A 72089-nucleotide genomic window follows, 5' to 3' on the forward strand; every position below is an offset into this window, starting at 1 on the left:
TTACGCAGATACCGAGCAAAACTCTGTGTCACGTCATCAAGCTGTCAGTTTGTGCACATCTAGAGAAGTACATGATTACTAGAAGCCAGGAGAGATTTAACAAGGGCATATCCTGCTTGACCAACCCTGTCTTGCTTCGCTTCGCCTTTTGATTTTCTAATTCAGTACATGAAGCAAATGCCATGAATGTAGTATTACTGAATTTCAGCAAAGCATTTGCCAAAGCAGCCACGATAATTCTTGGATCCAAAATGGCAAAAGGTGGGCTGGGCCAGGGGTAGGCAGAGAGTAGATCAGGAACAGAAAGGGTTTCAGCTCCCAATAGTTTAATAATGTTGCTGTCCAGTAATTGAATGGCCAGCTTTGTGAACTAATATCTGGCACATAGATGCTGGTCGGTCTCAAGGTGATAGTGAAAAATAGATGCCAGAACCCTAAAATCTGCCCAGCCATGCCCTGAATAAATACTTTCCTTTCAAAAGTTTGGAAATAATTAAATCTTGCTGCATCCCCCGATTTGTTGTCTTAGTGAAAAGGGTGAAATTATAGATTCCTTATTCCCTCTTGGCTTAAAACCAAATGAATATAGTTTGAGGCATAGAAATACAGATAGCTGTTGTGTTGTTATTTTAAATAAAAGGCCAACATGATTCTTCAAAGAATCATGAAGAAATGAAAAGCAATGAATGGTGTTTTTGCAAACGGTTGTGCTAAGAGCAGATTGAATCCCTTAATAAGTGTAGGGTCAAAAAGACTGTACAGTGAGCACTGAATCTGGGACCCGCCTTATGAAGAACTCTTTAATTTAGCCTGTCACTTCCATGTGATTTGAACCTATGTAACTGGTACCCTGGTCATTCTCCTGTTTTCCGTGCTTTGATCTTATGATTTCATGGATATCAGCAGAAGAGCAACCTTTGGTCAACCATATTTCCTGCTCAGGGCCCAGCACGATAGTTTTGGGACCAGTTCAAATGTAGGACATGCCCTCTTAGCCCCCAGCCACAAACTCACCTACATCTCATCCCTTATATACAGTTTCATGAGTCATCAAAGTTTCAGTTCTGCTTCTGAAGTACTTTTCAAATGTTTCTATATTGCTGAAATTATGCCATGGACAAGGCTATGGCTTTTCTACTATTCTTCCAAGTAGATTTCCCTTCTGTTTTTCTTTTTAGCACAATCTCCTCCCTGAAGAAGCATCCCTCAGAGATTGCTGACTGTTGTGTATCTTTTGGGTTGGTTCTAATTAATGCATTGCTTGAGCCAAACTGCAACAAAGCCTTGCTCTGTTCTGCAAATGCGTTGATGTTCTTTTGCATATGTTAGTTCCCTTTCTTAACTTCCTTATGCTTCTGATTGTATTTATAGACAGACATGGAAGTTTGGGGTATGAGTCTCTCTCCCATTCTCTCTCTCTCTCTGTGCGTGCTGGTGAGAGAGAGAAGTGGGCATTTTACTCATGTTTGTTTTTGACCTGTACATCACCACCACTGGCTCCCACTGTCACTGGAATCGGTCCCTCATCTCACTCCCCAGTTGTCTGTCCTCCTGTCTATTCGCAGGAAATCCTGGACTGGTAGTTCTTGTCTGTTTATTTAACTTGTATTCTGCCTTTCTGCCAAAAATAGTACTCAGAGTGGCTTAAAACTACTAATACAACTTGAAAAAAGCAATAATAGAAGAAATTCATGAAAGGCAGTTACAACCTTTTTATACAACATATAAAACACACCAGTAACAGTACAAACAGCTTTCCACCCAAGAGACTCATTTTCACACACATAAAGGGGTCCTGGTTTGCTAGTGGGAGGCTGTCAGACAGAGAGCAAGCCTGGCATCTCCTGGCAGGGAGTCCCACATCCAGGGAGCGGCCACTGAGGACACCTTCTTCTGTGACACTATCAAACGTGCTTCTGAAGTTGGCAGCCTTGGAAGAAGGAGCTCCTCATAAGATCTTAAGAGCTGGCTGGCTCTTGCAGATGAAGGCAGTCTTTCAGGTATCACAGTCCATGGAACAGAGTTGGCTCCCCTGGTCCCAAGGAGCACATACAGGGCTTGGAATGGCTTTGCAAGCACTTTGAATTCTGCCCATAAACAAGTTAGTGGAGCTGCTGCAACAAGGGAGTCATGTGCCCCTGTAATTGGCCTCAGTCAACAGTCTGGCCATTACATTTTAGATCATCCAAAGTTTCTGAACAGTTTTCAAAGGCAGCACCCCATGCAGCACGTTCCATGGGGGGAAAGCATAAACAAACATTCTCACCGCTGAGCTTTTGAACTGAAATAGAAATTGCCTGGTTAAAGTTATGGCTTAATCTGTTCTACTCACACCTTTAGTCATGCCTCCTTTTCTCATGGGGACTGTCTCAGGTTGCACAGCCACACGTGGCCCCTGCTCAGAGCTAGGTTGAGTTCCCCTAATCTACAGCTTAACCTCAATTTTGTATCCATGGTCATGGGGCTGCAGCCTGGGCCAGGGACCCCGAAATCTATTGTCCTGAGATGCTAGTAGTTGTATGGTATAGAAAATCAATCAATCAATCAATATCTCCTGCCTGACTCAATCCATGCTTGAGGCCTGTTCTTTCCATGGGATTCTTTTGGTCTATACGTGCTCATCTTTCTTAATAGAAAAGATCATAAGGAGTTGTTGATGGGTAAAAAAGCTTTCTATTTCTTTAAGCACAAGACCAATACATAAATAAAAATTAGTGACTGGATCATTGGATTAATAATAGGCTTCTTTCCTCTTCATATTTAAAGGCAGTAACCTTTAACTTTACAGAGCAGAGAAGCTAGCCTATTTGGTGCTCGCTATGCCCCCAAAACACATTGTCTGAGCAATGCATTCTAATGCAGAGGACACTAGAAGCAATTAATACAATGAAAGAACGGTTTCTTACAGATGGATATGCATGGAAATAATGGAACAGCAACACTACACTGAGCTGTCATGCATCAGATCCTACATCTGTTATGGAAATCAGTAGTCACGGGGGCCCTTTGTTCAGACTAGAGCCCTCCCAACAGGGATTTGGCTGCAGTAGATTTTCTTGTTATTAAACATGATTTCTGGCTAGTTGAGAGCAGATGCTCCCGCAGCATTTGGTTCTACTAATAACCAGCCTTCAAGCAAGCAGCATCCTTTCGGATGCTCGGCTCGGTCTGAAAGCCTTATTTGGGTTAAAGAGAATGTGCTCCGTTCTTCTGTTGCTGCTTTGCACATGAATGCGGCTGACATTGGAAGAGCCTCGTGGCCATCCTCCCCTAGCCAGGGCGAGGGAAACAATGGCCTTGACCAACAAAAGCAACACTCCCATTTTAGCAGGTCTAGAAAGCCAGAGTGGCAAGGGATGCTGAACAGGTAACGTGACGGAGTCTGGGAGTCTGTGTGTGCACAGGTGTGCATGGGATGATACCATGACTGAGAATGCGGCATGCATAAGGACAAAAATCATCGACACAGAACTTGGCAAGCCACCTTGACCCCACTGAGTTTCACATAGCATTGGCTGTTCCTGCTGTGAGTCCAGTTGAAAGGCTTCTCCCACTGACAGCCCCTCTCCCTGGACAAGGATTGCCTCTTGTTTAGAAATGGAAAGGCTTCTTGTCCCTTTTGAAAAACACTGACCCACAAGAAAGAAAGAAAGAAAGAAAGAAAGAAAGAAAGAAAGAAAGAAAGCACAGCTTGAGTTCATGCCCTGCCACCATTTCAGCTTTCTTTTCTTTACTTTTCTTTTCTTTTCTTTAAATCCCCAGCTTCTAACTTAGAAAGTGGGGTGGAGGGAGGTAGAGAGAGGGAGGGGTTTTTGTTCACTTCCCTCTTTGATAGCAACTTTAAATTCGCTCTCACTGAACAAATGTGCAGTAAACCCAGACTGCAATTCTCCTTCATTATTTGGTAAGTTCTCAAAATTTTACAGAGAAGTTCTATGAAAAGAAAATGTCCCCATTGTTGTACAGAGCACCCAGAAATGTGTGCATTGGCAGTAAGGAGGGAATGTATAAGGAAAAACTGCTTGCAAGATACTAGGCAAAATTACATAATGGATATTAGGAGAAATGTGCATGAATAGCCACGTGCCGGTGTGGAAATGGAAGAGATGCAACAGAAGACTGGAAAAAGGGAGACATTGACAGAAACTGACATTGGCATATCAGGCCATGCTTACTCTAAATGTGCTTCATTTATTGGTGCTCCATCAAGCAAGGGCCTATTCTGGGTATCAATGAAAACAGAGCCGTGTCACATCATTTTAGATCTATGCATTCAGGCACCTCTTGGCCTGTGCAGGAGTTGAAATGTGCTGTTGCCGACAACACTGCTGCCGCTGAGCAATACGCAAACCCCTTACTCTCTGAGCTGACCTTCTCTCTGAGCTGAGGATAAACATGGCTCCTGGCTCAAGGGTAGCAGCCTTCTTTGGTTATTGCTACACGTTGCACTCTTTCATCTCCCACGTCAGCCTTCGATGCGAGGGACTGTGTCTCATGATCAGGCTACAATAGAGATTTATTTCTGTGAACATTTGCTATTGGATTATTAGAATCTGTAACATTTCATCTACATTAATAACATGTAATGGCACATCTCACATGCTCTGGCGCTGTGGTGTGCAGGCATTAGTCATCCTTCGCAAGACTGTGCTACCCAGAAAGCTTTAAAAGTGTCCCTTCCCTTTCTGGCTACACCTGTGCACAGAGGCTGGTTATGCGTCAGCAGTATCAAATCAGATGTCGGATCTCATTTTCAAAACCCCATGAGACAGATTTTACAAATCCTATTGAAGTCAATGACAAAACGTTCAGAAGGAACATGATGTATTGCTGTGTCGTGCCGTTTTTTTTTTTTTTACAAAGGTCAGACATGTCAGATGTCTGGTTTACACATGCAGATGTGGGGCTGGGTACTATCTGAAGCTCACCTGTGTGAGGCTTTGTCATCTGCCATCCAGCATTTTGAAGTCTGACCATACATCTACAAAGGGTAGGATTTGCACTGTGGTGTCTCTTTCAGGAGTAATGTGAGCTGAACAGGAAGCGTGCCTGACAGCTGGCTAGTGCATGCATACACTGCTCCTTATGCAGAATGCACACTTTGGCCTCGCTCAGGCCTTCGCCTGCTTCTGTGTGAGACCAAAGTGTAGAGGAGGAGGTGGGGATGTGTGTAGGCCATGTCCCAGTTCATGTCCCACTCACAGAGCATGAAGGTCGGAACAGGGACTGCCCAATGTGTGATGGTCTAGCTAGAGGCTGAGTGTGCAGATACTGGAGGCATGGCTCACGCCCTTGACCCCGCCACATCTCCGACAGGGGAATGCTTGCACAGGGGTACAATTTGTCCACAAAGTGACTGTGGTGCACGTTTCCTGGGCACTGAATTCTCCAAAAAGCCTCATGGAATGCCATACCTTGGTGGGATTTGTACATTCTCTGGGCATTAGGCATAATCTCCAACAGGTATTTATTTTATTATTTTATTTATTTAAAACTTTTATATGCCTCGGCATCTCAGGATGGCTCACAAATGTTTAGGAACATTGCACTCCCAATATTATGTAGAAAGTAACTTCAGAAGAAGAGCTTGCTGTGTGGAATAACCTTCAAGAAGCTGTGTCTTCAGAAGTTAAGTGCTGCTTTTTCATGTGTGAACTGGAAAGAAGTCCTGCTGAAATGTCTTAACGGCTGGCTTGATTTCTGTTTCTTTTTACAAAACTCAGAAAGCAAACTGAACTTTCTCTCCAGTCATTTGCTAAATGTCCCATGTGCATTCAGACGTGCATGTAGACCTGTTGCACACAGGGACTGCTCTGCTCATTTCAAGGCAGGAGCCACATCAAGGGATTTGCACCCCACCCTGCTATCTTCACTGAAATGAAGGGACCATCATCTATGAGTGGAAGATGATTCCCATTTCTTCATCGGACTCCTTTAGACAATTAAAAATTGCTGGAGTCAGTGTTCTTAAAAATTGTCTAACCTTTGTAGCTCCAATGATGGATAGGGAGTGCTGTGCAGCTTGACAAAGTAAGGAAGGGACACTTAGGGGTGATATGTGCTGCCACCTGAGCATATAGTGAATGGTTTAAATGCTCAGGAACAAATCCTTTCAGATCAGATGTCCTTTCATCTGATCCCATTTCTTAATTGGGTTGCCACCCTGGTGGACTGTGGAGAAAAGCACCATTTTTGACAAAGTACCTCTTGATATCTTGATTAGCAAACTACCTAAAAGTCAGATAAATGGAACTATCAGGAAGATCCACCATTGGCTATAGAATTGGACTCAACGTGTGCTTATCAATGGCACCTCCTCAAACTGGGGAAAGATCATGAGTGGGATGCCACAGGGTTCCAGGCCAGGGCCTAGTGCTCCTCAACATTTTCATAAATGATATGGATGAGGAAGTGCAGGGAAAGATTATCAGATTGGCAGATGCCACAGAACTGAGTGGGAAAGCTACTTCTCTGGAAGACTGAAACAAGATTCAGTGTTGCAATGCTGGGCTGAAAACAACAAAACGAAACTGAATAGGGAGAAATGCCAAGTTCTGTACCTAGGAAAAAGAAACCAAATGCCTAATTACAAGATGGGATACACTTAGCTCAACAATACTACAAGTTATATTGTAGACCAGACTCTGAGTCCACAGTACAGGTAAATACTCTTGGCTGCAAAACAGGTAAAGACCATTTTGAGCTCCAAATTATGTGAAGTATCTGTTCCCTTTACTCAGCATGGGTTAGGATCCATCTTGCATGTATCATCCAGCTCTGCACATGACAATTAAGAAAGGGCAGAACAACTGGAAAAGCTTCAGAGGTGAGAAACAAAGATGATGAGAAGTCTGGAAACAAAGTCCTACTCAGACTGGAAGAATTGGCCGTGTTTAGTCCTGAGAAAAGAAGACTGAAGAGCACTCTTTCAGCACTTGCATGATTGTCACACAGAGGAGGGCCAGATTTCTTCTCAATCATCCCCGAATGCAGGACATGAAATAATAGGCTATTTTTACAGAAAGTGAGTTTCTGGCTGAACACCAGGAAAAACTGAGCAATATGACAATGGAACCAATTGCTTAGGAGGTTGTGGGTTGTCCCACACTGGAGATATTCAGAATGCAGCTGGACAGCCATCCGTTAGGGAAGCTTTAACTTGGAGGCCTGCATTTAGCAGGGAATTGGACATGGTGGCCTTACTGGCCCTTTCCAGCTCTATCAACAGACCGAGTGGTGTAGTGGTTAAGAGTGTGGATCTGGGACTCAGGATGCCCTGGTTCTAGTCCCCACTCAGCCATGAAGGCCATTGGGTGATGCTGGGCCAAGCACAGACTTCCAGCCCCATCTACCACACAGGGTTTCTGTTTTGCAGGACAACATTGAGAGGAAGACTTATGCAAGCTGCTCTGAGTTCTTTGAGAGGAAAAAGGTGGGATGATTGAGGAGAAAGATATACATTATGTGATACCATGAGCCAATGATGACTCCAGCTTCATGGCAAGTTATGTAAAATGGATACCTTGAGCTTCTTTTGTTTGCAGTACAACTACAATCCTACTTCTAAGCAAGTCTGATAGACCATTAAAATGCCCTGATTTATATGATGGCTATTTCAAAGAGCATGCCAAGAGCTGAGAATGCACTCAATTCAACTCAACTTAAACCTCACCTTAAATCAGATATCATGCACCTCAATGAATCTTCCTACTGCAGCCCTAGAAGTCTTTCAAGCAACCCTCAGCCAACAATATCCGTGCAGCGCTTTTACCCTTCTGAACAGCATCGTGACACTGGCAGCAGCACAGATGTGTCAGGAATATGGTTCATCCATGGTTGCATGGGTGCAAGCACCTTGGGCAGTGCTCCAGGGGCACCAGCCCCATTGCTGGTGCCAGCTCCGGGCTTGGAGGGCTTTGGCCAAGACACTCTCCGTTGGCCCACCTCACTGGAGGAGTCCCTGTGCTTGCAAGCATTGGAATCTGCTGCAGCTGCTCCTCTTCCACTTGCTTGCCTGACAGGCAGCAAGGCAGAGAACAAGGAAGCAGTGGCATCCACTGATCCTCTTCCTCCCCACCACCATTGTCTGGGCCAGAGCGAGAGGCATCGGAACAAGGTCATGGCAATGGGAAGAGGAGAAGTCCGGGGGCGGAGGCCGGGTGGGCGGACTCTGCTGGGGCATGGACCCGTGGCAGGTGTCCAACTAGGCCAGGGGTCAGCAACCCGCGGCTCTGGAGCCGCACGTGGCTCTTGAATCTTTGCTGCGGCTCCATCACTCAAAATACGCGCCGGCACAGCCGCTGATCTGCCGAGGCACCCAGTTACAAAATACCAGTAGGTGATGATAAGGCATCCACTCAGGAACTCCGCACTAGCTGGTTAAGTAAATTGCTGCATTCCTTTGCTATTGTGCTGGGAAAAAGTGGAACAAGCTTGCTGCAGGCTCTCATGTTACACTAAATGCTGCTGAAAAGATTCTCTTTGTCCAAATGTAATCTCCGTCATCTGAATGTTAAAAGCTGTGCTTGGGACCTGTCACAATCCATATCACTTGACTGTTTATCTGCTAATCAGTCACTAAACACACCTATATCTGTGACTTCCCCCAGTAGGCCAATCATGGATAAATTGAAGAAAAGAAAAGTTTCTGAAGAAAACCAAATGTTTAATGATACGTGGGTAGTTTCATTTGCTTTTACTGCTGACGAACTTATGAGGTTTTCTGTTTAATGCATGCACTGCATTAAACAGTGCACCTTTAGCACTGACTTTGACTCTTCAGGAAGCTGTTCTCCTATTCAAAATATATGAAAGGAGTCCTACTAGTTTATAATGTAAGATTAAAAATAACAGTTTTTAGTGACTGAACAAGAGTTGCAGCTAAATCGTAATGAAGATATACATAGCATTAAGGTAAAAAAACGATATATGCAGTGTTATCTTCATTTTAGATGTCAAAAGGGTTTTGTGGCTCCCAGTGTTTTCTTTTGTGTGGGAAACGGGTCCAAATGGCTCTTTGAGTGTTAAAGGTTGCCGACCCCTGGACTAGGCCAACACTTGATGCCAGTCCTGGGTGTACAACCAAAACAACAAAGGTGAGGAGATTCAGCATCAATGAAAACAGAGTGGAGGACAGGTTTCCCATTTATTGCAAGAGTTCACCCAAATGTGGTACTTCTGGGTTTATTTTTATTTTAATTTGCCAGTAACAAACCAGTTACTGGGGGTAGAGTGCCAGTAACTGAGGTAGTGACACATAATTGTGAGGGAGAGAACTGCATTGTAGAGCTTGAGATCCTGCTCATTAATAATCCAGCCCTGGGACCTATTTCATAGTTCTGTTAATTCCTCTTCTCAGCAGCATCTCATCAGTTAGCCACATAGAGCGAGTCAGAAGGAGTCTCCCAGGCCATCTATTTTTACCTCCAGCTGCAGCTGGCTTTGCTCAGGTGATACCCAACACGTGGTTGTTTAATGAATTCACAGGGGGAAACTGGGACCAGGCTGACTAGCCCTGCACCTGAAGTCAGCTTGCCCCTCTCGCCAGGAGCTCAGGTGCCCCACATCAACTCACGCAACTGTACAATTTGGTGCCTGGTGGCAGGAGAGTCCTCAGTAGGCACAGTAGTGTGCCCCTGATGCAGGGATGTCAAGGATGGGGTCAGGGGGACACACCAGTATGAGGACTGTGCCCATCCAGAGTGATCTGGCTCGTTCCTCTCAAATGTTCGCTGCCTGTGTGATTTTGTACGACGTGTGACGGATCTTGAGATAATGAGATGAAGTATAAGTCCTGCCTTTACTGACTGAGTGAAATCCATCCCAGTTAAATATGTTGCATTCCATCGCTTTCCATGGGAGAGATTTCATCCGTGTACTTTTACAAGTGCTTCAATCTCCCTATCAGAATCAGGGGACTTAAAGCATAGCTGGATCATGCCCATTATGATTTATATGAGCTTTCACTGTATGCGGCACTTTACAGAACATCATGAGCAACATAAAAGACAAGTTCATGCCTCAAGGAATCTATGGTCTAAGCTTTGATAGTGGGGGAGTCAACAGGGAGAGAGAGGAGAAGTGGAGAAAAATATTTAACAGCGGTGGGTGTCATATCAGAAATGTTATTAAATGCCCAGGGCTACAATCGGTGTGGGACAATATACACATATTATATGTCTCGTTCCACAAAGGGGGGTGTCCCTGTGTGCTTGTATTAAGAAAGCTTTCCCCTCTAAAGCGTGATGTGCTTTGAAACAAGGTGGTTACACAGTTTGTTACAAGGCAGGTAGGCTCACATCCTGTGTTTTTACACAACATTGGCCTGGTTTCATCTTCATGGGAGAAATGATGGCGCAGTGGAAGAATTTTGATAAATTTCTCCCACTGCTCCATCATGCTGCACATCCCTGTTAATGAATGCTACATGCATCCTGAAATGCGCCCATATCTTTGGGAGTGTTTGAACTGAACTGCAGCTGGCAATTCCTCCGTGAGCTCCTCGACAATCCGCTCGAGGAACCAAAGCATCGTTTTCATCTGTAGCTCCACGGGAGACTGAAATAGGAAGCCAAATATCCAGAAGTGTGTGGGGGGGGGCGGGGAGAAGATGCATTAAGTCACTCCTGTTCCACCTAGCCTTTGAACCTCTTGCTGGGGAAGAAATTATGCAGAAATACAGCTTTTAAAAAAAAAAAAAGTTCATGAACCTACCACTTTTCCAATTTGCTTCCATTTTCACTTCATTCACTCCTAACCAATTATTGGAAGATAGGTAGTTTCTGCCTGCTGCAGGGATTTTCGTTGATTTTCGTTGCATTACTCTGTGGTTTTTAATAGCTGTGTTCTACCTCAGAATGAATGTGTAATCCTAAATTGGTAGAATTTGGGGGGGCAGTTACTGGGCTCCTGCCCCCTGCCAATGTGAACTGGTTAAATGTTTTAATTGCTCCCCCTGAAAGAGCCCTCGGACACCTGTTTGTAGGGCAAGGTAATTCTAACAGACAATTCTCAATAGCCCCAGGAAACTGTGCAATCCAGCATGCATTGGGAAACCCATGCAGCCAAAGTTGCAGGAAAGTGAAATACAGGGGAACTTTGGAACGGGTTACTGACTCAGTTTCTGTCATTGGGCAGTATCCAGCGTTCCCACTAAGCTGGTGGGGATGTCTGCAGGCACAGCTAGCACTGACAATCTCGGCAAATTCCTCTAAAATTTGAATTCAGTCAAAATTTTATCCGTCTCAGATTCTCGAATTGCATTGCCACATTGCAATTTACTGAGGACTTGGTCTGATTATACTCAGTATAGTGTTGCCTTGTACTTCAAACAGTTCTAACTTTGAAGGATCCAGTGTTTGACTGCCAGAGTCAAGAGAAAATCTCTCCACAGTTCAAACAATGGTTCTAAGTTCAAACTGCAAGCAAAGCGAAAAAAATGCGGTCGCAGCATAAATGTAATCTGTTGTGTGCCCAAGGTGACTCTTGTGTTTTCAGTGTGTGCATTTTCAGAGCTTTTTTTCTGCTTTATTTTTTGGTTATATATAAGGTGTGATAAAAAAATACAGTGAAAGTTTAAATTTTAAAAATTACAGTAAAAGATACATTGCCATTAATCCCACTCAAAATACTCCTCCTTGCTTCGAACACACTTATCCCATTGTTCTTGCCACTTTCTGAAGCAGTTCTGGAAGTCCTCTTTTGTGAATGTCCTTGGTTATTCTGTTGTGGCTTCCTGATGTCCTGAATCAATTCAAAACATTTACCTTTCAGGGTCATTCTGACTGTAGGGACAAGCTGGAAGTCACACAGTGCTAGATCCAGTGAATAAGGTGGATGAAGACACACTGTAATGTTTTTATTCGATAGAAATTGACAGATGAGAAGGGATGTGCATTTTGAATTGATTTGGGACATTGAGGCAGCCATGACAGTACAATCAAAGTATTTTGAAGAGAATTAGTGGCAACGTGTCTTTTACTGTAATAATTTTTTATTTAAATATTCACCATACTTTTTGATCACACCTTGTACAGCAAATGCACTAAATAAAATTACTACTTTGAACTTAACTTGTTTCAGGAGGCTGTTTAAATTTATTGAACTAGGTGTTGTTTAGGGTCTGACAAAATGTGATCTACTGGATAGGGAAATGGCAACCCACTCCAGTATCTTTGCCATGAAAACTCCATGGACAGAAGTGGCCACTCAGGTATGACCTAAATCATATCCCTGATGAATATACAGTAGAGGTGACAAATAGATTTAAGGAATTAGATCTGATAGACAGAGTGCCTGAAGAACTATGGACGGAAGTTCGCAACATTGTACAAGAGGTAGCAACTAAAACCATCCCAAAGGAAGAATAGCAATAGTTAAAATGAATATATTACCAAAGCTCTTATTTTTATTCCAAAAATTCCCATAAAATTGATTAAAAAATTGATGATTTAAACCCCCACATTTTGAGATTTATATGGCAAAAGAAGAAACCAAGGATTAAATTAAAAATGCTCTAGGAGGCCAAAGGGAATGGGGGTTTTGGCCTTCCTGAATGGATGCTGTATTATCAAGTCCCTGTCTTAATGTGGTTAAAAGAATGGATCATCTTAAGAAATAAGAGAATCCTTTATCTCGAAGGGCATGAACTATAAATGGGATGGCATGCTTATATGTGGTATGAGAAGTGTAAGACACATGGTTGTTTCTTAAATCATTATATTAGAAAGTCATTAATGTCGGTGTGGCAAAAATTAAAGACAAAACTATACACTAAGTTGCCAAGGTGACTTTCACCTATGGAAGCTCTTGTATATCCAAATCCATTACATTTTGATATGATTGTGAGATATGGTGATATTTTGGATAATGATGGAAAATTGAAACCGAATCAAGAACTAAAAGAGCAGGATATTGATATTTCTTGGTGGCATAAGGTTCAAATACAATCAAGACATGTTAAAGATTATAAAATGTGTGGTTTTTATAAGGAATTAACAATATTTGATCAAATGATTTTAAAATCAGATGAAAAAATGATCAAAAGATTGTATGATTTTGGATATGAGAATGGAAGATGAACAAGTTAAGGAAACCATGATAGCATGGGCACAAAATTTTGGATTCAATATTGAGTTACAGAAATGGCAAAAGCTGTGGAAAAGAAATAGTAAGGTAACTTTAGCAACCTCATATAAAGAAAATATTTCTAAAATGCTTTATAGATGGTATCTATCACCAAATAGATTAGCAAAAATGTTTCCAAATATGTCAAATGGATGTTGGAAATGTAAACATAAACCTGGTGCTTTTTATCATATGTGGTGGACTTGTGATAAGGCAAAAAAAATACTGGGTTAAAATACATAAATGGCTTGAGGAAATGTTACAAAAACCTTTAATATTTAAACCTGAAGTTTTTCTATTAGGCATTATTTCTGATTACTTTAATAATCAAGCAACATATCCGATTCTACATGTAATTACTGCGGCAAGGATTGTATTTGCCCAACATTGGAGGAGTGAAGAGCCACTTACTGATGAACTGATCTTAAAAAAGATCTTGGACTGCGCAGAAATGAACAGATTGACCTTGTCTCTGAAGGAGAAAGAGGATACATATTTCTATAAAACTTGGAACTCTTTTTATTATTGACTAGAGAAACAGGACTATGTGTAGATCTGAATATTTATTATTTATTTATTTATTTATTTTATTAAAACATTTCTATGCCGCCCCTTGCTGAAGCCTCGGGGCGGCTTACAACATCAAATAAAATACAAAATACATTAAAACAATAACAATTAAAATATATCCAGTAAAATAAAATAAAATAAAATAAAATAAGCCATATAAATAAAATAACCATATAAAATATGGTTATGGACTGTTAAAAAAAATGACCCAGTATGTCCGATGTCTTTGATGATTGATGTTTGAGTGTTAGTTTGTAGGAAAATAATAAGACTTATTTTAAAAAATCCCAAAGAAAAAGAAATGCAAGAATGCAAAATGGCTGTCTGAGGAAGCTTTATAAATAGCTGAGGAAAAAAGGGAAGTGAAAGGCAAGGGAGAAAGATACACCCAATTGAATGCAGAATTCCAGAGAACAGCTAGAAGAGATAAGGATGCCTTCTTAAATGAACAGTGCAAAGAAAGAGAAGAAAACAATAGAATAGGGAGGACCAGAGATCTCTTCAAGAAAATTAGAGATATGAAGTGAACGTTTCATGCAAAGATGGGCATGATAAAGGGCCAAAATGGCAGGGACCTAACAGAGGCAGAAGAGATTAAGAAGAGGTGGCAAGAATACATAGAAGAACAATACAAGAAAGAGCTTAATGTCCCTGACAACCATGATGGGGTGGTCACTGACCTCAAGCCAGACATCCTGGAATGTGAAGTCAAATGGGCCTAAGGAAGTCTGAGCAACAACAAAGCTAGTGGAGGCGACAGTATTCCAGCTGAGCTATTCAAAATCCTAAAAGACGTTTCCTGAAGCATTTTTAATTTAATTTTAAAATGCTTCAGAAAACCAAAATCCTAAAAGATGATGCAGTAAAAGTGCTACACTCAATATGCCAGCAAATTTGGAAAACTCAACAGTGGCCACAAGATTGGAAAAGGTGAGTTTACATTCCGATCCCAAAGAAGGGCAATGCCAAAGAATGTTCAAACTACTGCACCATTGCACTCATTTCACATGCTAGCAAAGTTACGCTCAGAATACTACAAGCTAGGCTCCAGCTGTATGTGGACCGAGAACTATCAGAAGTACAGGCAGGATTTCAAAGAGGGAGAGGAACTAGAGATCAAATCGCCAATATACACTGGATCATGGAGAAAGCTAGGGAGTTCCAGAAAAACATCTACTTCTGCTTCAATGACTATGCTAAAGCCTCTGATTGTGTGGATCACAAAAAATTGTGGCAAGTTCTTAAAGAGATGGGAGTACCTGACCATCTTATTTGCCTCTTAAGAAACCAATATGCAGGTCAAGAAGCAACAGTGAGAACTGGGTACGGAACCACAGATTGGTTCAAAATTGAGAAAGGAGTTCGGCAAGGCTGTATACTGTCACCCTGCCTATCTAACTTATATGCAGAGCACATAATGAGAAAGACGTGGCTAGATGTATCACCAGTTGGAATTAAGATTGCTGGGAGAAATTTCAACAACCTCAGATATGCAGATGATACCACTCTCATGGCAGAAAGTGAAGAGGAACTCAAGAGCCTCTTGATGCAGGTGAAGGAGGAGAGTGAAAAAGTTGACTTGAAACTCAACATGAAGAATACTAAGATCATGGCATCCGGTCCTCTCACTTCCTGGCAAATAGATGGGGAAGAAATGGAGGTAGTGACAGATTTTATCTTCCTGGGCTCCAAGATCACTTTTGATGGGGACTGCAGCCAAGAAATTAAAAGACGCTTGCTCCTGGGGAGGAAAGCTATGGCAAATCTAGACAGCATACTAAAAAGCAGAGACATCACTCCACCAACAAAAGTGCGTATAGTCAAGGCTAAGGTTTTCCCAGTTGCAATGTATGGCTGTGAAAGCTGGACCATAAGGAAGGCAGAGCGCCGAAGAATTGAGGCCCTTGAATTGTGGTGCTGGAGGAGACTCCTGTGAGTCCCTTGGACCGCAAGGCGATCAAACCAGTCAGTCCTAGAGGAGATCAACCCTGACTGCTCTTTAGAAGGCCAGATCCTGAAGATGAAACTCAAATACCTTGGCCACCTAATGAGAAGGAAGGACTCCCTGCTGGGAACAATAGATGGCAAAAGAAGAAGGGAACGGCAGAGGATGAGGTGGCTGGATGGGTCACTGAAGCAGTTGGCGTGAGCTTGAGTGGACTCCGGGGGATGGTGGGGGACAGGAAGGCTTGGAGGCACGTTGTCCATGGGGTTGCGATGATCGGACATGACTTCACGACTAACAACAACAACAATTGTTAAGGGTCTGGGAATGGATTAAATCACTTTCCGTTATTTCTAATGGGGAAAAGTGATTTGGAGTTCAAATGATTCAGAGTTCAAATGGCCCCCTGAAACAAATTAAGTTCAAAGCACAAGGCACAAGTGTACAACTCACTTCTGAGTGGAGATATGCAGAATAGTCCTATTCAACCAGGGAGAGCCTAGTTCAAGTCCCCACTTCTCCACAAAGCCTAGCAGGTGACTTTAGGCTAGTCACCATCCCTCAGCCTAGCAGAGAAGTGGTGAGGACAGGTGGGAAGTGGTGGTGGTGAGGATCACATCCTCCACTCTTAACTCCTTGACATAAAGACTGAGATAAAAATAAATAACATGAGGAACAACCCTTGTGCTTGACACTTTCTGAAGCTTAAGATGATGATGATGACAATGACGATGATTAAGTAAAAATAAAACCTTCTCTGCCCTGAGGAGCTTACAGACTAAAGCTTGACACTGGGAGTGGAGGGGAAAGGAAATGGTTAGATGCAGAGGCAAGAGAAAGAGCTAAACTAGTTCCAGTGTTTCATGTTATATTAAATTTTCCCAAACAGAGGGGCTAATTCCCATGTCTAGCAGTTGCAATAACTTACATATTTTTTGGGTGATCAATCTTCCTTTCCTTTCAGAACCCAATTTATTACAATGTTCAAGTTTCTTTCCTTTCTTTCTCTGTTATCTAAACATTATTTTATGCATTTTTCAGCATTGCTGCACAGACACAAGAAGGTGTCAGCTGCATCAGGTTTCTGACACAGTGGCTTTTTCATCAGTTGAGACGAGAGCTTCATGTAAGAGTCAGTCTTCATAGATGAGGAAGCAACAACGACAACAATGAAGCTGTCGTGCTTTGGGCACATCTTGGGAAGGCAAGGCTCACTGGAGAAGGCAGTCATGCTAGCTTATTCCACCAAGAAAGCCACGGCACTGTGATTATGAGAGCTGAGCAGGGCTGTTAAGCCCAAGGCATTTGGAGGGTGTTCATTCATACGGTCGCCATAAGCTGGACATGACTCGATGGCGTGCAACAACTAGGAATGTGTGAAGGATCCATTTTGGGGTGGGAATCCATTGGATTCCCTGGTCTCATCTCCCCAGACACTTTCTTATGGCCATGAGTCCAACCCTTTGGCAAGGCCCAAGCATTTGTATGGGTCCCCACCAGGGATCAAACCTCATGTGAAAGCTGCCCCTCTTCCATGCAAGTGACTTGCAACTTTTGTTTGTGCTGCACAAGCTGTGAAAAAAGGTGGCCGGTTGCACCACCAGGGCTCCACAAGCACTTGCAGACTTCTTCTTGGCTCAGTTTGCTTCCTAACTGAGGGCTGAGCTTGAGAAAAAGTCCAACAAACAGAAGAGGGACAGATTCTAGGGAGGCATGTCACAACTCTAGCAGCAGCAGCAGCAGCAACGCTTTAATGATATTCCTAAATGACTCCAGGTGTGTATAACTGTAGTCTGTAATTCCGTATCAACAGTAACCAACCCACTACAAAGGAAGGTTTTAATCCTGTAGACATACTCCATCTGAAGAGGGAGAAAGTGTAATTTTGAGTTCTATGATGGAGGAAGAAATCACAATATTCTCCCAAATTTCTTATGAAGCTGCTTTCTTTGACCTGACTGGCTTTTAAGAGAACAGAACAAGCTAATATGATTTGAAGGCAAATGTGCTTTCCTTATTATTATGTCCCAGAGATAGTTCACTTCTGATGAGTCCTGCGACTTATAATTTTTGATGAAATGTTAATAGAAGCCATTATTAGATTTTTCTATTACACCATAGCTCAATTCCTAGTGTGTAATATTTAATCAGCATATTTCTTCTCAGTAGCCTGGCCCATATATCTGTTATTCATGTATCTAGGCAATGCATTCATTATTCACGTTCTGGCTGTAACCACAAAAGGATTTGCTGAGTGTTTGGAAGGAACCTGTTCCAAGACCCCTCCAATGAATTCTGACTCGGTTCAGCTTTCAAGTTAATTTCTGAATAGGACAGGTTGGATGGGGCAGTCATCATTTTAAGTACCACTTTTCGAATTCAGCAGACAATCAGCGTATATCGGAGTGCCTCAAGGTGGCCAAGCCAGTCTCTCATATTGATGGTATCCCATCCCCCTGAAAACCAGTCAAACATTCCCTGTGATGGCCCACTATATGCAAGGCTCCATCCAACACATCATTTGCCTTTGGATACATTTATCCTGTGTACTAGCGTGGCACATGGATGCGCTTATGTTACAGTATTCAAGAGTATAGTACCTTTGATGCTTGGCTCATGAAGTCCGCAGTCTTCCATATATTCAAGAATGAATTTAAATTTATTCCTAGTCTCTCCCATTCATGAGTTGCATGCATGAATGCGCTATCACAGATAAGACGTTTCATACCACGTCAAATCATTGTCGTCATGGAAGTGCACACACTGGTATGCATGTGAGTCCCCTTCACATACAAGACTGCCAGCCGCTCAGTCAGTACAGATGGGGCTGGCAGGAGCATCACCAGCTGAGGGCGTGACGAGTGAGTATGACTTCATGACCTCCTCACATGTACTTTGAACACAGGGGTGCCAGCTGTTGCAACATCTCCTTGTGGGAATCCTCAGTCTATTTCAGGAGCTGTAAGAAAAGAATTGGAGCTATAGGCAGCATTGCACATATATAAGCAGGTGGACGTTGTCTTCTTTGATCCAAAATATAGAAAGTCAATGCTGCAATCCTATGCTGCTCAGAAGCAAGCCCTATTGAGTTCAATGGGATTTATGGCCCAGATGAATGGATACAAGAGAGCTGTTTAGGGTTGGGAAAAAATAGTGGTCTTGGATTCAAGATGAAATAGAAAACTAATCCTTTCATGGCCACCACTGCATATTTAAGAATATGTAAAAATATGTAAAATGTAAAATACAGAGAATTTCAAAAGTTCTCTGTATTGGTGTCATAGTTTCTCATAATAATATTATGGAATGCACTGTCTAAAGATGCTGGGCTAGTGTTGTCTTTGCTATCCTTCCACCAGCTGGGAAAGACATTCTGCCTGAGCCAGGCTTCTTTAAGCTGCCTTATTTACTACAGTAGGTTTTAACTAGTAGATGCTCTTTATTTCTTTTTTCTTGATGTAGTTAATTCGTTTGTCCTTATACTTTCATCTTCATTTTGCATTATATCTTTCTTGTTTATTTGTAGATATCTTGAGTGCTTTCTAGCAGAACATGAATATAGAAATATAATATATCAATAACATAAGTAGAAAACTTGGGTTACCTCCAAGGCTGGCTGTCAACTGGTGGAATAGAAACTGCTGGTGAAATAGCTTTTCCCTGACCCTTGCAGCCCCGCAAGTCTGTTCCATGGGACTGGGTGACCCTCTCATGCCTCTAGAGAAAGCGAGGGATCCAAGAACACAATCCAAACTGCAATCCTAAAGCCACTGAACTCCTTTGGAATCACAGTGCTGAACAGATAGGATGCATAGGATATTCTATGTTCATTTACTTGAGCGTAAGCAGAATGAATTTATTTCTGGATAAAGCTAAATTGTACTGAGCTGCCCACATGTTCAGGGTTGCTTCTTTAGAGCTGAAGCTGAAAGCTATGCTCTGGAGAAGTTAATACAATGGGAACCATCATATATAGGAGCTTTCTTTACACCTCACTTGTTAAAAATAACATTTGACAGTGTTTTTCTACTGCTGACTGAAATTAATTATATACTTTGCACAGTGGATCAGAGAAGGGGTGAAATAATCCAATGCGTCCACAGACAATTAAGCCTTAAGCCAGGAAGTGAGGCTGTCTCATACATCATTTCATCCTTTGAATATATCATAAAATGCATTTCATATCCTCTTCTTTTCTCTAGCCACCCATTGACTACTAATGGTTCGGAAGAATGCTGCATGACTAATGCAGCCCGGTGACTCTGGGAAGCTGAATTAGGTGATAAATGAGGGGCACCTGATGATCTGTGCTAGCAATGCCTCACATGGAGCCAGGAGACTAGAGCTTTTTCATATCGGTGCTGATGAAGTATGGAATTCATCCCCAACATGGTCAGAATCATTAGATCCTATCTCCAGAATCCATCAAAAAGTAATCAACCCCCTGTTAGGAGGCAGAATCTACATCAGTCTCCCACAGGTTCAACCTGGAAGCATCACTCTGTTGTAGGAGGAAAAAAAATACTCCTTTACTATGAATGTATAAACGGCTATATATGCCTTTTCCCCCTACATTTTTGCAGTGTTCCACGTCAAGAAGTATATGAAAATCTTTGACAGGCAGTGGTCAAACTCATGACAAGTAGCACAAGCAGCAGTTCATAATGTCATGGGGCTCCAGCGGGGACATGCATGCCCCCTTCCTTCTGTGCGTGGTGGTGAACTGTGCGGGCCACACACTTACATTCAACCACACAAGCCAACCTTGTGCCTGACAGAATGCTTTTGTTGGCCTTCTCCAGTTGCCTGGTTAGAAATGGGTGTTTTGTGGCAGCAGTTTTGTGGCACAGCAAACCTGTTGATGAATGAGCAGCTGCCCCAGTAAGATGGCAGCCATTTGTGGGAGACACCCGCTCACATTCTCGCTCCTTGGGTAGATGCCTGTGCCAGCAAGCCCAGATTAGTGCTGGCTTCTCTGGGAGCCAAAGCAGATGCTTTGCTATGTGGAAAACAGCAGCAAGGAACAGCGTGAGGGTCCCACTTCCTGCAGTGACAGGGATACTCAAGGATGTGAGGGGAGAGAATGTGTGGGTTCCACACACACACACTGGCATGCACATGGTGCTCTGAAAAGTAGCCCCACTACAGCCATCTGTATCCGGAAGGAATGTTGTCCCAGTGCAAATAGTATCTGCGGGACAAGGGTGGAATTTATCATGTGCCTTTAGCAAGATGCCTAGTTCAGCCTTCAGCCTCTGGGTCTGTTTCAGCTTCCAGCATGCCCGGTCTAAGATGAGTTAAGACCAAGTGCTGATCTTATTTGGAATTGCCAATTCAGGGATCCCTTAATGGTTGGGTCAGCGGGCACCTGCAGAACTTCGCGAACATCTCACCGAATGGCTACCAGTGGCTCATTCATGAAACGGCTGCCTTGGTGGGCAGGCCTGGGTGGCATCGTGGCATCTCATGCTTCAAAAGGCAAACAGGTGAGATTAAAAGGATAGTACCTTGCCCAAAGCAAGGACAAGGCAGAGTTGGAGTCTAAGCTCTGAAACACAAAACCACTCTTCTGAACTCAAATAAAAAATAGTATACTGTGCTTTAAACACATGGTAACCTCTTAATTAAATAATAATAATCTGAACCCATCTTAAGAAATAAAATTGAAATCAGAAGTGGGGAGCATGGTGGTCATGGGGGGTGCCAAAAGGAAGGTATGTAGGCACATTAGGCACCCTGTTGGAGAACCAATGCCATATATATATATATATATATATATATATATATATATATAACACACAGGTATAGGTGTTTCAGTACAGCTGTAAGCAACAAGAACCAATAAATGGGATTTGTAACTTCAAAGACATATCTGCCATTGTTGCTGTTTTTGTTGTTGAGCTTTGCCCCCACTACACACACTTCTTGGGGAAAAAATAAGATTGTTACCCCACACATAAGAACACTGATTTAGCTGGAAAACCCACACGTTCCTGTCAAAGATGTCACAGATGAGAAAAAGAGATGGACCTGAGCCTCTCAGTGACTTCAAAGGACCTGACACTGTTCCACAAAAGGATAGTTTGTTCTTTTAAATCTGGTGTATCAAAACCTTCTGGCAAAGTCCTTTCTAGGCATTTCCAGAAAAATGCCCACTGATATTCGAGGACATTGAAACTTCTTTGGTCTGCAAGCCTTTCCTTTTGGTCCCTAATTGTGCAGGGACCCTGCAGCCCGAGAAACCTGTGGCTTTCCGGGTCCTTGGATTGAAACCCCTATCATTCCTGCTTGGTAGGGTTAATGGGAATTGTCATGAAACATTCTAGAGTGGATCAGAGGTTCGCATCTATTTTCAACCAGCCAGTGAAGAGGAAAATGCACTCTCTACTTCAAGGTTCATTCTAAGCATTTTTTATTTTTTACTGCACAAGAAGCAGGAATAGGCTCCATCCCCAATGCACAAGCATCTCCCAACATTTTTCTGATGATGAGGATAATGATACATGAAATATTAGAGAAATTAATACAAAGAGAAACATGAAGAGCGTCTAGGAAAATAAAAGAAGTGGGAATGAATATTCCTCAAAAAGAATCCATGATTTTGCATGGGACTGAGAATAATGGAGCATCAGGAAGCTCATGTCTAACAGAAAGAAATCTAATGCACATTTGGCATGGTAAAACAGTTGGCAATAAACAAACCCAGAAATGATAAAGCACCTTTCAGAAACCTGGCACTTTATTATATGGGTTGGAGGTGGGGAGCTCTCAGTTAAGAAATGTGAAGATTCCCTGTATAAGAAGAGCAAAGCAGGCAAGGCCTGGGTTCACGTGATGTGACAAGCAACCATGCTTGTTTTTAAACCCCTGTTGATCTGTCATGTCATCTGAACTGTGTTGTGATATTCCAATGTGGTATATTTGGTCTTTCAATACCACAAACAGAACCACAGTCTGTTCTATGGTTTCTTCACATCACAAAGATTTCATGTTGTCTGAACCTGGAAAATGCAGCCCTCTGTGGCATGAAGGCCAGAATCAGAGAGTGCTTGACAGGGTGACAACAAGGAGGATGACCTTCTTCGTGGTGGCTCCCTGATTGTGCCAAGAGTCAAAAGTTCCCAACTCCTGTTCTGTTGTTGTGGGGAACTACAGAATTCATGCCTTAGCCTTCCATGGCAGCTAAACATGCCTAAACATTTCTTTTTAGGAATTTTTTAAATGTTTAAGCCTGTATGTTGGGGCCCTTTTAAACTGTTTTTATAGATGTTTAATTCATTGTGTTTTAATTGGCATTTAATGTGTTTTTACCCTGTCAGTTTGTTTTGCATTGTAAGCCTCCTAGGAAAGCCTCAGCAATTATAGGGGCCCTATAAATTTATGTAAACAAACAAACAGGAAATTAGCCTACCTCTGCCCTCACTTATTTTAGAGTGCTGCCTTGAGTAATTTTATCAGGGAGCACTTGAGGAAGTTATTGGCATTGAAAATCTTTTTTTTCCCCCCTGAATTGCATGGCCAGCAATGTTCCTACAGGAAACATTCCTTTCTCTAGCTTCTGGGATGGCAAGTGGAGGATGAACAGCTGCTACTTGAGGGGCTGGATTAGGCTCATTGTCTGGTTATTATAATTCTTGTTACCAGATAGGAAACAAGGGACCAAAATTGGGGCTTGACAATGTATTCCAAGCCTGATGACCTACAGATGTGCTGGACTGTTCCACCCATCATTTCATTAGGCTTGCTGGTAGGGATGCTGGGAATTGTCGTCCAATGCATCAAGATGGCACCAGGTTGAGAATGGCAGTAAGAAAGAGAAAAAAGGTAGGTGGGAAAGGAGAAACATTCTGAAGATAATTGTTCTCCTCAGCATTAGAACACCACGTAGAAAAACAAAATCTTTACAGTACCCTTAAGACTAAAAACTGCAGTGGATATTCTATCCAGCCAAAGAAATTTCAAAGTTCTTACAAAGAAAGAGACTAAGCCATTTTCCTAGATTGCACAAGAATCCTGGAAGCAGTCAAGGTTCCTGCTTTGAAAATGAAGATGTTTTGCCAAAGATTTCTTTGACGTCTTCTAAAAATAGATATTTCGAGAAATGAGTCAGGCAATCCAGCTGGGAGGAAAATAAACTTTTGCCATTTTAAATGCAGAAAAATTATTACTATCATAGCTGTTAGGTATGCCTGGCAATAGAAAGTTACAAAAACAGACCTGAAATACTTGGCCTTTCTTCATTTGCCATCTGCATTTGTGTGGTTCAAGAAAGAAATTTGCACAGGCACTTGGCAAATCAGCTATTAGTTACTGCTGTGACCTTTGGACAGCAATTTTGTCAATCAGCAACATCAAAAAGAGTTTGATAATTTCAGAATGTTTCATTTCATTTTTATTTAATGTTATTAGTTTCATGGCACACTTTTTATTTATAATCAGCAGGCACCTTTCTGCAAAAAAAGGAAAAGGAAAACTTGGATCAAAATATCATAACACTTTCAGATTTACACCCTGTTCCTACTATGCATATCTGCAATGGGCTTTTCATTAATCATAATTATGATTTCAAACTGCTCCACTTCATTCATTCATTCATTCCCCTAACACCCAATAGCAGAAATGCTCTGTTTTCTGCCCAAACCTTCACAACGCTGTACCTTTAATACGATACCAAATGTTTCCATTTAAATGACATGCAGTACATGTGAATGGCCAAGTTAGTACAGATCACTTCCTAATAAGTTGCTTTAGGGCTGTAGCAAGAATGCCTCAAATGTGTGATTTATTTATTCGCATTTGGGAGAAAGCTTGGCTACTAACTGGAAAGTGGCCATGCTCAGCTCCAAAGCCTTGGACAGGAGCTGAGAGGAACATTTTCCAAAATGTTTCTCACTGTTTGATTGCGATGTGCACTGTGCTGCCTTAGCTAGAGGCATCCTATGATCAGTAGGCAAACCAGTATCTGACGAGCTGTGATTACCTGTCAGCCACGATCCCATTAAAAATAGCTACTATTAATTTGGTACCCTGCAGCTGCTCTGCCTAATACTACATCTGGCAGCAGAGGCTGTTCCTGCAATAACAGTGCCAGTCCATAGCACTGTCCCGGCAGGACAGTCTGGCAATGCAGTGCCTGCCATCCCAGGCTTTGATTCCAAGAAGTCCTGATAGCAGCCCACTTCCCTGAATGCAAATTTCACTAAAATCAATGGAAATGGTTGTTCACCATTGATGGTTCCATTGATTGCAAAATGAAAAGCCATTGAATTAAAAGATAGAAATAGGAAAGTGGGTTTTCAAAATTTGTTTGGTTTAGTACAGCTTAACCAAAAGGAAAGTTAAGGGTGCAGTCCTGCCAACCGGAGTAGGCTGAGAGTTGTAGGAGGGTTTTTCTGCCTAAACCAGATAGGATTGTGCCCTAAATGATGTTGTCCCTTGAGAAATCGAATCCATATTGATCAATTCTGCAAGACTAGCATGCGCCTCCTGGGATTCCTGAAGAGACTGGGGCAGAGTAGCATTCATTCCATCTACAACGGCCAACCTCTTGCGATTGCCAGCGGCATCAGCATGTAAGTCATCTTGCTGATTAAATTGTATGCAAGGAAAACCAGTTGGTTATCTATAGATAAATCAGCAATCTTTTCCAAAGGAAGTGGAAGATGATGAATGGAAGAGTATCATTTTTATTTTGTAATTCAGAAATGACAAACAAAGAACAGCATGCCATTCCCACAATGAACTCATACAAAAATTAGAGTTCAAAAGTAGACAACAGGCACAGGGGAGAGGAAATTTGGAACGAAACTGCAGTGGGGGGCCATTGCCAAGGTCCCAGTCTGGATCATGTCTCCCATGCTGGCTACTTACTTTTGCAAAGCAATTCATGTAATTATTAAATGAACAAATAAGCTTCTAAGGGTCAAACTGGAGTTAATTGCATAACAGGCAGCTGAGCCCATTCTTTTAATTTTTACTTTAGCATAATATGAGTGGTCCCAATTGGATCAGGACTAGCATGCATGGAGACGGGAGGATTAAATTTTCCCCAGCCTTGTTTGTTTGCCAAAATTCCATCCCACCATGCAGGGATTTTTTTTTTTTTTTAATGATGGTAGGGGGAGAACCTCCATCAACTCCAATAGAGACTTCTCTTCGTTAAAATCCCCACATATATGGAAATTTTGAGATACAAATGAGTGGGAATTTTAATCCATCCCTTTCAGTGTATCTGGTCTGGAACTGAATCAGGATCACCCACACCAAAGTTAAAATTAAGGAGGAGAAATAGGCTCAACTACATGCTATGCAATGAACATGTAGCTTGACCATGCAGCTCAATTAATGGTTTTCCTTTAAATTAAACAAACACACAGTCCAGCTTAATTGCTAACATGTCTTAGACACAAGGGGTAGGACTAAGTGGTATCTCTGAATATGACTAATGACTAAGTGGTATCTCTGAATATATGAAGCTTAGAGAGAGTCAGGCCACTGGTCTATCTAGACCAATAATCTAGATAGGGTCAAAAGTGGGGGTTTCATTCCTCAGCTACTTGCTCCCTTTTCCTCAATCAATGCTCAGCCCGGGAATTCCAGCTTGCAAAGCAGTTGATCTGCTATTGATTGATGACCCTTTTCATGCTACACCCTCATAATAGGATATAGAAGAGGTAGTTCTACTGAGAAATTATCAGCTTTCTTCTCCACTGTGTTGAAGGCACTAGCATGGAAAAGCATAACACTACCATCTTGCACTGATCCATGGCTTGCAATACCCAGGCCAGTAGAAGACTACTGCATCTCAGCTCCCCTGTTCTGACATGTTCCAGTGATGGGAAAGTGCTTGTTTTCTGTTTGCATTACAGACCTTAAAAGCAGAATGGAAGTTGGTAAATGTAGGACAAGCAGTAATTCCAAGGTCATCTCCCCTTATCATTCCTAAGACTCCTAACAAACACCTATGGAAAATTGTAACGTTCAGCTACGGTTCACTAAAAAGGTATCTGAACCCATTTTTCAATTTGGTTCAATACTCTTCCTCCAGATTAATTTCCGCTAGAAAACTCAGCAATGTTATTCCCAGGTGGACCTTTTCAATGGCATCTAAAAAAAGGATTCTGCTGCAAGGAAAGCAAGCATGAATGCACTACAATGTTGAACTAATTGGTGAGAATCTACTCTCTGGCTGTCAAGATCTAAATGAAAGCAATGGGCAAATTGCTTTCGCTAATGGGCAAAGACCACAGAAAATATTACGCATGAAGCTCTTAGCTCTTGATTTGTATAATTATATATGCAGAAGTGTCTTACTCCTGCTATGCAATGAACCAAGGTGTATTTTTTTCCCTTCTGGAAACGCAACTTTGATCCTTGTTCCAAGCTACAGAATCAAATGGGTTCAGTTGTGACTTGTTGCTGATGGAAGTCTTTGACCCTTGGGCAAGCTCTGTAAATGGAAGATGGATGGGAGTGATCCACCCCACCCCCACCCCGCTTCCCTTTTCCTGTAGTTGCGGCCTGATAGTGGACATTCTGTGTGGTCGTGAGGAGAAAAGACCCCTCATCAGCACGATTTCCTTTGTCTATTGCTGCAAAGCAGGTGATCTGCAGCTACCTATTTATTTATTTATTTATTTATTTAGGAGACTTCTATCTAGGGACCATAGAATTGCTCTCTAAATACAATTTGCTATTATGAAGAACCATAAAGAAAATCTCCAAGCAGCCAATAGATTCATCCATCGTTTGGCCTCTAAAGGTGGAGGAAGAGGATGCTAAATGTATTATTCCCCTGGAAATGCCTAGATTTAGACCCGAGGTAATTTTCATTTGCCTGTCTGTGGAAAATTAATGCAATCTTGTAGAAAGTGATGTGTGAAGCTATCACTGCCTGAAGCTTGGGAGAGGATCTCAGTCAAATCCATGCAGGCCAACCCAGGACACCCATCAAATACCACAAGCACATTTTCTGTAAGTTTCTCTGTGCTCAGAGGGGCTCACAGCCCAAGAAACACAGGACGGCACACATGCAGAGATTTAATCAACCACTAAACATTTTTTATTTAAAAGAAAAAATAAATACTGCAGAAACAATAACCAAACATACAAAGTGACGGACATTTGTTAAAAAGTGATGGATGTTTTGCTGAAACAGTTAACTTATTTTTCTTTGTACAATACTTAAATACAGAAAGCACTTGCCGGCTTTTTTTTCTTTTCTTAATACTGCCTTAAGCATACCGTTGCATCAATCAAAAAGTATATTATGGTGGCAATATATCTGGAATTTTTATGGAAATTATGCTTCAAAAATGAAGCATTTGCAAAAATGCTTGCATTCAAACAAGCCAGAGAGAAACTCTCAAGGCAGAGTTCGGCTGTGTCCTCTAACACATAACAACATCTGCAAACTATTTTCAAGATTGGCTTAGTGGATGTAACAATAGTCATCAGTCAGTGAAAAGGAATTTGACAGAATCTGGGTCACACAAGTAATGTTTAATGATCACTGTCTGGATATGCTTGTATGAGACCTTTAGGATTAATGCAGTATCTGGTTTCCACTTGGGACCCCTTAAAGGCTCCACTGTTCTTCAGGCTCCTCCTCCCCCATTTCCTCTGAGTGCTCATTACAAGTAAACAGAAATGTGTAACAGGAGATGGTCGTCCATATGCAGCCATTCAAGAGAGGCATCATAATGGAGATAATTGAGTATGCTGGCTCATGTGCTAGCTTTAAAACACAAAACAAAAAAACGGCCAGTATAGAATTGCAGAAAAGTCACAGAGCCGAGCAGCACGTATTCCCTTTCCCGGTGCTTAGGCTAGCCTCCTTCACACCAACGGAGCTGCTAAGGAGGGGAGCAAGACTAACGTTCTTTCCTAATTAATGGCCTTTATAACTACATCTTAGCACCATTTGTTAGGCTTTGCAATTCGACCTAGGACATCCATATAGTATACAATTTCCCTATGAAGAAGCCGTCAAAATAATTTAGCTTTCAGATCGTTCATCATTTTTTTCATCACACTCACAATGGTGAAGATGAAGATTCTGTGTTTGAGAGGTACTCCTAATCAACAGGTATTTTCATCCCCTCCCCATTCTCTTCTGGATTTACATAATTAGAAGCTTCTGGAGGCTCTTTCCATTACCATGTGGCTTAATTTCTTCCTTCTCTAGCCATCTCATCCATATTACCTTTGAAAAACTCTTCACACAGCATTTTCCTCTGGATGATCTCTCTTTCCTATTTTAAGGACAAATTAGAAGAAAATACCATCGTATTCTTTGGAAAAACCAAACCGTAGGGCAAGCTTCACAATTAAAGAGAGCAGGAATATTTTGAATTTATTTCTTAAAGCAATACTTCAGCATGTAATCAAAATCAAAGTCGGTATTCCAAAAATAGATCTAAAGAATAAGCATTCTCCAGGACATCATTTCTTCAAGTGCTACCAGTCCTTTCACTTCTTTAGCACAAAGAGCTTCCTTTGTATTTGGTATTTCATCCAAGTCATATTGATATCCCTTCAGAATCCATCTCTTCCCATTGCTTCCTCTACATACCGACTCCCCAAGTACAGTTTCTTGCCTACTGAAGGTGAATCATGGCCTTTAAGCATTGACATGCCAAACAACAGGCCATTTTCACTGGGCACTTCTTGTCGAGTCTTCACCTATCCCACCCAAACACATTGTCCTTGTCATCGCCACTGAGGAAACCAAATCCTTCACATCACTGTACAACTCTTAGCTTTGTCCTTTCGCAGATCTGTGGTGACTGTTGAAAGTTCCGGCCGGCCAGGCATGTGTGAAATTCGTTTTGTTGCTCTCTGCGACTTGTTCCGCTTAACATTTTTATTTGTTTTGTTCACACAGGCCAGGGTAGCAACGTGAAAAATGTCTCTTACGCTGTTCTCCGACTGCAAAGCTGAGCATTCAATGTAAGTGGCTGCTCCAATCTGTTTGGCCATGTTTGCACCCTATGGAAAGGAAAAGGGAAATTCGCAAGTCAGTCATGAATGGAAATGCATAGAGCCCACACCAGTCATACAGTTACCTTTAGACATGGTTTTGCTTTCCAATCTTTTGAAAAAAGCAATACAAGTAACAACTGAGAATGGGTTTTCCTACAATTGCAGTCTAGAACCTAGGATTATTACATTACTGTCTCCATGTAGTTGCAAACATGGGTCTTTAAGGTGAGTATCTCCCATATCTGTCTACAGGTAGCCATACTAGGAAAGAGCTGACTCTCAGCATGGTTGCAAATTTTAAAAGCCAAGTTTTTTTTGACTTGGAATAAGTTCAAGAGCACTTATGATAAAGTAATGCCATGGGTAAGGAGTAATGGTCTGTCCAAATGCTGGTATTAGCACTCCTACGATGGAGTTCCTGCTAGCCCTTTCCAGTTCTTGGAAGAGTTTAAATACACCCTGGCAGTGGCAGCAATGGAGAACATGGATAGTTTCTTATACAGCCCTGCAGCCAACTTCTTGGGTTCTTTGTTAAGCTCGGACTAGGCCAAAGGATATTACAAGGATAAACCACAGCAGCATACCTGCTCCTCTTGACTACTGTGGTGCAGGCCACTGTTTGGGAAGCACTGTTCTCAGGGGCTTGAGCCATCTTTTTCTCACTACAGGTTAAGTAGGTAAATCTGCTTAGATTTTGAAAGCTTGGAGGAAAAACCCTAGCTTAAAAAAGAGGAAGGAAGAGATCCAGCTGAGTGTGGTTCTATCTCTAAGTCAGGGAAAGGCAACTTGTGGTCCTCCAGGTGTTTTGACCTACACCTTCCAACACACCTAATCAGTATGGCCAATGGTGAGGGATCAAGGGGCCACAGCATCTGTAGGCCATAGCATCTAACAGGACAACTTAAACGATCTCTTGTAACTGTCTTGAGATTTTTAAAATATAACATGGTATCGAAAAACTAGAAAGAGAGAGAGAGAGAGAGACAGAGAGAGACAGACAGACTCAGGCAAAGTTAGAGGCAAATCAGTAGGATTTATTTCCCAGTAAACATGGTTAAAGCCATATTGTATGTAGCGGTATAGGTAGATCAAGACAAAAATAATATTTCTCAAACATTCCCTTGTTTCACTAATTCAACAGGATAAATTATGAAAAAACCTGCTTGCCAAGCAAACACATAATTCTACACCCATTGAGCTATTCATTGCTGCATAAAATGTGCTTCAAAGTGGAGATACTGAATGCCTGTTGTGGTTCTACACACCAGTTACTTTAGACTGGGTAAAAATAAATGGTTACTGTGCTTTTCTGTTGCAGTACCAACACTTACTAGCTCAGATTTAACAGGGAAATATTGCCCAATTAGAACCCAAAGGAATGTCTATCCATTCAGACTGTATAAACACACATTTCACCCATGTCACCAGGAAGCATTTCGTGTACTTAAACACTGTAGATTCTACAGTGTAGAACATCCAGCCTAACTGAAATGATATGCATGATCTGGAAGGCATCCAGAAACCAGAGGTTAAAGGATGTTCAGATAAGCAAGAGTTGGAGTCTTGAGCAGGAACATTACTGAGATGAGAGAGTAGGTTTGGAATATAAAAAAAAAAATCCCTCAGCCAAAAACAACAAAAAAACAGCCTATCAAACAATGACTGAAGTTGCAAACAGCTGGTTTTTGGATTGTACCAGCCCACTGATCTCCAGTGATGGAAGTTAACCTTACAAACATCACTACACAAGAAGAGTAATGGTGGTGCATAGCCACTTCATAGGTCATTATAGAAAGCTCCGATTCAGAATCCTCAACACTCTTCAGATAGAAGCCTATGGCTGAAACCTTGCAACATAACCTTCAAACCTTTGAGACCAAACCAAAGTACTTGGAAACCACTGCAATGAACAGCACCATACTATGGCTTCCTAGTCTGGACTTTCCCTTTAATGTTTCTGTATGAAGTTGTGGGGGGGGGGGATGAGTTTTTATGTGAAGGCTGACAATAAGACCTCAGATACTACTCACTTGGGGGAAATGCAGTGGTTTGTGGCCCAAAGGGCAGTGAATTATCTTTTTTTACCAGGACACTTATCTCAAGAAGTGTAATTGTGATTTGGTGTGGGGAGAAACTTCCCAGAGCAGCTCCTTATTTATTTATTTATTTATTAAAACATTTTTATGCCGCCCCATTCGCCGAAGCCTCGGGGTGGCTTACAACAATAAATTACAATAAATATAAACATTAATTAAATTAATTAAATTAATTAAAACACTGGGATTCATGAAAATGTCAATATTCACTTTTTATTTTTGTTTTTTTTACTAGGAGTCTGAAAGCTTAATATTTCAGTTACTTAAAAAAAATCTGAACTAATGAAGATTCAGTATTGCAGAGTCTTGTGAGATATTCCTGTGGCTTGGGGATAAATGAATTTTATTCACAAAGTAGAGAGAGAGAGAGAGAGAGAGAGAGAGAGAGAGAGAGAGAGAGAGAGCGCGAGCGCGCGCGCGCGCGCGCGAGAGAGAGAGAGACACTGAGCAAAAACCATGTATTGCTTAGGCTGACTGCTGCTACTGTGCATTGCTGACAACTGCCTTTGAAATACTATTTTCCTTTTCTCCTTCCTCTCCCATGCACTGAGATTTTCTACCTTAGGGAGAAAAAAATGGATCGACATTATCTTGTTACTTATAGGTATTGTGACACCTGACGAATCATTTGTCTAGGTACCTTTACAAAATACATCAAGAAAAAAATGAGACAGAGGCTCTCCTTCCAAATGAGGTCTTCAAGCAAGTTTACTGTATCCTTTGTTGTCCCTGCAGGAAATTCAGCAGCAGTGGGAGCTGCAAATCAGGCCATGGGGGCTGCTTGTAGCCCATGGGCCACATGATGAGCATCCCCGAGATCGGCCTTATATTGCACGAGTCCTACTTGAAGCTAAGTCCCACTGCATTTGACAGGACTTATCTCTGAGTAGACACAGGGGATGCTAAGGAGATAAACAGGACTCAGGAAATGTTAAGGATGTAGAGTCAGCATTTCCACTTGAGGGGGAGGAGAAACCAATGTCCCAGCTGGCAGCAGAGCTGTGCAGATGCTCCTCTGAAGTCCTTCTGGAGCTCAAAATATTTGCATGCGTGCAATTCCACCAGAACAAGTTCTGTGGATGCTGATTATTAGCAACAAAACATCCAGGCTTTATCTTGGCTCAGACATGAGAGGGGGAGAAGAGAGCACCACTGACTGCATAAACTCAGTTCGGTTCCCTGTCTGTATCAAATTACTTGCCAAGTTCCAATGGACAAAAATATACTGAAAACAGAAGCGTTCGACACTAAGTGTCTAATCCGTGTAAAATGCAAAAAGAAGAACTCCTCAGCATTATGGAAACTGGCAATTCTATTAAAAACTGATTGTGTACGGAAGACATGGGGCACTCAGGCTGCAAATAAACTGTTGATCTTGCAGCCCGATTGTAGCCAAGTTTACTTGGGAGTCAGTCTTGTTTCAGTGCAATTTTCTTCCAAGTTAGCATGGAAATTCCCCAGAAGTGGGTAATGTGATGGTTGCTTTTCCATGGGATTTATGTTCATGCAGCCTCATGATTTCAAAAAATCCTATTCAGTCCTCATGTTACAATTCCATGAGGAGAGGAAAAGTTGCAATTAGTTTCACATAAATGTCCAATTCCCAGTTTAAGAGATATTACTTTATTGAGTCACTGAGATTGGTTTGTTTTTTCAAAGAGGAAACCAGCAGTTCTCCATTGTATTACTTAGAGGCACAGAAGAAGCACAATTTGGTCTCTTCTTCCACCCAAAGACAGACAAAGAAGAGGCCATGTTAAAGTCAGATCCGTGTCCAATTTAGTAATCCAGTCTGAATGCAGAAAGGAGTGTGGAAAGCAAAACATTTGCAGATCTGGTGGGATGTAACTACAGGTATGCTTTGAAAGAGTCATTTGTGTCTGATTAGATATCTTATATGTGAAGTCCTTCCACCATACATTTTATTATATTTATTATTCCATTTATGTATTTTTTTTTCTCTTGCCAGGGACCCAAGGATGCCTGCATGATCCTCCTTTTCTCCATTTTAACTCACAGTGACCCTATGAAGTAGGCTACAGTGGCAACAGTCACCCAGTGAGCTTCATGGCTGAGTAGGGAATAGGACCCAGATCTCCTGAACCCATCATTCTGCTCTCCCCTGGCCCTTGAGACTCATGGGTAAAGAACTGGTTTATGCAACAACTGTTAGACACCGAAGAGCACCCAACTCCCCTGCCCTGGTAAAATGGCTCGATCCATTAGCAGAGAAGCTGCTTTAAGCCAAGTCATACCACTGGTCCCTCTCGCTCTGTGCCGTTCACTCCAACTGGCTGTGACTTACCAGGGTCTGAGACTGGAAGCTCTCTCACCCCTGCTGGAAGATGCCAGAAACTCAACCTAGAACCTTCAGCATGGAGACCATACATCCTGGCCCAGGAAAGCAGTGGCCTACAGACACTGGTAGTGACTGGTAGTGCCACAGACCTGACACTTACTGATACACTCTATCCAAGGAGCAATGGAACAAATCAATTCAGAAGTGTGCATCACTGATTCACTAGCAATGAGCCTAAGTCATGGCACTTACCTGATCATATGATACTGGTGTCTGCCTGTGATTGGACAGCTCTACTAGAGTACTAACATCTGTACGCAGGTCAGACTTGCAGCCAACCAGAAGCATTTTGGTGTTGGGACAGAACTCTTGGATCTCACCTTTCCACTGTAAAAAATATTCTATGGTTAACATGCTGGTACTCCAGAAATGTCCAGATTTATTTATTCATCCTTTCCTCCTCTCAATCTTTTCCAATTCCTTAGAATATTTTGGAGGGTCATGCATCACCATTGTTTGCTGTAGTTCGTTCAAAAGACTGCAAAAGTGGGCAGCATTTTTGGGCTGGGGGGCAGAACTGGCAAGATAAAACACTGCCCTGGAGCTCACCAGGAATGGCTGTCCTGAGAAGCACAGCAAAGGAGAAGCAAGCCACCCAGAAGAGCCAAGGGAAGGGTGGGCTCTGAGCTCAGCACACCAAACAGCTCCTCTGAACTCGGTTTTCAGCACCAACAGCAACCTATGTCACAGCAATCCCAGTTTAAAAAGTGTTGGTTTTATTAAAATAAAGGGAGGGAGGATCGCCATGACAGACACCAAAAGCAGAGTCTGGGGGCCACTGGTGTTCACAGGCACCATGTTCCCGATACACAGAATGCAACGAAGCACTGGAGTTAAATGTTTAATATTTCCTAACCCTATGAACATTAGCTGTGTATTTAAATTTAAGAAGTGTACAGTGCGTGAGAGAGGAAAAAGAGAAGAAGAATTGGCCTGCGGTATCTTTTCCTTTTCCTTTTATTTTTGTTCTTTAATTCTGCCTCAATAAGGCACTTGAAGCTGTTCTCAAAAGATCAAACGTAAAGTTTAGGAGAAAGAGGATCGCTCACCTGTCCCAGCCTGTCTCAAATTTCTATACCGCCACTATTTTGAATCAAAGCCCTGAAACGTTAAGCCTTTCCTACCCCCAAAAGGCTGAGGAAAAGCGGGTGAAGACATGAAGCGCAGCATCCCCTACAGATAGGCCAGCTGCCACAGCAGAAGTTACCCTCTCGCTCCCGGTGACTCATTGGCTCAACTGACAGAACAGATACTATCAAGGAAGTTTCTGAAAGCAAGTTTAAACAGCTTCCCAAATTACTAGCAGAAGTATGTAATTAGATTCAAATAGGGCCATAGCCCATGTCACACACACAGTTTAGCCTGCATGGTGAGAAACTTAACTTGCATTCCAATGCAGAATGGAAGCTCTGCTGCACACCGCACTGCCACCCGCTCACTCCCTCCAGGCGCAGAGGAGTCAAAGGCAAGTGGCTGCCCGAGTGTCCCATCAGTAACGCTTCTAACCCTGGGTACGTTGCAGGGTGTGTGGTAACAGTGGGGCCTGAAAAAGGAACGGAATGCAATCCAGCATTCTTCATCACAGCCAACCATGGAAAATGTGGAGCTGAAGTGCACCCAGGCTCCATGCCAGGGCTGGGCAGTCTGTGCCCGTCCAGATCTTTTGGAAGTGTTCCTTTACCTTTGGCAGGGCTGGTGGGAGTGGTAGCCATTAGGCGACCATTCCTGCCCCATGCAGGTGCTCCTTCAATGCCTGCACAAAAGCAGGCATGCAAGCCCCACTCCTGTCCTCCAGCAAGTGCAGCCCATCATGGTGCAATCCATCCATTTGCACTGTTTTCTGACTGCATAAGGTGTACCATCTGAAGGGGTACTCATATTTAAGTCCCACTGACTTGAATTCACTTTGGCCTGCTTGTACCTCCTGTATACATCACAGCCTTAAACCCACAGGCTGCAACTCACACAATCAGAGTCATGATTAGCCCCAGTGCTGCCACAAGCACCTCTGGGAAAGATCTGGGAGATACAGAGATGAAATACAAGTGCAATGGCAGGGCTGGGTAGCAGTCTACAGTTCTGTATGGACTCTTCCCTGAAAAGGTCAGTTTGGAGATGAGAGATGCGAAAGGCCATTGATATGCCTGAACTTAATAACAGCACTCCTGCTGCTTGTGTTCTACAACAATTAATCAGTACAATATGCCTGTGAGGTAGGTGGAAACTGAAATAGGAAGAAAGATTTGCCCATGCTTCTCTGAAAGTCGATTTTCACAGAACTGCAAGTCAGTTTGGTTCCCTATTCCACTGGGTCAGTATGACTCTGTAGGTCATATATACAGAGGTCACTGAATACACAGGAAACCCTGATTCCAAAGTTCTGTTGACACTGGCAGTAACAGCTGTTCCTGGGACATTAATGATGCTTGTTTTACCATAACTGAATTGGATGGCAGGAAGTTAAGGTAGAAATGGAATTAGTAGACGGCCTATTTAATCAACTCACTTGGAAAATGGGAATTTTGATCTGCTTCCCCCACTTTGCAAGAAGTTTCCAAGGCAAAAGAGCAATAAGAAGGACTCCCATGTATCCCAAGGGCATCCCCCAAAGTATAAGTTCACAGAAGGCTTTAAGATTTGAACTGAGAACCCCAGCAAAGAATTCAAAGAGAAATCACAACTTCAAATGTCCTGAGGCAGACTTAACTGGAGAAGTCGCAAGACTAATATTCTTAAACTTTCACCTGGTCTACGTTATATGCAGAGTCATTCAATAATCAGTCAGTCTGGATCTTACTTTCCCATACACAGATGAAAGCACTGACCTTATAATAGCTTCACCTATACATCTGTAGTAATTCTTAAATGCTTACCTTTTTCAAGACACTGTCAAGGGTTTCTGGACGGCTAATGTCAAAACAAATTAAGACTGCATCGGAATCTGGGTAGGAAAGTGGGCGGACATTATCATAGTAAGGAGACCCTGTTAAAATAGACAGAAGACAACAAAAATGGTCAGGAGAAGGAACACAATGGCTATGTAGTCAAATGGTTTGCCACAAGAGTGTCACTTTCATGTCCTCTTTCGGTTCTTCTTTCTACTTCCCCCTCCACAAACTTTCTAGGTCCCACTGCCCTACAGAAACAGGAAACCTCCCTATCTGCAGTGCATTAAGTTCCCGCTTCAGATGACGCCAGCATGATCTCTGTAGTGGTTAATGCACATGGTGAACAATTTTCCCGTATAGTAGATCACTACGCAAGTCAAACCTTGGCCTCCCCACATTGCTTTTTTGTGAGCAAGCCACAGAGCAGCGGTTGATACATGTGGGGAGCTGGTGCTCAGCAACAGGCAGTGCCATCACAAGGACCAAAGAATGTGACTCCTGTCCAGATGCAGTCCAGATGACTAAGCTTCACTACTTCGGAAGACTATTTTGGTTTAAAGCAGGGGTGGGCAGACTGTGGGCCTAGAACCACACGTGCTCTTTGGCCTACTTTGGAAGTGCTTGGCATTAAGAATCATCCATCCCTTCCCTGGATGGGAAGCAAGAGGGAGGCAGAGAAAAGGGAGTGGCAGAAAGAGAGAAACAGAAAGCCTGGCCACCTAGTACAAACTTTTGGTGCCTGACAGAACCACACGGGAATACAGCACTCAACAGAAAAAGGTGACCCACTCCTGGCTTAATGGCAGGAGACTAATACACCTCTTTTGAAAACAGACCTCTCTGCTATCATGTCTGATTCCTGCAAGAGTGCACAGGGCTGTTACCTCTATTTTTAATTTAGTAACTATAAAGTTTAGTTAGGTTCACTCAGTTATTTCTTCCTCTTCCAGGATCTGTTTGATCTTTGGAGCTGCATGTTTCATTAGTCCCATTCCAAGTCAGGACATCATGTTACTATGCACACAATGCCTTTTAACAGTAACCAAGGCCTCCCATCTGACCTTTAGCAATACAAAGAGAACAGACTACATGGTTGGTGCTCTTAAAGAGCCCAGCCTGTACCCATACACTTGGCTAACCTAAGATTCTTTATCTGAACATCTAGACCATCAAGCTCCCTCCCACCCACCCCCATGAAGATCCTAGCTGCCACTGCAAGGCAACATGCCTGGAGATGGATCCTTCCAAAGGACACACAGGCCTATCCCGGTTTTGGAAGCTCTGCAAAGTTCCATGAGTGTATAAATCAGATTGTGCCACAACAAGCCAAATGTGTATGGCAGCCTCTTGGAGGCTCAGTAGAATTCCTATCTGTGCTACCTGCCTAGAACGGGAACCACTGGGCAGGTCACAGTGACATCTGGAAGGAGACAAGATCAGACACTTAGTTTAGGAACTAGAAGTCCATGGGAAACTCACAAGCAGAACATGAGGCTGCAATCTCCACTGTTGTTTCCCAGCAACTGAGATGCAGTAGCACAGAGCATCTGAGTCTGGAAGCAGCATACAGCCATCTTGATTAGTACCCACTGATAGACTGATCAGGATTATTCAGCTTGGTAACATGTTGTGCAGGCATGATGCAACTCAGAAGTGGACTGACGTTTGGACTTTCACTCCCATAAGCTCCTGCTGGCATGGCCAATGATCATGAATTCTGGGAGTGGAAGTCCGAACATCTAGGAGCTAGGAAGCTGCTCTATTTTGATCACACCATTGGTCCAACTAGGCTTGCCAACAAGGATCAAGAGTCTCTCTCCAAGAATGGATTCTTTCCTGGCCCTACCTGGAGAAGTCAGGGATTGAACCCAGAAACTTCTGTATACAACACTGATGCTCCACCTACAGCCCCTCTTTAGAGCGACCTTTTGCCCACCCCTAGTACAAGCAAGTCAGCAGGCCTGCTACAACCCTCATAATTCCCATGAAGTCTGGCACAATTGTAGGGCCTGACCCTGAATATATGTATGCACGATGATGGATATATTATGTCAGCACCATCATTAACATCAGACTTCAATAAAACACAGTTGCAGCACCCAGTTTAAATCAGCTGCTAGTTTATTAGAGGGAAGTTCTCTTTCTGATACAAAGGTTCAGCATCGCCTCTCATCTCACTGTCTCTTTGACCAAAATGCTTGCTGAAGCGAACCATCTCTTAAGGAACCCAGTGACTAAAGTATTTTTAGATGGTTGAGTGCTCTCCCTGAAGAATCTGGTGAAACCACAAAGACACACTGGGCGTGGGGCCACAGTAATATGTCAGCTTTGTTGAATGCTCTCATTCGGTGTTCCAGCCAGCTATGTCCACTTTCAGGACTCCATTTCTTCCCTCACCCCTGGTTTTCCATAATGCTCTCTAGGAAAGCAATCACTGCGTACACTCCACCCTTATTTGGCTCTTCTGAAGAAGGGCCTCCTTAAGTGTTTTTCCCCTAAAATTGTTCTGTAGTTTTCCAAATGACAGGGTTCCCTTATGCCCAGTACGTTGCACACAGAAGCTGAGGTTTTGGCTACAAAAGGGTTAACTGAGAAAGAGGACTACTGGTGTGAGTTCACTATTAGGAAGATTGGCTATGCACCACATCCTAGAAGATGCACTAGGAAAACATGCTGGCAAATCAAAACTTAAGGATCTGGTTGCAGTCAAAATATCCAGACTTAAATGGATGAAATGAAGACTGTGTATCTAAGGCTGTACAGAAATTACAGTGTAATTGGATTAGAAGACCCTCTGTGAGGAATACCCCCCATGCAAAACAGCTCCTGCTGTTTCAGCATGTAGTAAGGTAAACAGCAAAAGGAATGCATCTGAAAGACGGTTCGGCTGGACAGCTAAAGACCACATGGAAAGAATTTGAGGAATGCTGCCTTTGAAGGAAACAGGAACATAAGGACAGCAACATAAGGACTCTGCTCCGCCTGAGATTTTCCGCCAAGTTCTCCACAACCTCTAACGGCTCACCTATGTATTGCTTTGGAAAGAGTGCTACTGAACATAAGCTAGCATAATGCTCATCTCTCAGCATATGAGAAATGCACAGCAGCCTATTTAAACCTGTGCAGGAAGGTGGAGTTTCTTTTCTCCTATGGCAACATACATCTTCACCAGTCCAGCTTCAAGCAAGTGTGTGTAATGGTTGAAAGGGGCCTGAGGCTTTCTTCAAAAGCAATTCTATGATCCCCGAGCACGCATCCTAGGACAGGTTGCTCGTATTCCCTCGTCCAGGGTCAGAGACAGCGCTGGGCTTGGAAGGGTGAGTTGGAGATTAGACTCTCCTCAGCCTCCTTGCAGCCAATCCAGAAAGAACTGTGCAGTTGCCCTCCCAGGTCAGAACACTGACCTTGTAGGAGAGGAAAGGGGTTTACTGGGGTGTGGGGAAGAAGCATCTGAAGAAGCCCAGGTATCTCTTAGTGTGAGCCTCCTCCAGCCTCCTCCCCTTTCTCTCCAAAGTGTCCTTGCTAGATGGACCCATCTAGCAAAATCTGTAGGACTTGGAGGCGAAGATCATCTCGGACACTTCACCCACCCTGCACTAGATCATCAGATGCCCTGGAGTTCAGGGGCTTCTGATCACCAAGTGTATAACTGAAAGGACTGCACCCTTATGAGCTGTTCAAGTTGCCACTCACGAGCCTTTGAGCTGGGACTGAGAGTGTGTGCTTGGGTGGAGAAATCTAGGATTTCTACCTCCTAGAGAGGAGGGCATCTCCTGCACAAAATGCAGGACAATGTCTGACTTTATCTTTCCAAGGGAATCACCATTCCACAATTCCAGAGTTGCGTTCAATGGCAGTTTCATTGGTCTCTGCTGGGAAGTGGCAGTCATGCTAAGTGTATTGCTCTAGCAGAGCCTTGCAAAACAAGTGCAGAAGCCAAAGTGGCTATCATTGCATGTGTTAGCCATTGCTGCTGTAGCTGCTGATGAGGGCAGGAGAGAATATAACATGTAAAATCACTTGTCTATCTAGTACAAAGATGCAGGAAAGCCCCTTCCTCCACCCTGGAGGCCAAATCCAGCCCTGCCAGGATTCCAATCTCTCTGGGGTTTCCCATCTGATAACCCCCTTCTAGACAGCCAGGCCTCCTTCCTCTGGCCCTACCCTCTTTTTCTCCATCACCAATCTTTTGATGGCTTCCTTGCTTTGGTGTTGTTCCCAACTCCTTTCTAAAAGGCTGGTATGAAGACTTACAGTAAGAAGCGTAAGCAAGAGTCTATTAGCATTGGAGGTCCTTTCCCTTTTGCCTCCCGAGAGCTTCTCAAAAGGTGAAATTTGACCCCCAGGCTGAAAAAAGTCTGCCCATCCCTCCTAGCCCCATACTTTCTGCTCTGACAGCAGCTCTCAGGAGCTCAGCCTGTTTGGTCTGATACAGGCTAAGTTATAATGGCTTGCCTAAACTTAATCAAAGATCTTCATGGTGCACAGGCATTTTAAGCCTGATCTCCCTTCCCAGTATTTACGGAACAGTATTTGATTCCCAGGAGCACCTTGGCCACAGCGCAGCATCATTCCTCAGTTCCATAAAAGACTGTGCCAACTTCAGAGCATCAGGCAGGTGTACATCAAATTGAAATTTCTACCCACAGTGATCACATAGCTTTAGGCATATGCCATATTTTCTTTTCAACAGAAGATTCTTGAAACAGGTATGGGCAGGCTAAGGTCTTTGCTTTTAAGGACTGTTAAAAATTTGGGCTGAGACATTACTCACTCAAGAGAAGAGTGAAAGCCTCACCCAGAAAAAATTAATTCCTTAGACACATACCTAAGTGTTCAGTCACCACTCCTGAACAGATCCAGCGCACCATATATGTACATGCATACGTATGGTGTGCTCATCTACAGAGTCAGATTGGCAATTACGTCTGCCAAGCTAACTATGGAGAAAAATTTCCTGCTATTATAGGGCTGCATGCTAAGACAAGTATATGTGGCTTTCACATAAACAAGACAAGCTGGCATTCTTCTCTGGGAAAGAATGAGAGGATTTAAGTGCATCCTTTAACAGCACATTGAAATAGCATGCTTCCCAGAGAAATGTGCTTGCTAGTTTCTTTCAAACAGCAATAGTGGCATCCTTTATCACTGCCCAAAGAAGAGAGCAACTGGGAACAAAAGCTGAGAGATAGAATTCAATAGGGCATTTCATCATTGCCAATCTCCTTACTAGAACAAAATCCTCAGTCTGAGGAATCTTGGGAATGCGCATCAAGCCTAAACAGACCCTTTTCAACGCAGCTCAATAGCACTCTGTTCAATCTCTTTTCCCAAGATGGTGTAAGAAAATTTGAAACCATGCCCAAAGCACAGAAAATGCACAGATTGAATGCACAGATTGATTTAATCACTGTAACGCCAACAAAGCTTTGGGTCCAGATTGCTTGCGTGCCTGTGTGTGTGCGCACGAGAGAGAGAGAGAGAGAGAGAGAGAGAGAGAGAGAGAGAGAGAGAGTTCAATTTCACAGGAAATGCAAGCATTGTATTCACTGTCATTATGGAACTTTGCTTCCAAAGTGTTTCTAGGCAGCATACTTCTGTCGCAGGCTTGCTTCACTCATATATTCATATGAGCCTGTCACAATCTGGCCATTGCAACCAGCGGAACACTCACAGGGTAAAGATCCAACAGACAACATAAGAGATGACTGAAACAACACATTGGATCTAGACTTCGTTATGCTCAGAGCAGACCCTCAGAAATCAGTGGGGCTGCTATTCATCACAACTACCCCAAATCCCTTCAATTTCAGTGGGTATAGTCTAAGCATGTCAAAATGTGGCTCCAAAGTTTGCCATTATAATATGCACTGGGGTTGCCCAGAACATCCCCAAACACCATCAAAGAGTCTTCTGTTAGACTGGGGCTTCTGAAGTGAAGAATATGCACTATGCTTGGTGATTAATGGCAATGCTATGGGCTGATTCAGCATAATCTAAAGTATTGATTTAAAAACATGTTTCATTTCACTGAGTAATTTCTTTTGCAGAAAAGAAAAACTCATTGAATTACAGACTTAATTTCTCCTTCTCCCAAGTACTGTAGTGTTAGGAATGGAATTAATAATCCTGTAACACTTTTTAGCATTTTAAACTTTCTGGGATTTTGTTGGGGGTGGGGAGGGCCACTTTTTAAACTGCTTTAAAGGCCAACATATATTTGTAGAATTAGCAACTATTTTAATGGTTTCCTAAGACCTGTCAGTTACTTTTACATGCATAAAAGTAAATGGAACTTCAAGTGAACAGATTGGCCATGAAGGCCCATGATGCCAGATAACACATATACCTTGGCACATATATCTTGGCCTACCCTCTTGCAAGAAAAGTGTAAAAAGAAATAGCTTCTTTCTTCCCGATGTCAATGTTGGCTTTTCTACTGGCAAGCAAAAAGCATTATTCAACTGAACACAGAAAATGCCCCTGCTTGCATTGGTCACAGACTAGTACTCTAATGAAAGACGGTAATAACTTGTGGTCACTCCTTGAGTCAGCCATCAGCCAGTGCTCCTGGGGTGAAAGGCTGCCTCATTGCTTCCACTGCCAATTCCCTAACCTGACCAGTTATCCCATGAAATACTAGTCTCCAAGCTATCATGAGTTAAGAGTGATTCTTAAATGCAATTCAGCTTTGGTGGCTAGTTTTTAAATCAACTGTTTCGGCAGACGTGAAGTCAGTTGCATTGAGTATTAATGTTGAGGAATCAGGTGACTTTTGCCATTTGCTGGAAATAGGAAGAATTATAAGATTTTCAGTTTAATGGTATCACAGTGGCCTCTTGTTCAGATATTTGAAGGCCCCTTCCTCCTCCTGATGCTGCTGCTGCTGATGATGAAATGCATTTTCAGGTAACTTTCAAGACCACAGTATCCCCAAATTGGCTTAAAATAAAGTAGGTCTTCTTGCATCTATTGACTGAGTGGCCAATTACAGAAGGCTACAAAGCAAAGAATGAGATTTGAAGTTGCAAAAAAATCTTAAGTTAGACCATTCTCTAATTCTAAGCTCCAATTCAAGAGTTTCCACTGAGTGCTTTCAGGACCCAATTGCTTGTTTGGTCCTGGAGTGAAGAAACTGTGGCCCTCCAGATGCTGTTTGACTACAATACCCATCAGTCTTGACAGTTAGCTACACTTCCTGAGGCTGAGGGAAAGTGGAGTCCTACAATATCTAGACACCCACAGGTTTCTACCCCAGTCTAGTTCAAATGTATGATTTACTCACAGAATGAAAGATGCACAGAAAACAACAGAACCATAAATATGTCAATCTGTTTGCAAGTTTTAACAGCTTTGTAGTTTTAATTACAAGACAATCCACACCACTCTAAGTATCCTTATTGACAATATTAAGCTCAAGTCCATACATTTAGCCTACCTTACTATTCTGAAGTTCACAGAATCTATAAAATAAAGTTATGTCTACAGATGGCCTTTGTTGCTACATAGGATTACTCTGCAGTAGTGAAATTTCAATGCTTTAAAAAGTCAATTTTAAAGAGAGATAGAGATAAGTGCTTGAACTTTGATGGGATATTCAAGTTACCAGAAGTTGGAAACAGGTAAATGCTCTTTATAGCTCCAATTACATAGAATCTGAAAGGCTTTTTTGAGTTCTAAATGATATATCACTGTGAAATGATCTGGCTAAAAATGAGCTCATTTACTGATACGGCTTCCATAACGTAACTACAGAATTGTGTATCATTTCCTGAAAATTGTTCTACAGCTGCTGCAGCTGGTGGAGAATCAGATCCTTGTGCTACCCATTTGTGATAGCGCACAACTCTTTCTTTATCTACATCAGTGAAGCTAAAATACAGCAAGGGCTTTCTGAATAAGTTTGACTCTTGCTCACAGTACACCTGTTCATGGGGATGGCCAAGAGCTCAGTAGAAGAGCAAAAGGTGCCAGGTGCAATCCCTGGCATTGCCCAGTTGAGCTGGAGAAAATCTTGCTTGAAAGCCTGGGGAATAGCTGCTAAGCAGAGTCGACTTTACTGGGCTATATGGACCAATAGTCAATATAAGGCTCACCATTCCAGCATCTGCCTAGATATGGAGCAGTCTATAAATACTATAAATGCAATGGATAAATAAATAAATAAATAAATAAATCAGACAGCTTCCTATGTTCCTAAGATACCTGACATAATACCAGAATATCTTTCCAGGAAAGCTTTGTAGACTGTAGGATGAAAATATTATGCCTACCCATTAATAATTTTTGTCATTCTTTTTCTGTATGCTGTAAGTGGGACAGGTATCATGGCCATCAGGTGCTTGTAGCTCACCTAAACAGGAGCAAGAGTAAGAGGCATCACAGGCCTGGCTGTGGTGTAAAGGAAGGCCTGTGCTGAAACGCCATCCGCTCCCCAATGTACTAGACCAGAGATCAAACCACACTAAGACACTGGGAGCTACATAAGCACTGTGCACTCGCACAGAATGTGTGGCAGGCTCATGAAAAAGGCAGGCTACCATTCCTCTACACTTTACAACATTTTTGGCAGGCAGCAACTTTAGTTTTGCCAGATTGTTACAGAAGGGTATGGCAGCTTCCAGAAGGAACACCTCTAGACCAACCTTGCCCAACTTGGTGCCCTCTGGATTTGGACCACACCTCCCAGCATTCTTGATCATTAGCTGGGCTGACTGGAGCTGATGGGCCCTGCAGTCCAAGGCATCTAGAGGACCACATTGGGGATGGCTGCTCTAGATTAAGGAGTCAATGGATTACCACTCAAATGCTTTCAGTCAGGTCAGCTCCGGCTATGAATTATGCTACAAAAATTCCGACCTTCACTGCTTTGCCTGTACTCCTTTGCTATTGCCCTCTCTGGCAAAGGCAAAAGGAGACCTGCTAATGCACAAACCTGAAGCCAAACAGCAACTAATTGTGAACACAATTCATCCAGAAATATCCATACAAGATGTGTGATGATTTATATGAGACACTTATTTAATGGGAGCACTGGAGACTAATAAAACCATATTGTAAAGTCCTGGGAATGCCACTGTCAAATTCAACAGGACTGTTAAAAAAGAAAAGAACCATCTCCCAAGTGGCATCATTAACATGGGCAATGACGTCCACACATGATTTTCCAGTGGAGTGCACAGCATAGTCTTTCCCAGCCGGATTCCCCCGCCAGCATGGCGATGGTCAGGAATGCTGGTGTGCCCCAGGTTAGGGAAAGCATGACACAGTAGATGCATTCTGAGAGTTACTGAGCTGCAGGAAACCAGCAATGATATAATCATGCTTGTGTTTATCATCTTGCTTAGTTCCATACTTTAAAAACTACTATAGTGCTGCCAAAACACAAACAAAAGCTGAGATCACTTTCTTCCAGACAATCCAAAAGATGAAACTCTTGCTGAATTCAATCATTTGCAAACGGCAGAGTTTTGTTGTCTTTAGCCTGGATCACTATTTTCCCATGGTTGCCTCCAATTAGAATCAATAGCCAGACAAGTACTGACCACATTCTGCCTTTAGCCATGGTTGATCTTCTTTGCCACCTCAGTTGCTGCAGCTCTGACCAACTTAAGCAAGAACGCTTCATTGCCTGCAAGATCTGTGCAGCTGAAGTCAGGCCAAGGTCTGGACTCAGGCTAATAAAGACAGGCCAAAATCCTACCCACAGCTGGAAGTAATGCCCACCGATCTTACTGGATATTACTTCTGATTGGACATAGATAGGATTCTGCTGCCAGGCCTAAAAAGCAGTGAGAATGCCCATGCTAAAGCAAAATCACTCTACTCATATCTGGAGTTTACTCAGTGATATTCTCAAATCCTTTTCAATTTTCAGAAGTAGAAATTGCTTATTCTTATCTAGAACCAAATAAGAACACCAGATGAGAAGAAATGAAACCCAGATAACCAACAGGTGTCAAAAGGGCTATGCTGGGTAAGAACAAAATCACAGAACAAATAAGTCTGGAATCACACATCACTGAGAATGTTTTTAAAGTGCCAAAAACCTTCCTGCAGTAATTATTAAATCCTGCCTGGAAACTTAAGGCCATGCCCTAACTGTATCAAGACCAGGTAGAACTAGCCTTATTATGTAAAAAAACATATTGGAGTATCTGCTGTAATGCCAGTAGCCAATTTCAACAGGATTGAGTGGCATGACACCTGTAATCCAGTATCAACATGCTTACTCAAGAGAAATCCTGCTGAGTCCAATGGGATTTAGTTCTGGTTGTTAAGGATAACCTGAAAAGTCATGCTCTTTCCATAGACTACCCTCAAAGTAGCCTGTAGTTTCTGAAACCTCATGCTTTTAAAATTAAAAAGTCTTTTGGATGCTTTGAAATGACTTCTATTAACTTCTTTCCTGTACCTGTCCATTTTTATGCTTGTTTTCCTTCTACAATGATGGGGCAGGCAGAAAAGATTAATTTTGTTCTTCTCACAGTCAAGTGAGAAAGACAGTAAGCATTCCTTTTAGAGAGCCAGCGGGGGGGGGGGGGGAGAGGAGCCAGAACTGCCAGTCTCACAGCTGTCATCCACATCTGGAAGTGCACATTCTAATAATGCCAACAGCAGTAATGCATAGCTAAAACTGCTAAGGCAGAAAGAACTTAACTGTGGTTTCTTCAAAAGAGCCAAGCAAGTGTTGCCAGATTTACAAGACAAGCACAGACATGCCCCTTCGTTCTTTTTACCAGCGTTAACTTCCTGTCCGCATAGGACAGCCCTTTGTGCTACAAAGCAGATCTCATGCTTCAGGCTCCTGAGACTGGCAGGCAAAACCCCTCCCGGGGTCCCAAAGTGAGGACAAAGCCATAAAGGAGTCAACTGTACTTTTCACACTAGCATCAATTAATTGTGTATCTCTTCTGCTGTTTTGCTTTGGATGGATGGATGCCCACCTCACTGGGTGGTCCACTCCCTCCCTGCCTTTGCAGTTCCTGGGTGATGAGAGACAGCCCTCACATTCCCTTGCTAGTTGCTCTCACCACCCTGCACATTCCTTTGTCTCTATCTCCTCAGGAGGACTCTTAGCATTCTTTCACTCCATATTCTATAATATGCCATAAATGTCAGTGAAGAGACTTTAACTCTTCACCATCAAGGCAAAAATTTTACAGCCCTCATCTCCATCGTTGGATTTGTTCTGCAGGAACTTACAAAAAAAATTAAGCATTCTCAGCACATGCCTACTATATCCCCATCAGCACTAAATGAAAATGAAATCACTTATGCCATTAAGGGAATCTATTTAGAATGACCCTAATATACTTTTCAAGTTTGTCTTTCACCAGTTACATTCTTTAAAGCAGGAGCTGGGCAACCTGGCACCCTTGAGATGCTTTGGACCACAAGTCCCAGAATCCCCAAACACTGGATATGATGAATGCTGTAGTCCTAAATATGTGGGGAGTGCCAGGCTGTCTTTGCTTCCTTTAGAAGATTCAGTCTTTCATCCTATCTCCATTCACTCATCATGGTTATTATACCCAGGTTATTATATCCATTCACTCATTCTCACAAAGTATCTAGCACAACTCAGAACTGGCATGTTTTGGGATGGCTACCTGGCATCTTAGATAAGGGCTTTGCTGCAATCCCAGTCAGCATCCTAGCAGAGCTACAACAAACATTTTCAAGTTGCGAGGAACAGATTCCACTGGTGTTTTGCCACAACCTCCTTTAGCACATTCTATGCAATGCTATGCTTGAATGAATACATATGTACCACCAATGCTGATTGTGCCAACTAGCCTCTTGACCACTTTCCTCAAGTGTAGCATGCCTCTTAAGATCACAAGATGTGGCCACCCTTGCTCTGGAAGGCCCTTGTACCTTTCTCATTCCCTCAAATAAGTCCTCACTGATCCAAGTTATGCCTTGTCTTCCCATTTCTCCCACCATTTTTGACTACTGTCACAAGGCAGCACATGGTTCTGCAAGACAGTGACAGGAACTTAATAGTAAATCACAACAGAAGAGCAAGATAGTCCTGAGGGTGATGTACAGGAAAGTCAACCCATTTGGAAGGATGTTAGTCAGCAGCATGGCAGTGGAAGATTAGAAGGGAAAGCATCTCATGCTGTAATCCAACCAAGAAGGGGAATCTTAGCCCTGGCAAAGTGCAGACTTGTGCAATGATCTGTTTTAATTAGCAGGATCTCAAGACCTGCCAACCAGAGCTAAGTGCAAAATAGTGGTTAAGGAAGAAAGGAGGGATAGTCACTTATTGCACTACTTAAGCTGTACACTGAAAAGACCTGAATACAACTTCTACTTGTGGCTGCAGTTTCAATTACACAGTGTTACTACAGATCCAAGTGCAAGACAAAGCCTTCTCACTGCCACTGCTGCTTATTAACTGAAAATATCCTGCTTTTGCTGATCTGCTGTAAGCTGTTCCTCAGTCTATGGGCAGATCAGATCTACCTTCAACCTGTTCTTGCCCTGAGATACCTAACTCCTCCTACAAGTATACATAGATTATGTTGCCCATCACAACCACCACAAAAATCCAGCTCCTTCTTTTGACTTCCATTATCTTTTTGTTAGGATCAGTTTCAAAAGCTTTGCCACCCCCTGCTGGTTTTACAGCCAAACCCTTCCAATGACTAGGCACATGAGTAGCTCCCCGCCCCCCCCCGCAAGGCTACCAAAATTAACTACATTTAGCTAAAGATATTGTATGCATTTGGGGAAGTCCTTACTAGCTGAAAAGCTTCGGTATGAAAAAGTCCTCATAACATACTTAGGCAGTTGTGTAGCTACTAATCTTCTTGCTTATGTATATCATGTATTACCACAAGGAGAACGCATGCTGGTTTTCACAGCAGTAGTGACAAATATTAAAATGAAAGGCTATAATAACCCTCCACCATCTGTTCAGCTAATTATCACAAGGACCTTTAAAGTTAAAATCAGGAATAGCAAATATGTCCATCACTTTTTTAAGTTAAAAAAGAGTCACAATGCTCTATGAGGAAGTCCATTACAAAAGAATTCTAGAAGGCAAATAATTACTTCATCCGCAGAGTGTTAACAGAGGTTTTAGCAACGGCTTATGAGTATTGCACAAATCAATATGAGTCACTAGAATGGCATGGAAACAGAACAGACATTCCTGCTACGCAGTAAGTATTCCCTTACCAGAAGTATCCCAGAGACTGAGTTCTATCCTTTGTGTGTCTATTTCAAAACTGGCCGTGTAATTCTCAAACACAGTAGGGACATAATTCTGGGCAAACAAAAGAGAGAAGCACAGCATTACCATCTCTTAAAAGTTAGCACCACATCAATTACAGCATCTTTCCATGGATTCAGCAAGTGTGGAGTTAATGAGGATAAAAACACCTGAGATGTCCCCCTAAATTTGCCCTTCATCCCTCCAAATATTCACTGTTTAGCCACTGAGTGAGACCATTTGCACCCGTAATAATTCTACTTTATGCTTGAAATGCAAATAAAAACCTTTAGTAGCTAAAACGCCCATTCCATTTAACACCGGGTCTCTTCCACATTCACATGTAGGTACTCCCTGCTAAAAGGCATTCTTAGGGCATTTTTTCACCAGTGCCCTAACAGCAATGCTGCAGTCGGCTATGCCGAAGTAAGTCCCACTGAATTCAGTGCGGCTTACTCCGATATAGGAAGGTGCAGGGTTCAGCCCAGGGCGCCCCGCCGATGCAACAGTGACCTCGGCGAACTTGGAACTACAACCTTGCACAACTCCCACAGACATCCATACACCACTGTGTTTTAAGGTTAACTTATACAGGAGTCAAAGGCTTGTGAATTTCAGTGCAAGGCTGAAGCCCAGGGGCTATCTCGGCAATCTAAGGAGCCTTTTCCACACACGAGTCTTGAGCGGGCACGTCCTCGGGCTCTTCTGCGCAACCGCGCGCATGCACGCAGGGCGTCCGGCCCCTTCCAGGGCTCTTTCGCATTCTATCCCGCATTAACTGCGCTCCCGCGTGGCTCATCCCCGCACCGGAGATGCGCCGCGGAGCGTCTCCCGTGCAAGAAGTGTCCTAGGGTCTCCTTTCCGAGAACAGACTCAACGGGCTTAAATGGATTAACCGACTGCGCGGAAGGAAAGTTAGCTAAACCCAGAATGGGCTTTACGCTTGCTTGTGCCTGTATTATTTTAAACCTACACAGGGCTGAATCTCCCCATAAATCACACAAGCGAATCCACGCGTACCTCAGGGAAGCAGTCCTTCGCAAAGACGTGAAGCAAAGCCGTCTTCCCACACTGGGTATCCCCAACCACCACTATTTTGCACTTCACATTCTGATTAGGATCCATGATCGATTTGCTGGATAGTTTCTGGCTGGCTCTTCTTTCCTTCATTGAGGTGTCCTTCGCCCTTCTCTTGCTCTCGAATAAAGCCCGCGAACTCGCCAGTGAGGAGGGAAGGCAACACAATCAAGACACCGGAGGAAAGCCGCACGGATCGCTGCCGGGCGTTTGCGGACTCCCTCCTCACTCGCCCACTTCTCCTCCGGATCCCCCCGCTCCCTCCTCACCAAGTCCGGCGCCTTGCAAACTGCTTTGTTTCACCCCGCCCCGCCTGCATTTATAGCCCCGCCGCCTTCCAATCCGCTGCTCCGGGAGAGAAAGGCAGCGATCCGCCCCTTGCCCTTTTATGGAGCCCGGCAAACGTTGCCCAGGAGCCGGTTGCGGCCGGCCAACACGCGCCCTCTAGGGGAGAAGCGGACGGGAAGGAGGGCGCCCGAGCGGGAAGCGGGGAGCCGGGAGCTGCCCTGGGTACGTGGCCAGGGCTTCCTGCAGCGCTCGCTCCCCATCGCCGTCCATCATGTTTACTCTGAACGAAGCGCAGCGGAGCCACTTCTAGATTTCGCTCTCTTGTTGCCGAGCTCGTTCCCCTGGGCTTAATGTATGGCCTCTTGCGGCAAAGCCGGGTTCACCCCTAGCGGGCGGGAATCCCTGTGTTTCGGTGGCAGGAGCGACCCCTGGAATGTGGGAAGCAGTTGTAAAGCAAGCTGCTTCTGCTGGTGTGTAGAGAGAGTGTGCCTGCCCTCCACCAGGAAGCGACCGGAGACTTCTCTCCACGTGTCGAGTGAGAGTCTGGGGCAGGTGGTGGCAGGGCTTCCCCAGCGCCGGTGTATTTCACCGTAAAAATTAAATGGCCCTCCTATACACTCTCCCCACCCCCATACACACTTTCCCTCAGCATATGGAAAGTCTTACAGTGAACTGGGGCTCTCCCCTGGAATTTGGCCAGCCTTAGAAGTGAAGTAATCGGCAGCGAGGGCGGGAGGCGCATAAAAAGATGCGTCGGGGAGGTTTCGGTGTGCTGAACTGCGCGTGATTGCCTGCTAAGGCACATCACTGAGCGGGAGGGAATACCGAGAAATGCTGGTGAACTAGGACTGTCACTTTAATAGGCTGAGCAGTATCCTTCATCATCCACCCATCCACACCTGCACAGATACTTCACGGGAGTGAACTGTACCTGTTTGTTTTTTGCTTGTTGCACAGAAATCAAAGGCAAAGGAAGCCCTCTGGGAAAACTTGCAACCCATACTGTGAAGATGTTGAGTTGTGGGGCACAGGGAAGGCGGTGCAGATACCCTTCAAACCCTGAGAGGACAGCCATAAAAGAACAATCTTTGTCCCATGATATGGACTTTGGCCCCCAAAGATGAGGACGTTGTAAGTGTCTGCATTTTTTGGATCCCACAGCAAGGCCTTTTGTTGTTTGGCTTGCGACATTTTGAATGGACACCTCGTTTCCAATGGAAAGGCTGCCCAATGCTGGTTGTGAGGCTACCGAGTATGGGGAAGGGGTTCCAAGGGGAGGTTTCAAAGCATCCTCCTTCCTCACAGCCTGCATGTATATGCCAGAAATGCAGCTGAGTTCCTACAGAAAAGGGAGAAAGGGGAGACAGGGCTGTGTGCGGAATTGGAGGGCTGTTCCCTCGAAGCTGGGGGGGGGGGGGGAAGAGAGGGAGGGAGAGATGGAGGGAGGGATGGTGGGCTTCCTACAGATGGCTGGTTGTTACTGTGAGAACAGAATGCTAGACCAGGTGGACCTCTGATCTCATCTGAAGCGGCTCTCCTGAGGGTCTTAAGGGAGTTACAGAGTTGTGCCATACAGCTGATTTTGACGATTTGCATCATCGTGATGCTGACGGACCATGGCTTGCCATCGCCATTTGACTTCACCAGATTTATGACTGCAATTCTGTGCACCTTTACCATTGAATTCCATGAGGTTTGCTTCTGAATAAGCCTGTATAAATAGTATTGCCCCATCAACATGGAACAGAACTTCACTGTCAAAAAGGAATGAAGCTTGATTATGGGGAAAGTGTGCAGGCAAGGAATCTTTGAAATAGACAACATAGATTATGTACTGTATAAGCAGAAGGAGGGAAGGAACGATCTCACTGAGAGATAGCAACACTTAGGATGGAAAATGTAGTGCTGCATGAAACCAGTGCTGAATAAACAAGAGTAAGTCTTGGAAGAATCGTAAGGACTAACCAATTTATTCTGGCATAAGCTTTTATATAGCAGAACCCACTTCATCACCATTTTATGGAGTTCCTGGTTAAATGGTTTACCTAGCGCTAGGACATTTGTGTTATTCACAGCAGCTGCAGTGTGAATGACCACTGTTAAGAACATTATTGTCACTTTTTGCAGTTATGATTCCCCCCCCCGCCACTCACACACATCCCATGCATACTGTGTTTACTGTCCCTAAACCTGAAACACTACTACGTTATGATCAGTGCATCTGATGAAGTGGCCTATAGTGCACGAAAGCTTATGCCAGAATTACTGTGTTAATCTTTAACACTCCACGTTGATTTTCCTGCAACAGGCTAACATAGCTACACTCTGGAAATTGTGCCTGCCACTTGTTTTCCAAGATGGGGAAAACGAATGAACTCATTGCTCTTTTGTTATTTACAATTTTATAAAAATGCTAGCATTACTATAATTATAAAGCAAGTGTTGCCAAAGTAAATACGAAAAGCAAATAATTCTTAAAGTTAGGAAAGCTGGATAGGCCTAACCCAGTCCAGGAAACTGGACTTGTGTCCACATGTTGTAAACCCCCTGATCATTCTAGATCACGTGACACCAGGCATAGAGCTGGTCACTGTCTCCTCAGGCCCAAATGTACATCACTTCTAAATGGTGGCCACCCGTCATCTTTGAAAATGTGCTCTGAAGTCTTTTTATGCCATTGGCATCAGCTCATTGTGGGGAAGCAGCCCATCGCATCCTGATTTCAGGTGACCATCCTGCACTCTGAAGAGGGCTGCCTGAATCCCACTGTCTTGCTTCAGCCTTTCTCATGTTGTGCTGGCTACATGCCCCAGGTTTGGACTGAAGGTTGTAGCTCTCCTTTCACCTGCTAGGCTACTGTCAGTGTTGCTTCCCTTAGGGATGGTGGTAAACCCTAACGATGTGTTTTGGGGGCAGTTTAGATGGACAAGAGCCCTTACTCCAGGTTGCCAGGTTCACAAGACCACAGAGATGCATGCTTTGTATGGAGATGCCAATTTATACCATAGGTTACCTAGTGCCCTGGTAAGATTTTGGTAATGTTGGCAGCATAGACAATCGTCAGAAATGTTGGGAGTTGTAGTCCAAAATATCTAGAGAGCACATGGTTAGGGAAGGCTGTCATAGGCACATAGAATCATAGAATAGTAGAGTTGGAAGGGGCCATGAAGGCCATCGAGTCCAACCCCTCTGCGGTTGCCGGACACCAAGTTGAGTTGGGTTGGGCTGCAGTTGACCTGGAACACCTCTATGCTCCAGAGTCAATCCTGAGGCCCTGCTGATGATACAGTCCAGTCCCTTCTCTTGCCCTCTGATCAGTCTCACCGGCATTTCTTGCTCCATGGAGCGTGTATCAGCTATGAGGCTGATCTTCACACCTCGTGGTTAAGTTGCTAGGCTTACTGCTGTGGGTGACTTCAAGTGGTGCTAGAGCCACTCGATGCTTCCTTTATTTCATATTCTAGTGTTTGGTGCTTAGCCAGTGCCGCCTGTGTTGTAATCACTGACTTTTCTTCAAATAGTGATGTACCACTGCTGAATTTTATGCTTTTCCACACAAGGTAGAAAATCCCATGCTAAATTAGTTTATATCACATCTGTTGCAAACCAGTTTTCTCTGTGTGTGAAAATTCTCCAGTCTTGATATTAATAGCATAACACAGAGCATCACACTGTAATATTGATCCATTGCAGGGGATTTCCACTGTTTTAAGGTGAATATGTGGTGGCCATTTTGCATCAGTCAATTGTAAGCTGATACTTTCCTACTTTGCGGCCTATTGCAACACTGGGCAAGTACTTCCTCATGAATGTATATATTATCTCAGTCATTTATGAGTTTGTGTTAATGAATCATTCATAAGCTTCTTGCTAATACATCACAATTCACTGCAGAGTTTGAACAAACATCGCTCAGGTCCTTGCTGGCCTTGTGTGTAGCAAGCATTCAGTCAGTCACGATGCTGGTGATATATATATATATAGTTTCTGTTCCAGGTTGGGTGACTTTGGTATTTCAAGCAGGAAATAACAAAATAACTGTTCCTTGGTTTCAAGGTAGCCTTCTTCCTTACAGCCTGGAAATGACAGAAGGGCAGCCAAGTTCCTACAGAAAAGAGAACTTAACCCTGATTGTATAGGGCAGTGATGGCGAACCTTTTAGAGACCGAGTGCCCAAACTATTACCCAAAACCCACTTATTTATCGCAAAGTGCCAACACGGCAATAAAACCTGAATACTGAGGTTTAAGTTTAGAAAAAACAATTCACAGCCAGTCCAAGCAAATATATATATATATATCCTTGGCAGCACACTGACTGGCCATACGAAAGCTCAGACAAATTGAGGCTAATGAGTCACAGCTCGTGACATCATCGCCTGGTGCTGCTACTCCTTTCCGAGCATGCGCATGGTCCCTATGTGCATTGTTATCCGATGCTCGGCAGCTGGGGCGATGCTGGGGCGACTTGGCTTGTGTGCCGACAAGGAGGGCTCTGTGGGCCTGCTGCAGCACGCGTACCATAGGTTCACCACCACTGGTACAGGGCAAAGAACCACGTCACATATATTCACATACAGTGCTAAGCCACACGGTACAGTTATCACACACTGTAGTATTTCACCTTTTATTTATTTATTTATTTTATTTATTAAAACATTTTTATGCCGCCCCATTCGCCGAAGCCCCGGGGCGGCTTACAACAATAAATTAAAATAACATTTTAAAATATATACATTAAAATAAAATACAAATATACAATATAAAACATACAATATAAAACAAGCCGCCCTGGCCAGATAAAATTCAATAATATTAACATTTAAAATGCTGCTTAAATAAAAAGGTCTTCGCCTGGCGCCGAAAAACAAATAACGACGGCGCCTTCTGTCCTGGGTTCACACACTTGTGTAGTTTCCATCCATGCATGGTTTCCATGCTTCTCCATCTTCCTGCCAAATGGTGGCAAGTATACATCAGCCCCCAGGGCTAGAAATTAATCCCAGCATGCACTGCTCCTGCCTGCCTCTCTCACACACATTACCCTGAGCGAGTCAGTGCTCCCTCCCTCCCTCCCTCCCTCCCTCCGTCTCTCATTTTTGCTGCTCAGTGAAGCAACTGCCTACTTGTTAGAGTAGCACTGTTGCTCTAGAGGGGCACTGCAGGAACACTCCCCAGTGTTGCTCTGCTCCGGGCCGATATGCAAGGACACCCACCCACACACCCACCCCGTTTCCCTCTTTACGGCACATGCGCCCTTCTCCCCCATGCATAGGATTTGCACGCACTGCACCCAGGCATACAGAGGGCATCTGTGGGGCAGCCTGTGCCAGGGACAGATTCTATGGGACTTTTCTGAGAATCCCCGCATGGGCAGCTGCCTGGAAAAGGAGTGTGCCCTCCCTATGTTTTGGGGGTGGAGGATAGCAGGCCTTTATTGACAGTCCTCAGGAATGCCAGGACAAGAGAGGAGTAGCAGAGAAAGCCAGAGACAGAGTGAAGGTCCTGGGCATCTACAGGTGAGCACCCTGATGGAGATGCCCATGCACAGTTCACATGCTCCTCATTGCGTGAGGCAGACCACTGGCTGCTTGAGTGGCTGAAAAACTGAGCTATTTCCAGGCACCACTCCAGCAAAGCACAGCAACCCGAGTAGTGCTGTCCCCACAGTCACTGCTGCTGGAGGCGATGTGCCGTGATGTCTCACTGCCACCAAGATCCAGAAGTTGTGGCTGGGTGTTCGAAAGGCAGTGTGCAGACAGAGGGGGAAAGCACAAGGCTACCAATCAGAGCACATCTGCAGCTGCCTTCGCAGTCGCTAGGCAGAACAGGACAGTGCAAAATGGAGGCTGGAGCATTGATGATGTCCAGTGGAGGAAAGGCATAACAGGACAGAAACATGGCAACTGGGGTCACACGTAAGAATAAGCCACGGTCAAGTGTGGAAACCTTTCAGCACACTATGGTTTATCTGTGTGGTTTCATGGAAACTAAATGCTGCATCATGGATGGTGGGTCCACACATAGCAACAAGCCATGCCTGTACAGTTTCCAGCATGGCTTGTCTTTATTTGTGAACACAGACATTATTTAAGACGTGGCACCTGGCAAATAGTGCATAAACAGTAAATATACACATAATTTCTCTTTCTCTATGTTACCTTCATAGAAACCCTGGGAGGCAGCATAGCCTGAAAGACAGTGACTGGACCCAAGTCATGCAGTAAACTAGATTGACAAGCAAGCTGCATGACTGAGTGGAGATTTGAACCCAGGTCTCTTGCGTTCTCATCTGACACTCTGATTACTTGCCACACTGACTATATACCACGTGGTTGGTAGAGCGGGTGCAGTCTTGCAGCTAACCATGAGTTGTGAAGCAGGAAGTTCTAAATAAATATCTTCCATTGGCACTGAAAGTAACTTGCAGCTTTAGACAAGCCATTATTCCCTCAGCTTCAACTCCCTATTTGCAGTTTCAGTATAATCATCCCGATCTGTCACAGATGGTTTTAATGGGTATCATTGAGATAATTCTATAAAATTGCTTTGAATGCTCTCAAAAGCATGATAATTATTATTGGTAGACAAGTAGGCTGAAGGGACATGATGGTCAAGCCTGAGGATGCTTCCAGACAGAGGACTCTTTGAGTCACCAGAAAAAACAGCATTGTGCAGCTCCAGTATTTCTCCTCTTCATTCTTGGCAGGTTGCTTTGCTTTTTTGTGGAAAGAGAAAGGACTGAAGAAGCAGTGGGAAATGGGAGGTTTACAAGTTGACTACAATGTTGTAAGGAGATGATGCTGTAAGAGCCACACTGGATCAGGCAACAGGTCCATCTAATCCAGCACTGGCTGGCATTGGCTGCATCTCCTGTAAAATTCTGCAAAGAAGGCCAACAATTGCACAGTAACAGCTCATTTGGACATACTGAATACAAGGCCCGACAGCCCGTCTCTTCCTTCTTGGAAAGTCAAGCTCACAGTGCAAATAGTTCTGGAGCTTTTCACTGCGTGAGCTTCAGGGATGTGGGGCGGGGACACCTGTCTATTCACAGAACAAAGAGGCAATGGGAGATTTCCGTTTGTCTCCTCAGTTTCACTTCAATCAATTCAGAGGTCATTTTCAGCGTATCTCCCATGCAGGGCGTGTTCGTCTTTGAGGGCACAAGGAATGTGCACACAGGTAGGGGAAGAAGATGCAATCAGATATTTGATTTGGCTTGCATCCATTCCTTGGACGCAGTTCAGTTTCTCTGCCTAGAATAAGCAGAGTCTGGGCAAGCATGGACTGTTAAGGAAAGAATCTCCAGGTATTGCATTACCAGATTTGTCTGGTATGAGTGCTTTTTTTCCCCTTTGCTGAGTTATGTAAATTGCATGACAAAAATGTTGGGACTGGATTACAATAAGGAATGTGGAAAGTTTAATATATAAACACATACGGCACCTTATTTTTGTAGCTAGCGTTTAAAGCTAAAAATCTTATAAAGTATTGAAAGCATAAGAACTCCTTAAAATAATTGCATCTTTCTTTTCCAATTTGGACACTGCATTTGTTTTTGCTTTGTTGTTGGAGTACATTTTTTACAACTGCATGTGTGTAGATGTTCCGTGTGTCATCATGTGTTTCTCTCTCTCTCTCTCTCTCTCTCTCTCTCTCTCTCTCTCTGTGTGTGTGTGTGTGTGTGTGTGTGTGTGTGTGTGTAGAAACTATAACCTTGCTTACCATTAGGCAAAGTGAGGTGGCATATGTTGGGTGGCAGCTGCAAGGTATTGGGGTGACACTTGACTGGCCCTGCACCCCACTGCTTAACGTATAGCCTCCCAATACAGGGGAGGAAGCTGCCCCATCAGGAGTGTTGACAGAAGATTCCACCGCTAGTCTTGTCCTGTTGGATTTTGTATATCTCTCATCTCAGGCAGCAAAAAGTCTTGGGCTGGTCCTGGTGCACATGCATGACGTAAAACTGGAACAAATCTCTGGGACACAGGCCTAATCAGAAGACCTGCCACCTGACATCTCTAAGCTGGTGCTGCCCAGATGTGACCACGGCTCTTATCATTCACAACCACTGTGACCAAGGGCAGTCCAGTGCATCTGGATGGTTCCCAGCTGGGGAAAGCTGGGCCACTGGCTTTGTCCTGGAAGGCTGCCTTGAGCAGGTTGTTGCCGGCTGTGCCCCTGGCAGTATCCCTTGTGTCTGGGGAGGCAGCGGGTCTGTTCTTTTAAGCATTACACAAACAAAGCATAGCAGCATCAGAGTGATCAGACAGAAGTATTCATAGTTCATCTTCTGCTCCAAGATGGGCCCCTTCTCCCTTCAGGGAGGCCACTGAAGAAACAGCATGCCAAAGCATTCCTCCAGTCATTTTCATGAAGTGACATTTTGCCAGAAAGCCTGGCTCAGGTGTGACCCTCCTGCTTACTCTTCCCTTCAGAAAACTTCTTCTTTTCCTCCACCACTGGAACAACCTGCCAGGAGGTCCATTCTTTCATTCTCAAAGGCTGAGAAGCACACATGTGCACACACGTTCTTTGCCTACTGGACCGAGTCAGTTCTCTGCTTTGCCACAACACTCCAGATTTTAGATTTATTAATTCTTTTACAGGCCCTCTCACTTCCAAGGTATCTCGTCTTTCTGGCTGAAGTTTGTGGTTTATCACACATCTTCAGTCACCTGGCAGGTACTCTAGAAAGGAGTTCAATAACCAGCCCTAAATGACCAAATGTGATCCCTGTGCTAAACCATAATTTCTGTAGTGTTACAAGTGTACACTCAGGGTAGTCAATTTTCCATACAGTCTGTTACAGAATGTTGTGAGAGGAGTGTGTGTGTGTACAGCGTGCCCTGCATTCTATTTTTATTTGTTTAAAGTATTATTTGACACTTTTCCATCTGACAACAGGCCTCCAAAGTGACTGAAATGAAAATCATACCACAACATACAGAAAATTTATTCATTTCAATTTATATACCACCTTTCATAAAAAGAGAAAAGAGGAGAGGAGAGGAGAGGAGACCAGACCAGACCAGACCAGACCAGACCAGACCCAGGGTGGCTAACAGCAATGTTATAGCCAAAATAATGTAACAATGCTAAAATAAACAAACATAAAAGAATACCAATAAAACCACCAGCAGCAAGATAGATTACACAAGCAGAAAACATAAATGCTCTGGCAAACCAGTCAATAAAGTTGGCTGCAGGCACACTTTTTGGAGACGGGCATTCCAAATGAGGGTGCTACCTGTCTTGTGTAACCTCCTGATATACTTCCTCTTATGGGACGAGACGGGCCTCACCCGTTCCCCGTGATCTAAGCTCACTGCCAGCCTGGCAAAGGGAGAAGCATTTGTTCAAAAGGCAGTAGCAATTCTGTGGGACAAGGAGAAAAGACGTCCATCGCCAGGCCATGTATGTTGTGACTTCCCTCTGCTTACTGTCCACTGCCCGGTTTTCTCGCACAAAGCCCACTCCATCGTTACAGAGGGGAAACCACAACTAAGGTGGGCAGAAGTCTCTCATGAGCTGTTGTCCCTGTTGTCTTCATTGGAGTTGATCTCTCCTTTGGTGCAGGTGTGATATACATCTATCTTCAAACTCTGCTTGCCCTCACCCCCGCCCAAGTGGTCCTTACGATAGAAGAGTCCCGTCTTCTTTGCTTCTCTGCCCACAGACACCGCAGTTGCAACGAGAGGCACTTAATAATAAGCAGCATGCATTAAGAAAGGGAAGTTGAAAGGCATACCCTGAAGAGAGCTTGTTTCTGTTAATATATTTGGAAGATGAATTGGAAATCATTAAAAGTTTATTCTTGCAAAATGCTCATATGCTGTGCAGTTGGGGCATGCTGGGTAATGAGCAGGGTCAGATGGGTTCCCACATGAAATGGAGAGCTGACTCAGTTGCATTCATCTCCATGCCCGCCATGTTTTGCTCTTCATTCTTAATCTCCTTTTATACAGCCGTCCGTGAGGCTTCCATTGTGTGTGGGGAACAATCTTCATGGATGTCTGCCTATCTGTACAACAGTCTGCAAGACCCAGCTCCCCCTGTACTGCCCTGTAATTTGTGTGAAGATTTCTTGTAGGTCTAATAAATTCACTGATAATAGTGCCTGTAGTACGAGACCAACCGCCTCTTGATTTGCATCTAAAATTAGAATAATCAGTTCTGTCTCTATCCACCCAGTGCCAATCAAAAAATCACTCAGGTGAAAAGTATTTTTAAGAAAGCAAGAAAAAACTGTGCTTGCTTATTATTACACTTATTTCTTTCTGTATCATCGAAGTTAAATAATGAAGGGGCTGTGGTTGTTCCTAAGGAAAAATACCACTGGGGTTTCATTGTAAAACTAATTTTGCTTCTCCTGAAATCTGCAAACAAAGGAATATCAGTCCTGTGCTTTCTCATATAGATGTATTTATAAAGATAGTGAGCATAATCCACCAGGAATTTCTGCTGGAAGAAGAATTAAAATTAATTTCCTGAGAATGAATTGGCTAAACAGGGGCTAAATAAATCATTATTTTTGTTTCAAGATGCTATGAAAAGTAATGGAGCTATTACATAGTAAATGCAGTTCTTCCAAATATTCTCTGTTGAAAGGGAAGAGTTTTTACCCTGTACAGTCTCTGGATCTTCCCTATTTCACTTTTGTTTTTGTTAATTACAGTTACTCAGTTAAAGTAATTAAAAGAAAGCTGCAACCTAGAGAACCATTTACCAAAAACATCCACCACTGGAATCCCATTCTGTTCACAAAAACATCTTTTTTGAGTGGCACTGGGTTATACAAAGGGCTATTCAGAACAGAATAATTGTGTTATGCACCGGGCAAAATTTCCTCCTTTAAGGTTTGGCAGTGAGGTGGAAACAGGTGTCCTTCACATCTTTTTTGTCTAAGAGTGTGGGATGGCTTTGATGTGGTACAACCTAGTGCTTGAGAGAGAGAAAATAGAAGTGGAATGGTCAAACTAGCCTCCAGTCTTTTCACTTGAAGAAAAGTGTGAGAGCACCTCATATCACTCAGAGCACTGGCCAAACCTCACATTAACTAAGAACTAGAGATGAACAATGCTCCCCATTTTGCTTTCTCCTGTTCTTAGGTTTGTCCAGTCTTAATTTCTTTCCATACTGAATATGAGGACGTTTGCAAATTCTGGTACATCCTTATCAGAACCAAACTGAAATTCTTGCCCATCTGCCAAATTCAATAGACAGAGGAAAGTTGTACTTGCCTGCCATATATCAAAAGTGAGAACCTTGTCAGAATAAAGAGACATCCACCCTCATTCAATAACACAAACAGGGATTCAAGCCAGGCTTTCAAGAGCTAAGTGCTCAGGCCATAAGAAGCTAAGAACCATGCCAGATAAGACCAATAGTCCAGCAGTCTGGGCCAACCAGCTGCCCACTGGGTCCCGCAAGCAGGACACTCTGCAGCCCAACTTCGCCTGTGCCTGCTGGACTAGTAGCCACCAATAACTTTCCCCATGAATGTATCCAATCCCCTTTTAAAGCCATCCAAATTGCTAGCCATCACTCCATCTTGCAGTGGCCTGGATGCAAGAATGACTCAGTCTGGGTTTGAACGTTTTTAATATCTAGTTCTTTCTAACCTGAATATGGGGAAATTTGCAAAGGTCGGTTAATTCTTTTCAAAAATGAACTTTTCAAAAACAAATGAAAGTAAAATAAATATTAACAACTGAGAGTCAGCTCTAGGCCCAAAGTCACCAAGTGCAGGCCAGAACCCAAATCTCCCAGGTCCCCATCCACCGCTCTAACCACCACGTGACACTGATATAGGATTACATTGGGCTGAAAGCAAACGCTGCGCAGGCATGTGAAGGGGTGTCCCAAGATGAAACCCTTTCAGCCTCAGGTGAGTTCAGTTGGCCAAGTGGGGTTAAAGTGCGAGTCTCAAACAGCAGGTTAAGAAGTGAGCAAATTCCAGGGTTGCGGGTGAAAAAATAGGCAGACCGCAAGTTGTAGCCAGCAGCAGAAAGCAAATGGGAGCGGAAGACACGAAGCCCCTGCTGACTTGTGCTATGAACCTGCAACTTGCGTGGGCACGACAGCCATGTGCTATGTGCTATGAACATGTACGACAACCATGTGCTGTGAACCTGCAACTTGTGTGGGTACGAGAGGAGCCTCCCGTTTAACTCTGCCCCCAAAGCCACGCTGCTGGCAGCCCGCCTCTGCTGCTCTCCTCGTGTTTGCTGCAGTGAGACTCCTGCAGTAGTTCAGGCCCTTTGCACGATTTGGGACCTTGGTCAGTGACATGCACTTCCCGTGTTTCTGCTTCCTTCTCAAAACCCCATCTGGATCATCCACATATCTGAAAAGCATGTGCTGCCCACAGGTGGAGCCAGGGTTAGGATGTTGGGGGTAGTAAGGTGAGACACCGACAGTGGCCTCCGCTTAACCCAGAAGAGGTGGGCACTGTAGTCCGAAAATTATATCATGATCCATCTGAACTGCCAAGATGTTCCATTCAAAAGGAGTATGACAGCGGGGACAAGCTGTATGGCCCTAGTAAAACATGTAGGCCCCATTAAGATAATCCTAATCTCTTCTGTGAGAGATAACCCTAATTTAGGACTTACCAAAGAAGCACAAAAACAGAACATGTCTATTTCCAGTTGGGTATGTTTGTCACGTCAAAAGCATCTCAGAGTACTGATGAATAGGGCTGACCTTATCTGGGTAGTTCTGTTTGGGTGCACAGCCAAATTGGATTTAGACAAAGGGCAATGATACCTTATGACACACTAACTGCCTCTGGGAGTGCCTCCGAATCCCTCTTAGCTCCAGCTCCTTCAGAACAACACATTTTAAAAGACTTTGGCTCAATAAATATGCCTAGATTGTGAATCAGGTCAGTGGCCCCTGTATTGCATCCTTTCTGGTGCTAGGTGAAGACCCAAATTTCCCAGGCTTCCTAGTCTCCAGGGTCTGTTGTTTTAAATCTGTGCATTGCTGCTAGATTTTATTTTGGTTTTTACTCCAATGCAGTTTTAAACTTGCATTCTTTGTTTTATGTTGAATTTCATGGTTTTAATTGTTGTAAAGCAATAAGGGAGACTGTATTACCGGTGTAGGTATAGAAACATAATAAATAGATATATTTCTTGATGTAATAAACATGTTTCTTTCAGTTCCTTCCATTTGCTCATGGATTCCCCTCATCTACAGTACCAAGGTACATGTGCATAGTGACAAAATGATGCAAAACCATTCCCACCATTCAGCTTTCCCAGGTGACCTGATTGCAACATAACTTGTGTAAAGATATGGACAGATTTAGTTTTGGTATTGCTTTCCTAATGAGCCTCTAACATGGATTTTGCTCTTTCCCTGTACACCAAGATATCTTTCCCGGTCAGTCACTGCTAACTCAGATCCCATTAACTTATAGGCGAGACTAAGATTTTGCCTGTTTGTTTGTTTGTTTGTTTGTTTGTTATTTTGCCTCATTGTGTGCCTCAAGCGAAGGAAACCAAACACCGGGTAAGTACAGGAACCTCTGAAATGTGTAACCAGATCAGTGTTACCAAGGGGGGCAAGTAAAGGTTCTCCATTGTGCATGGAATCTTTCAGGCAAACAAGCTACGAGTCTGTCCAAAACAGGATAGCAGTGAAACATCACACTGTCTTTATCAAAAACTAAACTTAACTTACTCCAAGGAGAGAAACAATTTAAAAGCCTTGTTCAAGGCTTCACTTTTACATTACATATTGTCTGCTGCAGTGGATGGGAAGAACAAATTATATGTTCATGGTATTCTACCATCTGTAGAATTGCACACATCTTAAGGCTATTTCTAGTATTTGGAAGCAACCCACATCTTCTAATGTGAAAGGAAATATTCCTCAGAGACAAGAAGATACTCAAAATAAGGGCTATTGATATTGATGAAAATTGTATACTTTATGTAATACTCTCGGGCTGAATCTTATTCCTGCACCATGATTCACACCCAACAGGTATTAATAATTCCCCAAACCCTCTCTGGGATTTGTAGAGCATGCTGCAAGTTCTTGAATTAATAAAAATTGTGGAAAGGATTGCTTTTGGATATATAATCTATGTAGCTAGGATAAACAGAGTAATAAACTGGTCCAGAACCTACAGCTAAAAATGAGAACATGTCCATTTTTTTCTTTTCAGTTCTAAATGTGTAGGATGGGACAGGGAATACCCAAAACATTTTATAGCATGCATACTTCTACATCCTCAAATGCATTTGAAGGGGTGAATGATACACTTCAAACATTCTCACCTGCATGGTTTCCTTTCAGGAATCAAAACCATTTGATTTGGCTAACACTTTAACATTGTAGTGCACATTTTTGTTTGCTTTGGCTTTGAATATAGATTTTACTTTACATCCACATTTCATGGAGAGGCATCAGCAGAATTTTATGCTAGAAGGCATGCGTCACAAAGTTGAATATTCCGGCACCAAAAGAGGGATCTGAGCCAGAAAGGTGGTGGCATTTCCAGCAAGTTTCTTTCCCCTACATCCTTAGATTATTGCTCTCTTGTGCTCACTGTACACTTTATTCTACTCTTGAATTCTAGAATAATTTCAAACATTGAAACAAGGCATGCACGATTTACCATCGCTTTCAGGCCTTTACTTTGTTTGCTTTGCTTATTAGACCTTTCAGTTTCTTTCTGCCTTCCACACTGCATGCAGAAGTGTGCACACTGGCGAATGACAGCTGTCTTGTGAAGCATGCACGTGAATGCATCAGGCTTATTTTGTATAGTATGTATTGCACACCAGTAAGACAGTATGGGGCAGTATCTTATTTGACAGCCTACTAACATAATTATGTTATAATAGCATATGCGATCTCTAGTTAAATGCCAATAGCATGTGTTGCTTTGAAGGATTTTCCAGGGAAACCCACAGAACCAAAAAATGCTATTGGCATTGCACAGGAAGTCACTCACTCTAGCAGGATATCCTGTGCATTCACACTAGGATCAAGTACAAGCCTTCCCCATAACAATAGGATCTGGAAACAACAGCATTAACTATCATATTAGGGTGGCTTAATCCACCTCCTGCTCCTCCTCCTCTTCCTCCTCAACAGCTAGGAATGATTGTCAAGTGTAGAGTCATTTCACTGGAGACCAAGATCAAGAATAGCCATTCTATGGCACTTCTGATATTATGGATGGGTGTACATGCTGGATGGTGAAGAAAATGGATGAAACATGGTGCTAGATGAGCGCTATCCTGGCCAACAAAAAGATGAACAAGTGGGTCCAGGATCAAATCAAGAGAGAAGGTGTCCAGAAGCATAGATGGTGAAATTGAGGCTGTCGGACTCCAGACACATCATGAGAAGGCAAGAACCAGTGGAAAAGACAACCGTGCTAGGGTAAGATGAAGGCAGAAGAGGAAGAAGGCTAAATGTGAGATGGAGCACTTCCAGAAAAGAATCCATGGTCTTGAGATTAGACGAGCAGAGCAGGGCTGTCAAGGACAGGGTCCGCACATGTGCATCAGAAATACAGAGGCTGAAAAGATATGGAGTAAATGGAAAAACTGAAAGCTGTCGCCAACTGTAGCAAATCTGGAGATTGCAATAATTAAAAATGGAAACGACGCATCACTGCTAATGGATCAGTTCCATCCTAAAAACCAAAGGTAGGCACATGAAAACTGCAAAGTCAGTTCAGGAATTCAGTTGAGGAGGGCGTTAAAAGTGCGGAGCCAGGGCTCTGTGTCTGAGGCATGATCTGTATGAATTAGCATTCCACAAGAAGCACTGAGGACAGGCCATACAATGCAACCTTTATGTGTCACCTCTTTTATCTAGTTTGTTTTGTTAAGTTTCACCTATATTTAAACCTAGTCTCTTTATAGTTCTCTTTCTTCTTCTGAACCTCATTTAATACTCACTGGGACTCTTTCAGAAGAGCTTTCTGATTGAAATCAAGGCCTTGAAGAAGGATGTTACATAATAAAATGAATCTTGTATTATCCTAAGCTTCCTCTCAGGAAACACTTTAGTATAAATGTATTTATGTTGTAAAGCCTTCAGAGTGAAGTGTACTGTGGTTGTCATAGCAATCCAGCTCTTCAAATGAAAGTAGGGGGAAAAGGATATGACATTTCCTACTCTAACTTCTGTCCCATATCATCAGTTTCAAGATCAGATTAAAAATGGGGGTGGGGGTGAACTGCTATAGATCTCACGATCTCATACGCCTGACAGAAGGCTAATTAAGTAAGTCACAGGCTTCAGAAAACAGCATTCACTTTTACATCTGTGAGTTCCAAAATGAAATTTAAAAGTCTGAGTTCCCTTTTTAAAGACTGAATTTTTGTCCTTTCTCCTAATGCCCAGTGCTTTGAACATTCCAGTACATACCCATAGCATCACTTGCCATCTTTTTGAATGCCTTTGAAATACAAGCAGAGCTAGGAAAAAGGTAAACTGAAATCTTGAGATCTTGGAAAAAGGAACACTGAAACTCCATTTATAGTAGATCTCCGTGATGGAGATTTGACCAATTCTGAACAATGCTTCCAGGTTAAACAACATCCTAGATTAAATGTGAAGAGTATAGTACACCTTGATTTTTTCTTTACTTTAGTCTAAGTGTGTGGGGCCCCAATCAGGACCACTTGGCATGGATGGGGCACCTACAACTCTGCACCAAGCTACTTTCCTCCCCAAAATTCCCTGTTCCCCACATGCAGAGGCTTAAGGAAATAAAACATTTTTAATGGAGGATTATTCTTTCTTTAGCCCCCACACTGGGGAGTGAATTTAGGGAAAGGAAAGCAGCTTGGTGGAAGGGATTAACCCTCCACCCCATATATCCAGATGAGCAAGGCACACAACTGTAACTCTCAGACTAAACATTGCCAGGATCTTTCAGCAGGTTAAAACGATCCAAATAAGTCCCCTGAATGCATTACTTCTCACCATGTATAGATACCCAGGAGTTTCCAATGAATTGAGTGGAGTAGCCACTCCAGGGCTATCCTGGACACAAGGTGCCACTTTAGAATCTGTAAAGGATTTCCCAGCCTAAACTGGAAACATCATACTTGATTAATCCTAGCAGAAATCCATATTCTTACGCAGTGGAACCAAATGGCTGTACTTTATTGCCTCCTTTACTTTGCCATGCTAAGTAGCTTGAGAAGGCATCACCATGGGTGTCTGAACCAGCTTCAAGATAAAATCTTAAAATGCCTCCTGTAAAAAGATACACTTGACTAAAAACAGCAGGGATTTGTAAGTTTTTCATAAAGCAAAGCCTGATAACATTATCAGCTTTGCTAACACATCAACTTGCCATTCAGTGTTGCAGTATTATGTGGGCTGTATGGAAAATAAAACAGTGCACATTACGAGTTTCATGAATTTAGTACAATCACATCTATAGATGGCTATTTTTGAAAATCAGTGGCAATCTGATTTTCATGTCAAATCCCACTCTTTTTTGTTTAAATATAATGTAGAAAAATGCTTCAGCTGTATTTTGAGATCATTTAAAATTTCAGCTATTAAAGGTACCCAGTGAGAGTTTTATCACTGTCAATAAAAAGACAAAGATATACAATTTGCTAAACCTTTAGTGGTATAATACATGCATGTTTAGAAAGAAAGAAAAAGACCGACAACTTCCCAGATTCTCTAGCCAGTCATGCTTGGTGGGAAAAACTGGGAACTGCAGTTTTTGTTTTGTTTTGTTTTTGGTCTGTTTAAAAATCCATAGAATTGCATCTTTATTCAGCCAAACTAGTGGCCTATTTTATGAGGTCCAGCCACATGTCCAGCTAAGACCAGAAATGTGATAGAGAATATAAGACAAAGATAGGAACCTGATGAACTGTTGAAGGATCTGCAGTGGCTGCTTATTCAGTACAAGACCAGATTTAAGGTTCTAGTACTAATGTACAAAGCTGTGAACAACATGGGATGAAGATACCTGAGAATTTGCCCTTTCCTTACCAAGATCCCTAGTCACCGAGGCCATTGAAGGCCATTGTCCTGGTAGTTCCACCTGGGCCTAAGGTTTGACTAGAGTCAACCAGGAGAGAAACTTCAGTGTAAAGGCCACATTTCTATGGAATTCCCTGCATGTGGAGTTCAACAGGCCCCAACACTGTCATCTTCAGCACCTGCTTGAAAGCATCTTTGTTTTAGAGAAAATTTCTTGCTTCCCAGCCATGCTTTTAAGGCTTGTTTTATTACATGTCTTTATTTTTATCTGTTTTGCTTTTTAAAATTTACTGCTCCAGAATGTCCCTAGATATTGTAAATAAATATATTCCATAGTCAAAATGGAAACCAGCAGACTCTGACTTACCTAGAGAGGTCTACATAGAATAAAAAGAATGAAAGCAAGACAAATAAAAAAGGAAACCCACATGTGAACCTATGGAGCTACTAGGATTTCTGACAAGCAGCTAAATTCCTGAAGGAAAAAATGAGTAGAGGATGAGGAGGCATTACATGTTGTCCCTTCCACATGGAACTTCACAACATTTATTTAACTTTCTTCATCATCATGAGCACTTCATGAATGTGACTTTTGGTGAGGTTGAACAGAAGTGTAGCAGCCATTTGGCCTTCCTCCACAACACAGCTGTACCTCTTCTTTTCATTTGCCTACTCACACTGAGTATGATGGTCTGCATTCCTTCCAAGTGGTACTTGGACGTAAGTGTTTGAAAATGGCAGGGAATGCCATGGAAGAAGAGGAGGCACACCAAGGGAGGAAATGAGACAAGAACTTTATTATCTCTCAGAAAAACACAGGAAACTAATTCCACCCAGTCCATGGCCACTTTGTGACTGTCCATGCAGGAATTATTTTGAGGTAACTATATTTACTATATGGCCCAGAGTATGGTCTGAAGGGACATAAGGCATCCGCCATGCTCAAGCTAAGCAGGTCCAGGGCTGCTCTGAACTTGGAGAGGAGACTACCTGGGAACCTCAGATAGCACCCTTGAATTCCAGAACAGAAGAAAGGTGGATATACATATAATAAATAGATAAATAAATACATATTTAAGAAATGGTTGATCATACAGTAGGAACAAAGATGAAAAACAATCTTTAACAGAATTAAAAGCTCCCCATAATTTACCTGAGTATTGATTAGGCATCTGATATGGCATGTGGAATTTCCAAATAAAATTCATACATTTATTGGCAAAGGACAAGAGCTCAATTTTAAATTCATACAGCATATAAATTAACCCTCTGAGGGTAAAATAGTATGTTATACCACCCCACGAAGTGGCAAAGAATGCTGCTTCCTCCACATTCATTCTTGTTGCCTATTGCGGACCTTGCTACAACTTTTTCTGCTTGCTGGAGTTGTGTGATAAAATTCCTAGCGTGACCTTCTACTTAATCACAACTGTTATCAAGCCCAGTGGAAGGGCCTAGGTCTCCTGGCAGTTACGGTTTCTCAGTGATAAAGACCTCAATACTCCCTTTTGAACATTTGGCCAGGCAGATCCTAATGAGTGAAAGGAATATCTAGGGTCATAACAAATACAAGTGTTTTGTGCATGCACATGTACATGCCTCTGTGTGGGTGTGGGTGTGGGTGTGTGTGTGTGTGTGAGAGAGAGAGAGAGAGAATGTGAGTGTGTGCATGCTAGACTACTCTTGTTATTGAGAGACAATAAGAAAATAGCTTTTTTCTCCATCTTACACTGATGAGCATTGTTCATATTTTAATATATACAAGGAATGCTTTACCTACTCACCACATAATCTTGCTGTAACTTTTTCTGATGATGACCAGTATTTTTGAATCCAAATATTACTATGAGGTATAAGCAAGCTATCATAAATTCACCTTGGGTTAATTGGAACGCATTCTTTGCACCTAACTTTGGATTATGCCCATAGTCATTGCATCCCACAATCCAACATCTTTTCAGAATATGATTTTACTTGGTTCAGCCTTAAAAGGGAAAATAATTTCATATGCAGAAGACACTAGACATATTAATGAATTCATTTTCTCAATAGAGACTTTGCATGTAACAACCAGTGTCTGTCAGACCTATAAAGAGAAAAATAAATACAATTGTCTGTTTTAGTAAGATAAACTAGCATTGGGGTTATTTTTCATTTGTTTCTTTTCTTGAAGGGTAACCCTTTCTCTTGAAGCATCTTACCTTATTTAGAGCTGTGAAGATATTTATCTGCAACATTTTCCAAAGGATTTTTAGTGATTTTTAGTGGTTATTGATTATTATAGGTCATTTGAAATGTTTGTATTGTTTTTTCTGTATATCTTTTTGTATTTATTGTATGACATTTTGCTCAAAGCCTAATACCTCTCTGAAATGATGATGACGAAGATGAGGATGCATCCAAACATGATGCCCTTCTATATTTTAACATAATATAATAGGTAAGTCAATTTTTAATGATACCTTAACAAGCTGGAGTAGTATAGAACAGGTAAGTAGCTTAGACTTTATTTCAGGTGCACTTTTTATCTCCCTACTACA

The 72089-nt window shown here is 42.9% G+C and overlaps 1 protein-coding gene across 1 annotated transcript; it reads right to left on the reverse strand.

The window, feature by feature from the left end:
* Positions 1-27674: 27674 nt before the first annotated feature.
* Positions 27675-51536, reverse strand: RND3 (Rho family GTPase 3). Its single transcript, XM_044438284.1, has 5 exons — positions 51212-51536; positions 50158-50245; positions 36952-37061; positions 34271-34405; positions 27675-29629 (listed from the first exon to the last, which is right to left on the reverse strand). The coding sequence occupies exons 1-5, from the start codon at positions 51359-51361 to the stop codon at positions 29378-29380; spliced, it is 735 nt and encodes a 244-aa protein (XP_044294219.1). The 5' UTR covers positions 51362-51536; the 3' UTR covers positions 27675-29377.
* Between the last annotated feature and the right edge of the window lie 20553 nt (positions 51537-72089).

The sequence above is a fragment of the Varanus komodoensis genome, unplaced genomic scaffold (genome assembly GCF_004798865.1).
Source record: "Varanus komodoensis strain SLA01 unplaced genomic scaffold, ASM479886v1 scaffold32, whole genome shotgun sequence".
Lineage (NCBI taxonomy): Eukaryota > Metazoa > Chordata > Lepidosauria > Squamata > Varanidae > Varanus > Varanus komodoensis.

Bases quoted from the DNA above. Each gene is read 5' to 3' on its own strand.
- RND3 (XM_044438284.1), bottom strand. From the start codon at position 51,361: ATGAAGGAAAGAAGAGCCAGCCAGAAACTATCCAGCAAATCGATCATG. The intron at 50,246-51,211 runs GTACGCGTGGAT...TTGTTTGCCCAG, and splicing joins CGAAGGACTGCTTCCCTGAG to AATTATGTCCCTACTGTGTT. The intron at 37,062-50,157 runs GTAAGGGAATAC...CTATTTTAACAG, and splicing joins CAGTCTCTGGGATACTTCTG to GGTCTCCTTACTATGATAAT.